The sequence below is a fragment of the Falco biarmicus genome, chromosome Z, assembly GCF_023638135.1.
Source record: "Falco biarmicus isolate bFalBia1 chromosome Z, bFalBia1.pri, whole genome shotgun sequence".
In the NCBI taxonomy this organism is placed as follows: domain Eukaryota; kingdom Metazoa; phylum Chordata; class Aves; order Falconiformes; family Falconidae; genus Falco; species Falco biarmicus.
In genome coordinates, this window is record NC_079311.1 from 36,597,574 (window position 1) to 36,663,119 (window position 65,546).

General features: G+C 41.2%; 2 protein-coding genes across 12 annotated transcripts; one reads left to right on the plus strand and one right to left on the minus strand.

Annotated features, from left to right (window-relative positions):
- Positions 1-19,451: 19,451 nt before the first annotated feature.
- Positions 19,452-23,777, minus strand: HINT1 (histidine triad nucleotide binding protein 1). Its single transcript, XM_056325281.1, has 3 exons — positions 23,606-23,777; positions 20,553-20,657; positions 19,452-19,790 (listed from the first exon to the last, which is right to left on the minus strand). Exons 1-3 carry the CDS (start codon positions 23,714-23,716, stop codon positions 19,626-19,628), a joined length of 381 nt encoding a protein of 126 aa, XP_056181256.1. The 5' UTR covers positions 23,717-23,777; the 3' UTR covers positions 19,452-19,625.
- Positions 23,778-29,221: 5,444 nt separating this feature from the next.
- On the plus strand, positions 29,222-59,882 carry LYRM7 (LYR motif containing 7). 11 transcript variants are annotated; one of them, XR_008819411.1, is made up of 8 exons: positions 29,222-29,273; positions 30,954-31,234; positions 32,298-32,370; positions 32,998-33,068; positions 43,343-43,445; positions 46,950-47,037; positions 48,573-48,633; positions 52,790-59,882. XR_008819411.1 is itself a non-coding variant. In XM_056324436.1 (8 exons), the coding sequence occupies exons 3-7, from the start codon at positions 31,196-31,198 to the stop codon at positions 47,033-47,035; spliced, it is 372 nt and encodes a 123-aa protein (XP_056180411.1). In that variant the 5' UTR covers positions 29,222-29,273; positions 30,954-31,045; positions 31,125-31,195; the 3' UTR covers positions 47,036-47,037; positions 48,573-59,882. The 11 variants fall into 11 exon arrangements, 8 of the variants coding, with proteins under 8 accessions (XP_056180411.1, XP_056180409.1, XP_056180408.1 ...); XM_056324436.1 differs by having other exon boundaries at positions 30,954-31,045; positions 31,125-31,234; positions 48,573-59,882; XR_008819413.1 differs by adding an exon at positions 36,174-36,255 and having other exon boundaries at positions 29,229-29,273; positions 48,570-59,882.
- Positions 59,883-65,546: the final 5,664 nt, after the last annotated feature.

The following is a 65,546-nucleotide window of genomic DNA, read 5'->3' on the forward strand; positions in this document are numbered from 1 at the left end:
AAAGCACCGGCCACAGTCTATCATACAGACTGTAAAAAAGAATATTTCCTTACATTATGAAATTCCTTCATTTCTGCTAGCATAACAAGGGGGTAAGTTCTTCCCCAGATTAGAAAATGTAGTTCCCATTAGTCTTACTGGGAGAATCTCAGCCACAGTTTCTTTCCTCACTACCACTGGTCTTCATTTACAGAAATTTGCTGTCAGAAAGTTACTGTCAAAACAAGTGGTGATAACACAGGCAGATATAGAGATACAGGCCTTAGAAACTGAGAAAGATGCAGCGCAGCTCCTTTATCAGGCATGATGCAGAATGAGCTGCCCAAAAGCAACAAATACCCTGGGAAAAGATGTTAAAATGACTTGAGAGAATTTTGCAACCTTCTGATTCTCTGCTGTTCTCCAGGGACTAACAATGACTTGTTGTACATTAGGCAGTCCTGCTTATCTAATCACAGCAACACCCCCAAGCTGCTCTAACTGAAGGCTGTCAGATCAGAGCACAGCCTGCTTTTGACATACCTTCCCAGCTTCCAACACCACCTCTGGCTCACCCCAAATACTGCTGGATGGGGTCCCCCCATAAACTGCCTTTCAAGGACATCTGACAGTCTGACACAGGCTCCTCCATGCTGCCCTGAGCCTTCTGATAAGCACATTCAAGCCCAAAAGAATCTTTCTTTCCATACTTTTTTAGTGACCATATCCCTGAACAGATAGCCAAAAATAATTCACCTATATCAAACAGACTGGTAAACTTTATCATTGACACTACATTGCCAGTGGTGGCAGACAGGTCAATAACTGAAGCATTCATTAACGATTCACTCTTAATGATCAGGTATATTGGGAAGCAGGGTAGGGAAGCCTACACTAACGTACTTCTTTACATATAGCTAACCAAAATCTTTCAGTAGGCTCAGCATTCTGGCCAGCGTCTTTGAAATACTCCAAACTAATTCCAATTACATAAAAAGAAATTAGCAGAGAAACACCTACTACTAAATCACACACTTTCATAGTAACCTCACTTTCGTAGTAACACCTGATACTTTCATGGATACAGATATATCAATGCCCACATTAAAAGTGGCATAAAATAAACAGAAAATAACCTGTAGCTTTCATGTGTGTGTAGAAGTCCTGTTTACAATAGCTACCTGCTGTTTTCTGGAAAAAGCAGCAATAGCTGTAAGATGTGAAATGCTGTTAACCCTGCTTACAGCCTCTTTATTGCAAGTGCTCTAGCTTCCACTTAGAAGCAAGACAAAGTAATTGTCTCCTTTCTGATCTCAAGTAGTGCTCTGCTCATTTCCCTGCCAGGATCTGGTATTAATAGCATGCTGGTTATTTTCATTTATTAGCAGAGCTGCATCCTGAATATCTTAAAAAGAATTCTTGTAAGCTCAACTCGCTTCTTACCTATAAGTGCATTTTTTTTTTTGACACTCCTAAAAATGTAGCCCCATGAAAGCTGGCAACAGGATACAAAGAAGAATAAATCCTGTTTTCCCACACAGGCAATCTGCTGTATCCAAATACAAAACTTAGGAGACAGCTAATAGCTTAGTATCAAAATAACCTCAAGTGAGGATAAGAAAAAGTATTTTGTATTTCACAAGATAAACTGAATGCAAAGACTATACAAAGGCTGCCTAGTGGACAATTGATTCCTGAACTTCTCAGTCAGTGGTAAGAGCCCACCAAAAGTACCTCCACTATAAAATAGTTTTAGCCAGCTGGGCTACTCCAAAACCCATTTCCTATAAGAGAGTAATGCTTGGTACAGTCCAAGCTCCTGTTTGATTCAGAGCATACCTAAAAGAACGGCAAGTGGTGGTAGCAGTCTGGCTCAGACCCACATCACTGGGGGAAGAAAAGGGAGTGCATTATCTTTAAGTATTTAGATATGAGCACTTAGAACCACTGTAGCACAAAGTCAGTGCTTTTCAAAAATGAGGCAGAAAGGAGCAACAATGTGGAAACTCACACCTTCCAGAAAGATGTGAAATAGAGCTGTGGCTTTCTGACTAAATTTTTCATGGGAGAGAAGCCAGAAGTTTGAGCAATCCTTCTTCAGGTCAGCATACAGAGGCACAGCTTCTCACAGCTATCCTCCTTCCTGGATTGCCAGGCATTTCAAGGCTGCGTTGTATTCACCCTAGGGGTCCAGTGCCTTCATAATGCATTTAGAGTTCTAGGCAAATGAAAAGTGACTGTTCCAAAATTAATTTTCCACTTTCCATCCCTCATCCATATCTATTCTCTGTGAAAACATAAAAATAAACTTAGCTGCAGCTGAACACTAATTTTCCCTATTGTAGTGGTCAAAAGTGTCAAAGCTAAACCAGTGGGGAGTTTTTTTGTTCTGCAGCTTGCATTTAGTCAATCTAGAGAAGAAAATACAACCATTTTGTATTTGCAGTTCATTAAACAGCTTATTTCAAAATATGTTCTTTAGTCACAGCCACAGAGAGTACTTAAAATACATTCACTTCCTGCTAGTGCTATTACAAAGCTGAGAAAACCTCAGAGTCTACACTCTTCCAGCTAAGGCAATCACAGCCCAGATGTACTGAGCAAAATGGTGGGAATATGACTCAGTTAACATTTTTGCTAATTCTGACTCATGTTCTATTCTGTCATGTTTACTTTTCACATATATTAATTCAGGGATTAAACTCTGCTCCCATAAATGTACATAGAATGCAGATCCTTGGTGTATGGGTGAGATAAAATCATGCTAGCAAGCAACCCATGAAAAAACTGCACTTATCTGCTGAAGCCCAGTCACCAGCTTGCTTATTCCAACCAGAAAAAGCAAGCACAATACTGTACATTTTCAGCTGGCTAGTCACGAAGTACAAGTAGGAAACCGGAGTTGCTCCCAGAAAATAACACAGAATCATAGAACGGGTTGCATTAGAAGGGATCTGAAAAGATCATCTAGTCCAGCCTCCCTGCCATGGGCAGGGACACCTTCCACTAGACCAGGTTGCTCAAAGCCTCATCCAACCTGCCCTTGAACACTTCCAGGGATGGGGCATCCACAGCTTCTCTGGGCAACCTGTTCCTGTGTCTCACTACCCTCATCATAAAAAAATGTCTTCCTTATAGCCAATCTAAACCTAACCTCTTTCAGTTTCAGAAAGTCTCCTTCCATCTTGCTGGTAAATTGCTCCCCTTGTATACTAAAAGGCTGTAAAAAGGTCTCCTTGGAGCCTTCTCTTCTCCAGGCTGATCAGCTCCAACCCTCAGCTTTTCCCCATAGGAGAGGTGTTCCATCCCTCTGATCATTGTCCTGGCCCTCCTCTGGACACAATCCAACAGGTCCATGTCTCTCTTGCACTGGGAACCCCAGATGTGGATGCAGTACTGCAGGTAGGGTCACACAAGAGCAGAGTAGAGGACAGTAAGTCACCTCCCTTGACCTGCTGGCCATGCTTCTTTTAAGGTAGCCCTGGATATGATTAACTTTCTGGGTTGCAAGCACAAATTGCTAGCTCATATCTAATTTTTAATGAACTAATATCGCCAAGTGTCTCTCTACAGGGCTGCTTTCAATCCATTCACCACTCAACCTGTACTGATACTGGTGACTGTGCCAACCCAGGTGCAGGACCTTGCACCTAGCCTTGTTGAACTTCACAGTGTTCACATTGGCCCACTTCTCCAGCCTGTCAAGGTCCTTCTGGATGGCATCTCTTCTGTCTAGCATATAATCTGCACCACTTAGCTTGGTGTCATCTGCAAACCTGCTGAGGCTGCGCTCCCTCCTACTGTGTTATTAACAAAGATAATGAACAGTACTGGTCCCAGTATGGACCCCTGAAGAACACCACTCATTACTCATTTCCATTTGGACATTGAGCCATCGAACTAGCAACTACCATCATCTGCCAATTCCCTCAGGACCCTGGGATGCATCTCACTGGGTTCTATGGGCATGTGTATACATTCAGTTTCCTCAGACAGTCTTGACGCTGATCTTCTCCCGCAGTAGGTGGGACTTCATTCCCCTGTTCCATGCCTTGACATGCAGGGATGCAAGAGCTGTAGGAAGAGCAACTGACAGTAAAAACTCAGGCAAAGAAGTTGCTGAATACCTCAGCCTTCTACATGTCAGTTGTCATGAGATCTTGTCTCATTTATCAGGGGGAGGGCAGGAAAGTGGGGGGGGAGTTTACAATTTCTTTGTCTTCTTTTTCTGGCTAACATACCTGCATAAGCCCTTATTATTCTTCACATCCCTTGCCAAACTTAGTTTCAGCTGTGCCTTTGGTTTCCTGATCCCATCTCTACACTCCCAGCAGTATCCCTGTAATTCTTCCTAGGATGTACATCCCTGCTTCCACTGCCTATGTATTTCTCTTGTGTTTCAGTTTGACCAGGAGGTCCTTGTTCAGCCATGACGGTCTCCTGCCTTCCTTGCCTGATTTGTTGCACATAGGAATTGACACTTCTTGTGCTCTAAGAACAAAAGTCTTTAAATAGGTGACAGCAATCTTCTGTTCCTTTATTCCTGAGGATATGCAGTTTCTCAGGGCCCCCAGACACTAGTTCCTTAAACAACTTAAAATCCACTTTCCTAAGGTGTAGGGTCTTGACTATACTTTTCACCTGGCCCATATACCTTGAGATCATGAATTCCACCAAGGCACAATCACTGCAGCTCAGGCTACCACCAGTCTAGACCCCTCCAACAAGTTCCTCTGCATTGGTGAGCAACAGGTCCAATAATGCATCTCCTCTGGTTGGGTTTTCTATCATCTGGATTAGGTTGTTAGTGCAAGTAATTACATAGCAGAACATGCACGTTTCTACAGCTTTTACACCAAACATGAAGAGACCTTCTGGGAACAAAAGCTGGTCTGTGTCTTCCCCATATCAGCTGCTTTAAATAAATACTAAAATTTCCATACAACTCTTCGTATTCTATTAACTACACTACTTTGTAAAGAGGCACAGGCTATTTTTTAATAAGTTGGTAAAATTAATATTGTAAGATCTTTGAGGCCCAAATACAATTAAGATTTCACCTTTAGTTCCTACTGCACCAGTCATGCACAAGTAGGAAATGCAACTGCAATCAGATGTGAGCTTCATCACCAACAGCTTGTAATGGTTTACAAGAATTATAAAACCTAACTGGAAATATTTTTCCTCAGCTGCTGTTACACCTAAAAATTAAACGTCTTCCAATTCACCTGTTTCCCAAGTCTTCCTTGCTTGTCACCTACCACTTTCTGACATTCTGAAAGCACCTGGACTACAGAGAATGGAGTGAATTAGGGTATTTAAAGCAATATATTTTCTTTCAAACTGTTAGGAGTTTTGTCAAGTGCAGGACACATACATAAAGCAAACAGAAATCCCTGAAGACCTCTGCAATTCAGTTTCTGAAAGAGTCTCAAGGAGTCAACAGATTCCCACAGTGAGGGAGGGGAGGCCACAGGAGAAGTCAGTCCTGATTTTATAGAGCCAAACTGTACCTATCAGGCTTCACTACATTTTTTTCTTTTTTTTTTTTTTTAATAACAAAACCCTTAAACCAATTTACATGTTGAAAGGAGAATTCCTAAGGTATTTTGAATTGAATATTAAGATTCAGAAAATATATCCTTCTCTGCTTCATTCTTACCTTTTCAAATCATTGGCAACCTAAAGCCAGAAGTGAGATACGTGTTGTGTTAAAAGTCTCATCCAGTTTATGATTCCATTAATGAGTATTTTGTTGTTGGTTTTGCTGTTTTAACAGCAGCAATGTACAGACATGCACACGTATGCGGCAACTAGGAAAAAGCACAAAGAAAACAGAATATATTTTTCTTATAGACTGAGAAGGACATTTACAGGTGATGAAGCAGTGTAGGCCGAAATACCAATCTTTCACTAGTTTCCATTACTTATTTTTATAGCTTTCAACTTTAGAATTACACATTTACCATGCTTTCTACCCGAACACAGGTCTGCAGCTAACCTAAAGATAGCACTCCTGCATTATTTTCTTTCCCTTAATCGGGAATAATTTAGCACCACATATACTCATGATGCTTTGGCAAACAAGCAGGTTTCTCTGCTTAGAAGAATATACAACTCGAGGACCTCATCTTGCGAGCTGCCCCATACTTGCAGATCTCAACACAAACATGAAACTTACTGAGAAGAGCAGACTGTTAGCTCCAAAACTTCACTGGCCAGCAAGAGGTGGGTAGGTAGGTAGGTAGCAAATGATCATCACCAATAGTCACAATAAAGCTCCTACCCAGCTGGGTCAGATAGGATCTGACAGTATTCAGGCAGACGTTTATCCCATTCACCGAAGTTAAGGCCCAGCCCATGCACCACAGAGTTCAGGGAACAATTTTATTTAACATTTATATCTTAGAAAGTTAGTTAGTTATAGTGTAATTTTAGAAGCGAGGAGCCAGAATATGGTCTGTTTTACTCTAAGCCATAGTACCCCAAGACAATCAAACTTCTTTAAGAGATAAAATAGTCACTGCTTATTTGAAAGTCACTAAACCCTAGTAACATGGCAAAATAACAGGAATTTCAGTCAAACCCAACCCTCATCTTGTTCTAGAGTCATATTCCTAATCCTGCTTTAGACTACAAGATTTATTTGTTTTCACTTTCTCATTCTCTCTCAAAATCAAAACTACTTTCAAGCAGCAGCTTTCTAAAGTTTTTTCATGTTCAAACCTTGTAATCCAAGGCCTTTCCATACCGTCATCACTGCTTAGCAGATACTGTAAATTAAATTATTTCTTTCCTGAGTTAATTGCAGGGTTTGCCCATGAAATACACAGGGTTGGTTCCTGCTTCAGTAAGGTACTGAGGCATGCATGGAACCACAAGCAGTTTAAATCAAAATGTATGGAAGCAGCTAGTGAATCAGATACAAGAAGCCCACTTACCGGGGGGGGGGGGGGGGGGGGGGGGCAGGAAATTAAAAGAGCCAGTGAAATTCAGAATTCCCTTGGCATTATGTGGCGTTCAGTCCCTCATCTTATATTTTAATGCTGCTCCTAATTGAAATGCAACCCTCCACCTAAAAAGCACTTTGAATAAACTTGATCAATGTTAAGCAACCGACAGCATTATTCAGTAGGACATTTTACAATATTATGCATAATTCCAAAGCATTTCTGAAAGAAAGATTACATTGATACACCATTACAGTTAAGAAGAAAACTACAGTTAAGTGGTTGTTAGTCTACTTCTATTTATTACTCAAAGATTTTTTATGACCCTTTCCTTCTGAATGTTCTGAATACTGTTTTAGGAATATAATGATAGACTGCAATAATCCAGTACTTCTCTGAACAGTAAGGCAGCAATGGCAGGGTTTCTATGGGAAAGTGCTACGTAATCACCTATGTTTCATGTGTCCGCAGTGGCAATTTATTAGATGTGAAGATAAGGTTCTACACATTCCACCTCCAAAACATGAACCTAAGTATATAATGTTGGTACCACTTGCACTGATAATTCTTGGAAACAACCTCCAGAAGACCAAGTTCATAAAAACATAAGTGTATGTAATAAGTTCTCAAGGACAACCAATGCATGATGCACAACCACACGAGCAAGATTTTCTTCTGAACAATCATACAACAGCTCTTAAGATTATATCATTAAAAGCTGAAACTCTGAAAAAGCCTATCTACCCATATTAACCATCCTGAAAAAAAAATGAAATGCTGTGCATCAGTGAAGCAGCCATTTTGAAAGTTGAACCACTTACCTTTACAACTATTGGTATTAGCATTCACATTTTGTTACAACGAAGTGCAAAGCCAAGACACCCCGGCTGAAACCCAGAGGCTGATTTAACAACAGTCTTCAGCTGCCCTCTCGTGGCCGGGCCTCAGAAGTACATTTAGGAAAATTCGTTCAAAAATTTTATCTGCCGTTCTAAGGGATGATTCTTTAGCTGAAAAGACAGAATGCTGATTTGTAACAAGGAGACCAGAACATCTCACCGTGGATACCTGGGTGTGGCATTTTTCACTTTACCCACTTATAAAGTACATGTGATTTCAGTTAGAGCACACATGCTAGAATCGGGATGTCCTTCATGGGGTACCAGTATGTTTTTCACTGCCACAAGAATTTTGTATTTTAATATGCCCTAGTGTGGCCAGACAGGACATAAGCAATTGCCAGAAGTGCTCAGGGAGGGCTGAATGGGGTTCCCGCTGAAACCAGTGTGAGGTTCAAAGGCAAAAATTTGAAAAACATTTGAAAAATATATGGTAAGATATATGTAAAAATTGTACTCAATGCAATACTTTAACATCTGGACTGGAAGTGAAGTTTAGTAAGCCATATTTGTTTAATCTCCTATCTCTCGGTCTCAAATTACCACCATCCCATTATCTGTCTTGAAATTCACCTTCTTCCTTTTTGTTACATACATGATTATTAACTTGTGATTATCCTAGTCTGTCTTTTTCTGTTTTGTTCAGTTATACTTTGTTCCATTTACAATGAATTATTTTTTTCTAATTTATTTTTTTTACCTTATTTTATCATAACATTACTTTTGAAAAAATCTGATGCAGTTCATGTCAGAAGTGCTAGCAGCTCAAGATAAACAAGCTGCTCTCCATCATTTATCAACAATCCTGGCTAACTGGGAAGGTCCCAGAAGACTGGAGATAGCCAGTGTGACTCCCATCTACAAGAAGGGCAGCAAGGAGGATCCGGGAACCTACAGACATGTCACCCTGACCTTGGTACTGGGGAAGGTCATGGAGCAGATCATCCTGAACATCATCACACAGCACATACAGGACAAGCATGTGCTCAGGCCCAGCCAGCATGGTTTCACAAAAGACAGGTCCTGCTTCACTAACCTGATCTCCTTCTGTGACAAGGTGACCCACCTAGCGGATGAGGGAAAGGCCATGGATTCTGTCTATCTAGACTTTAGTAAAGCCTTTGACACCATCTCCCACAGCATCCTCCTGGAGAAACTGGCTGCCCATGGCTTGGACAGGTGTACTCTTCATGGAGTTATAAGCTGGCTGGACAGCCAGGCCTAAAGAGTTGTGGTGAATGGAGTCACATATAGTTGGCAGCCATTTACAAGTGGTGTTCCCTGGGCTCAGTATCAGGGCCTGTACTGTTTAATATCTTTATCAACGATCTGGACAGGAAGATCGAGTGTGCCCTCAGTAAGTTTGCAGATGACACCAAGCTGGGTGGGAGTGTTGATCTGCCTGAGAGCAGGAAGGCTCTGCAGAGGGGTCTGGACAGGGTGGACCGATGGGCCAAGGCCAACAGTATGAGGTTCAACGAGGAGCAGTGTCAGTGCTGGGTCCTGCCCTTGGGCCACAGCAACCCCACACAGAGCTACAGGCTTGGGGGAGAGTGGCTGGAAAGTGCCTGGTGGAAAAAGGACCTGGGGGTGCTGGTCAACACCCAGCTGAACATGAGCCAGCAGTGTGCCCAGGTGGCCAAGAAGCCCAACAGCATCCTGGCTTGTATCCAAAACAGTGTGGCCAGCAGGATTAATGAAGGGATGGTCCCCCTGTGCTTGGCACTGGTGAGGCCGCACCTCAAATCCTGGGTTCAGTTTGGGCCCCTCACTGCAAGAAAGACACTGAGGTGCTGGAGCATGTCCAGGGAAGGGCAAAGAAGCTGGTGAAGGGTCTAGAGAACAAGTCTTCTGAGAAGTGGCTGCGGGAGCTGGGGTTGTTCAGTCTGGAGAGGAGGAGGCTCAGGGGGGACCTTACTGCTCTCTGCAGCTGCCTGACAGGAGGCTGTGGGCAGGTGGCGGTCAGACTCTTCTCCCAGATAACAGGCAACAGGACAAAAGAAAATTACCTCAAATTAATGCCAGAAGAAGTTTAGATTAGGTATTAGGAAAAATTTCTTCACTGAAAGGTTATCAAGCATTGGAACAGGTTGCCCAGGGAGGTCGGAGGAATCACCATCCCTGGAGGTGTTTAACAAGCTCATAGGTGCGGTGCTAAGGGACAGGGTTTAGTGATGGATTTGGCAGTCCTGGGTTAACAGTTGGTCTTGATCTCAAAGGTCTTTTCCAACTTAAATGATTCTGTGATTCTATGAACTAATAAAGTATTCCCTCAGGAAAGGTTGATTTAAAATTACTTTTAATCTATCCCAATTTTTTTTTCAAAATGGGAACTGCAAGAAAGTTCAGATTGATCACAATGAGTTAGAAAAATGTAGTGGTAGCCAACAATAACTTATTTTTTGGGGGGAACAAAAGAGGATGAATTTTAACAGCTGGCCACAAGTGTCTGGAGTAGCCAAGGAACTGCCACAGGTCAGTTCCTTCAGGGCAGCGAAAAAAGTTTTAAACACCTGCACCCACCAAATATTATCAGTTTTTAACTCCTTAATGCAGGTAAACTATGTGGTCTCCTGAATCAGAACTTCAAAAGACAGAAAAATACAGGTGACAGAGGAAATAGTACTTTTTAATGTTTGATTGCATCACAATACCAACTAATCAAATTAACTTTGTATATCTTTGTAGCATGATTTACAATATTGGCAAGTATATTTACATCACATGTACACCTTTGTTTCCACTTTTTCCTAAATATAAGTAAAATAGGAGCTAGCTTTTCTAAATAATCTAGATTTAAGACAACACAAGAGGACTAATGTTCAACCTGAAGTTTGGGGGTTGGAGTTTCAGACTCCAATACCAATAGAACAGCTTTTTGATCAGCTGTAACCAATCCCAGACAGCTTATCATTAATACAACATCAAATTAATCTGCTTTGTATCTTTTAACAGTCAAATTAAGTATACATACTGACATCTCATCATGCATATTTTGTGGAAGTTTATTATAGAAGAAACAAAACTATGTAAGACTCTACCCTCTTAACTCCATGTAGCCATTCGCTCATTTTTTCCAATTAAAAAAAAATACCATTTTGATAAGTCATAATGTTGAAATATGTGCAGCTATATAAAATGAGAGGCTGAAAAAAACACAACAAATGAGAACACCACGTAGAACATCTCAAAAATCAAACACATAAATCTGACTAAAAGCTTTTCCTTCAAGATCTGCTTCTCATGTCAGCCAGAAAATTTGACCTGACTTGGCAGCAGGAACGTTTAGGTTCTCTTCAATGCAGGCAATCTGGCAGCAGCACAGTACTGGCCTCTTGCTATCTAAACAGGTGGGACTGCTGTGCAGCAGTTGAAAGTCCAGACACTACTGTATAAAGGCAAACAAGAACTCATATACATTACATTCTGCTTTACTTCTTAAGTCAAGTAACACATGTACATTTTACACATAATTTTAAACCAGGCAACCATCTGAGACAGGCACCAGCTCACACAAGTCTCAGAATTAAACTTCCTCTATAAACACTCTCCTATAAAATTAAAACTTTAGGTATACTACATGTTGCACCATTTTAGGTTTGGGTTTTGTTTTTTCATTAGGTATACTACATGTTGCACCATTTTAGGTTTGGGTTTTGTTTTTTCAGTCACCATCACTAATTTATCTGAGCCCATGAACATTATTAGTGTCAAAATTTTCACATATCAAGGTCTATCAGCTGAGAAAATGGAAGCAAGCTCACTTCCATGTAACAAGTTGAAAATTGTGCAACTGTCTTGAGTTTACGCAAGGATTAAAAGTGGCTGACCAACACCCTAAGACAGTTGTAGTCCATCAGGGGATAAAAAGGGGGCAGAGGACATCATCCACACTTCTCTTACCATTTATATTCTGTAAAGCAAGAACCAATCATGCATTTTTCAGGGCTGAAAATTCAGTCTGTTCATAACAGCTCTGATTCTCTTTTGTTCCATTTCTTTTACTTTGGTGTTTGAAAGAAAATGTGTTCCACATTCTGATTAACAGTTTCCAGCCACTGATTTCTAATTAATGGTGGTTAACAATGAGCAGCTTAATATGGCTTTTCTGCCACTCTCAAAACAAAGAGTAAGATATGTCATAATTTCTACACAAATATACAAAGTCTTATAAATGCAAATTCATACTTTCAGTATTACAGGATTTCAAATGCACCCAACTCTTCTCTCACATGTTTTTTGAGTTCAGCAATTTGGGCTTTTTGCTTTTTTGCCTTGTGACTTTCTTGTTGTTTCCATCACTTCATTTTGCATTTTCTTTGAAGATGTTTATGCTGCTGTTAATGGAACCACAGAGCAATGTTGGAAGGGACCTTTGGAGACTGTCTAGTCCACTTTCCAGCTCAGATGACAGCCAACTTTGAAGTCAAATCCACATTGCTCAGGACCTTGATTAGTCAAGCTTTGAGCATCTCCAAGGATGAAGATGCCACAGCCTCTCAACAACCTGCTCCAGCATTTGCTTTTCCTCACTGTGACATTTTTTTCACTAATATCTGTTCAGAATTTCTCTTGCTGCAACATCAGCCCATTGCTTCTCACCTTTTCCTTCTGTACCTCCAGAGGTCTGTCTTCTCTACAATCACCCATTAGATAGCTGAAAACAGAAAGCCCCCTCCAAGCCACTCCTTCTTCAAAACAGAACCCAGTTCTCAGATTCTTTTTGTATATTGTGGGCTCCAGCCCTTCTCAGTGGCCTACTACTAGTAGCATGTCTGCATCTTCCTTGTACTGGTGATCCCAAAACTGCACACAACACTCTGGACACCATCTCACAGATGTTGAATTGATGATATTAATAAATTCCCTCAATTAAGCTGCTGCCAATGCTACCCAGGGTGGGCTTGGCCTTCATTGCTGCAAAGGCATGCCATTGATTTTTGTTCAACTTGTCCACCAAAATTCCCAGACCCTGCTTCGCAAGGCAGCTTTCTAGCCCGTCAGTCCCCAGTGTACCTGTTGCCTGAGGCTGGTCTCTTCCAAGCACAGGACTCTGCACCCGACTCCGCTGAGCTTCAAAAGGTCCCCATCAGTCCACTTCTCCAACCTGTTGATGTGCCTCTGAATACCAGCCCCGACCTCCAGTTTATCAGTCATTCCCCTCCCCAATATGGTGTCACCTGTGCACTTCCCAAGGGTATACTCCATCCCATTTTCTACGTGACTGATAAAGACATTAAATGTTTAGCACCCTTAACATGAACCCCTGAGGAATGCCATGCCACTATTTAAACCCCTACATTTTGAGCCCACCAGTCCAGCCAGTTTTCCACTTACCTGGTAGTCTGCCAATCCCGTGCATGTTTCTCCATTTCAGATAAAAAGAGGCTATGTCAAAAGTTTTGCTGGCCCCACACCCTCACTGTAATCACACCATTATACAGGGCAATCAGATTGGTCAGGCACGACTTGCCTAGGTAATTCTGTGCTTGCTGTTACCCATCACCTTATCCTGATGGGCACCTGGGAATGGCTTCCAGGAAAACTGGCTCCATGATCTTCCCGGAGACATTGATTAGGCTGCCTGGCTTGAAGTTCCTCAAATCCACCATATCTTCCTTCAGGATAGCTGTGATCACCCAGTCCTCATGCCCTTTCAAATAGCACAGAAAGGCTTCCCAATGACACTGACTAGTTCCCTCAGCCGCACATCCCACTCAGGCCCATCAACAACTGTGTATGTCTAGATTGCTTCAGAAGTCCCTAACTCAATCTTCCCTTACCCTGGCCTCCAGGCACACAGAACTAAACCTGACAGCAGACCTTGCCAGTAAAGAGCAAAAAAAGCTGAGTAACTCAGCCTCTTCTACTTCCTTTGTCATTAGGCCTACCACCCTGTTCTTCAGCAAGTCTACACATTTTAGTCCACTCTTGTTGCTCAGGCAGCTATAACAGCCCTTCTTTTTTCCCTCCTCACCCACCACAAATTTCTGTTCCAGCTAAGCTTGGCTCTTCTAGTCCACCTGAGCAACATTTATTTCTTCCATGAAACCATCCCCACTTCCACCTATGCACAAGTGCTTTCTGCACTTCAGTCCAGCCAGAGCTCCCTGTCCAGCCACATGGATTTCCAGCCACAACTCACATTCCGTGAACTTCAGGATGTGCAGCCCCTATGCCTAAAGGAGGCTGCTCTTGACAATCAAAAAGCTGTCTAGGGCCTCCTTACTCCCCACAGCTGCCTCCCATGGGTTCTCACCTGAAAGCTCACCCAAGAAGCTGAAGTCCATTCTTCCGAAGATGAGGGTTATTGCTCTGCTACACACTTTCTCCTTCCCCGCAGTAATACATGGGATGAACTCAGGAAATCACTTTCCTAATATACTGATGAAGTGCTACTACTAGTCATCAATACAGCCCAAACCAAAACCTCTTACAAAGGTAAACATACCCATGTGAAGGTCTTAGTTTCATAAACATAATGTCCCTGCAACAGATATGACATTCTTCAAATTCTGCAGATGGTTTCTGTAACACACATGGCCTTTCATTCAACTCTGAAGATAACGACACTAAAGATGATACAGATACATAGCTTACCAATGTCCAAAATAAACCATCCTTACACTGAAAGTGCTTAAACGTGCAAGGAACCCATTTGTTTTACCAGGTTATCTCCAGAAAGCTCTGCTTTTATCCACAATTTTTGAAAGAGGCTAAGTGTGTACACAAATATAATTCTACGCTTTTGTTGTTCCCAGGTTCCTCTGCAAAATCACCACATCAGCCTGACCCTCACACTGGTGTGCAGCACCTCTTCCGGGACCAGGATGACAGTGTTTTCCACAATTCTCCATGGTAAGTTTCACTGGATATAAACAGGTGTCCTCATCACTGGACTATAGTCATGACACATCTTGTCTGGCCACAAAGCTGAAATTGTTCTGTTTGCACAGAAATAACAGAGGAAGGCCCTAGGCTAGCCTATGACTTAATGATAACCAGAGTCTCCACGGAGGCAGAGATGTAATCCACAGAGGTGCCTCAGGGTGAAGAATTGTACCATGCCTCCCACTTAATACGCATCTTTTGATCCAAAACTATGTGACAGCTGGAAAAGCAAACGCATGTTGTCTGCTCTACTGTGAATAAAATCAGAAGCTATTTTGTGGATACTGCTGAGCTGTTAAACAGTAAAAAACCCACAACAGTAAGAATCAAATGAGGGGTTTGTAACTACAAAAAAGGCAGCAATGAGCCAATTTATTGTATCCAGCATAAAACCAAGTGTCCTCACTAAGCTAAGATCCAATTTATGGGATATGTAATTTATGGGGTAAAGGCTTTGGACTAAAAATTAAATCAAGTTAAATCCTTTTGCAGAAATTATTGTAAAGAAAAAAGGAGGCACACTATCAATAAAAAGCAGTGTAATTTTCAACCTAATCATTGAATGCATTCTAATCAACAGACTACAGAAAGGAAGACCTACACAAGTGCTGTGATGCTATTTGTCACCACAGCTTATTGGACAGACATACACACACACACCCCCCTGCGTTACGGAAACGCTACAGAGAGGTGGATGAGCTCTGATGCAAATCAAGGCACTAAGCCTCCCTTGGCTTGCACTGGGATATTTCACAGAGATAGGCACCTAGCACTTGAAAACTCAAAGACTTTTCAAGTCTCCCATGCTCTACCACTGAGGAGGTGCAAAGAAGCCAGGAGGGAGCACAGCCAGGACAGCTAACCTGAACTAGCCAAGCAGATATTCCATGCCACAGAATGTCATGCTCAGTGTATAAACTGGGGGGAGGTGGCCAGAAGCTGCCAAGTGCTGCTCAGGAACTGGCTGGGCATCAGTCAGCAGTTGGCAAGCAATTGTATTGTGTATCACTTGGGTCTTTCACATTTTTTTGCCCTCCTTGGATTTTATCCATTTCTCTCCCTTCCCTCTTCATTACAATTATTATTACTGTTATCATTATTATTATTTACTTTATTAAACTGTTCTTAACTCAAACTGTGGGTTTTACCTTTTTATGATTCTCCTCCCCCATCCCACAAGAGGGTGAGGGTGGGTGGTATCTGTGTGTACACACACAAGGAGCCGCATCATACTTCGTTGTTGGTGTTAAATGACAACACACAACTACCATTACAACAAAATAAAAATACCTAACTGTTCTGGAGTACAGCTCCAGCTGTGAGTCTCCTCTGTTACTGAAATCTCAGTTATAGAAGACTAATTGGCACTTGACCTTGCACTGTATTGACACAGCCCTTGCACAGGATGGTCAGAATTTCACATACACTTTTTTAAAAAGTGGACCCTTCAAAGTCTTCCATGTCTCTTTCAAACACATCCTTGTTAATCATTCCTGAAGATATCAAGCTTTTTACCTCGTTTAATTCTTAAGGAACATGCAGCAGATACAAACAGAACCTAAATACACAGAGGGTTTGAACACAGCCATGCTCTTGTTCGAGTAACCATTACTTCAAGCCAAACAAAAACAAACATTGCATAACATTTCACTGTCTTGAATGCTCAAGTATTCCATGTTGCTGGAGACATCCTTTTAAGTAGTCAGTTTACTCTTTGCATTTTTCAACTGTGCTGAGGACAGTGAAGTATTCTTAGACCAAGCTCATCCTCTATGTGCAATTCCCTCATAAAACCTGAGTCCAGTGTCTTCCCAGTTTCATACCGTACCTTCTGTGTAAGCTTCGCCTTTTTTTCATACCCTCAATTGCCATCACTGTGGATGTACCTTTACTAGAAAAACATTAGTAAGCAGTACAGATCAGTAGGAGTCCATCTGTAAAGTTAATGTGAGAATCCTAATGCAGCCATACTACACACGTTTCAGCATTTTGGTCAAGCTCTACTTTGGACACACAGACCAAATGCCTATTTGTGGCTGGAGTAATTTGGTCTGTCCTGGCATGCATCTTCCAGCTCATTCAAGAAGAATCCAATCCACACAGCCCAAGACAACATCAAAAACACAGCCAAATTCACTTTGAAAGAACAGTTCTGATCCAAATTAAAATACTGAATTGTACATACCTCTTCATTACTGCTTTTTAAATCCTTAAAAATTAAATAAATAAATACAGGATCCATAACATTTCTCTAGCAGTAATTTTCCATGCTTTCTCAGTGGATTATTGTTTAATACCCATTTGTTGTCCAAGTTGAATATCAGTGGTATTATTCGCAAGACATAATCCCGAGGCCACTAAAACTTAAGAGTAACAATCCAGTCTTCCTGAATTTATAAGCCTTATCTAGTTTCTTCAAAATTCCCCTTATTGCTTCCCAACATACTTCCCACACCATCCCTACCTCTGCAAAGCAGAAACATCTTCCAGATACATCAGGGAGTTTAGAGACACAACAGATGTTGTCTAGCTCAATCATTCAGTTAGGCAGACACAAACACTAGAGCATTCCAGTTTGTATCTACTTCAGGCAAATCATTTCCACCTTCTGCCCATGAAGATTAAATAAAGGTGAAGTCTTTGGGTTGCTTACAGGCTTTTGTCATCTACCTACCTTTGATTACTTGGTCAAATAGAATTGACTAAGACATCTTCCCGTTGGTGTCTCAGATCTATCAGTAACGTAGAGTTGAAGGGCTACATAGGATAGCCCTACTTTCCCATATCCATCTCCCTGAGGTTTTTTTATATCTAAGATGAAGTTTGCCATCTCCCCGTGATGCAGCTAACATACCTCACTTTGTAACTGGTCTTAGAAATTATAGGACAGAGCAGCTGTACAGTAACGGACTGTAACTCAAGCAGAAGGAAATTGATGGCAGGGAACCTGAAGTCCACCTTTTAGCAACTGACAGTGCTCTTCTTAAGAGCTAGAAGAGTAGAAGAGGGCAACTAATATCCAGTTCTCCCATTTCCTGAAGGTTCAGTGATCTCCCAAGAGCCACAAATTTGGGAAAAGTTTTCCTTCAATTATATTTTTCCCCACATTGGGTTCACCATTGTCTGACAGGTGTCTTAAGCTCAGTACTACTTCTCCTCTCATGGTTTTCAAGGTACTGCAGAAGTCATCTGAAACTGAACCACAATTAACTGGTTAGCAAGCTCACCTCGTGGATACCCTTACAAAAATTCCATAGTTCCCCCCTCACTGGGAAGTCTTCTTACCTTCCTGGAACATGTACATCTGCAAGTCAGATTCCAAGTAAAACAACAAAAGCTTTACCACATTACTTTCATACAGGGTTCAGCAGTGATGCAATTAACTTCACCAGTCAAGCTTTAATTCACAAATGGCAGTGTTGGTATAAAACATACACACAGGGAGAAAAGAAATCAGAAGAGTGGTAGTACACACATCACATGCCCTCTGCCACATTGGGTGCCAATGGGTAATCTCAATATCCTGAAGTGCCTTTCATGAACTTGTTCTAATAGCACATTTCCCAGCCATAAACCTTTATTGTAGCCCCGCTGTACCTGCTAGTGCTACCTCATTCTTGTGATACACGTTCAGCTGTCTACTCAGGGATGCTGTACCTCTGAGGCTTGGGTGGTTTTCTTCTTCAATTCTGTGCAGGCCACCCGGGACAGCTGTCATGTTATCACTACAAGGCCACCTTTTTATTCTAAACTCAGTGACCAGCCGCCTTCAGAAGCACTAGCTTTTCCAGTTGAAGTCATGTCTTAGGGTAAAAGGTTCAGAACCTTCTGACAGACTTATAAAATACTTTCAAGTTAAATGAATTCAAGTGTCTTCACCAAATGCCCAAGTTTTTATCTGAATAGAAATTGCAACCCCCACATTTCTTCTCTAAGCTCCTCTGGTGCACACAAATAACCTGTTTTTCTTCAGGCATTGGCCTAAAGACTTCCAAGTATCTTCCATCATAAAAACTGATTAGCTGAGACTTCTCAATTTTAAGAGAAAAAACAGTTGCTTTACATTTACACTGGCAGACACATCTGTAACCCTAACTTGAGGAAAATTCATTGTCTTGGAGATTTGATGACAAGTGTTGCATAAACAACTGTATACAGCAATGTAAAGAAACTACTAGTCACTGAAGGACGAAGTCTGCCCAATAAAATCTGGAATCTAAAATGTATACGTATTACATCATGCTGCTTATAGGCCAAGATGAAATGCCTTGAGCACCTTACAAGGCCCTACAGCCACAGTTCAGTAATTTCAAGTCTTCAATTCCATCAAAATGGCAATGTAGAAGTAAATAGACCAGTGTTCTATGAAACTACCACAGATGCCATTAAGCCTATTGTTCTATGCTTCCAACACACCACACTATATTGACACAACGTTTGCATAACACATTCAGAACTTCACTTACAACACTTCTGGAAAAAGTTTTAGCAGCAGCCTACCGGCTTTATGAATATTTACATATCACATTCAAAAAGCTTGTAAGTTTTCTTCCCAAAAGACATGAAAGACTGCTAAGCAGCTGCCTCTTCAGGTTTAAAATGCCTCAGCAAATCACTATCTACAGAAGATAATTAACAGCAGACTGAAACACACTACATACTTAAACTCTGGAGAACACCATTTTAATGTGCAGAATTGTTTTCATTAGTAAAGCACACCAGACAGAGACAATTCCTGCATGCTAAATCTTTATTGTGCGAAATGTTGTTCAGAGTGTTTATTACCCTTCATAGACACACATTCAAAAAAACCCAACATTAACAGTGGCTAGATTGATGGACAACATCTTACATCTATTTGGTGGTAATTTGAATGCATGCAGTTAACTCCTGTGGTGTAAAAATCTTAGCCAGGAGGCCAGCCCAACTGACGACCACCCAGAACATGGAGATGTACGTGATAGACAGACTGCCCACCCTCAGGCCCTTCATTCACAACCATCCGGAATCCATTGGTCAGGCCCAGGTTAGCAGCACACTTCTTGCCAACAATCATTAAATGCCCAAGAAGCTGGAGGTGAAAAGAAAAAAACAAAAAACAAAACAGAAAACACAAAAAAGGGGAAAGGGCAGGAAGGGAAGGAATGAGAGCAGAAAACCATTCAGATAAGCCAGCAGTAAGCTAATTCTTAGAAATTCAGTCACTGCTCTTTCAAATTTTTGTCTGCCTGCAACTGACACTTTCCAAGAAAATTATATTGACTATACATAATATTGGGGGGGGGGGGGGAGGGGCGGGAGGGGAAGCTATAGATTTTTTTCAAGCTAGACAGTAAGAAACTACAAAAGTGTCAGAGAAGCTAAATTTCTCTTTGTTAATGCCCTGTTACTTCTTCAGACATCATTCTGGTAGGAAAGAAACTTTATTTTATCATGTAAAGGTTTAAGAAAAAGTATCTTTGAACCTGATGCTTAAAGTTACAAATGAAATAACCTAGTACCTCTCAGCTAACCTTCACTTTCTTCATCTCTGACCCGCCAAAAACCCCCAAGCCCGGATCAGAATAAGTATTACTGCTGTAAACCATGAAAACAAGCATGAAGACTGTATTGCAAAGTAACAGTGCATTCTGCACTGCAGTTACATTTTGCTTTATATCACTACCTTTGCTGGAAAACCTTAACTCCACTCCCATTCTGAGCTACAGGAAAAGGATTATAGTATCGGAAAACTACTTTGCCACTTTGAAATGTCAAGAGGAAGAGGGGGAGAATTTAGTAAATTATGATTAGAGGTACAGTTTGGTGTACAGAAAGCTTTTAGAGTACTTACAGATTCATCAGAATCTTCTGCTTCAGATAACCTCACAATTGGCTTCTTAGGAATCACTAGGAAATGTGTTGGAGCTTGGGGTGAAATATCATGGAACGCAAGGCACTGGAGGAAGAGCAAACAATTAAAACATAATTTACTTCAGAGAAAGGCAAGAGTTTAAGCAAATCAATATGCCCCTCAACACATACTTAAGCAGATTATTAGATATCCCAAACATAAACCGAGATGCTTATTTTTCTTGAGTGACATATTTTTCCAATTTCTTTAATTTCTAAACAGAAAACACCTACTTACCAAGACCTGCTGGTATAAAAAAAAATATTCTGTGTTACATATTATTTAAAAGCTACAGCCTTCTCAGCAAGTTAATATGCAATTTGGTTCACAATTACTTTTTCCACATATGCATAACAACTAAGAGAGCTGATGCAACACGTGTCTATAAAATGTACATTTATGCTTATTTCACTTTTTTATTAACACTTTCTTAACAAATCAAATAGCAAACAGTTGCTAATCATCTTCCAGTTACGTCTGGGAGTTGCTTTGGTCAAAGATAACAAGGCAACTTTAAAGAACATGAAGTTACGCAATTGAGGCTGAATTACATTTCCATTCTCATTAGCACCAAGTATTTCAGAACAAGATTATTTCAAAATAATGTATTACGGCTGGCTCTACTTCAGACATTCTCAAACAAGCATCACTTCTGAAATATGAACACCTACCTGCACTAAGTAGTTGACTCCCAACTAATTTTATGCAAGTACCAAAATTATTATCAATGAGAAACTGTATGCAGCACCTAACTACATTAAATAAATCTCAAATCAGGCACTTTGAATAAATGAGGGAAATAGATGACAATGCAAAGGAAGAGAAAAGGAAGCTATGCCTCTTCCTGCAAATGGCCAACGACAAACCAGGACTTGCTACTGCAACCACCACAATCTGCAGATGCCCATGCTGAGCATGCACTCTGACATTGCTAACCGAAGGGCATCTCTGACTTACCCATCACATTTAACAACAAAACGTCTGGTAGTTACTGGCTGAGTTATGTCACAAAGAGTATGTACTTATAAACATATACCTTACATATTTTGAAGAATGTATTTCCTAGACGCTTTCAGTAACTTGTGAGTCAATAAAGTCATTTTTCTATGCGAATATACTGCTTTTTAATTCTACTAAGAACAACCGAGGCCTTTGTCAAAAGTAAAGGTAGTGAAAAGCCCGAACTTTACACACACTAGCAATGTCTTATCTTGTACTCCTCCAATCTGTCCTATTTCAAAGAAGGTAACGTCCAGTTTGCGATCTCTGATGAACTGCTTGTTTCTCCCAGATAAGGGCGGTAAGCAAAGAATGGATGAATAAAAACTAATTTGCAGCCAAGTAAGTCTTGCTTTCAGTTGATCATTTTGTAAACAGTTTCTCTATTCTATGTGGTCCAAATAAATGCAGAATGCAAACGGGAGCAGAAACTGGTAGCAAACATTTTTCTATGGGACAGAGAGGAGAAGTAGTATTGAACAAAAGCACAGCCACAGAAAGCCCATGACTATATAGTAAAACAATCTTAATTTCAGGAAGTTTAGATTCAACTAGAACAAGGTCGATAAGACTTAATTCCAAAGACCTTGTACTTTTCAGTATCTCCTTTTCTCTGCAAGTCCATTAATGATTAAAAGCCCTCCTCACATTTCTCCTTGTAACATTTCCAGTCACCTCAAAGAAGACCTTCATAGAGTCAACAAAATTAATTAAACGATCATCCACTGTAGTCAACTAAACTCTAAAAGCAGTTCTACATTTCTTCAAAGTTTACGGTAAAAATCAACTGAGATACTGCAGTTAACTAGTCTCCTAGAAAATACTGTGAACTAACGCAGTCAGAGTAGGTTGCATGTTCTTAAGTCACTCAAAGTCAATGGTCTGATTCTCAACCAAGTGCAGTGCTCCGGTTACATTGCTGTAGCCCTTAGAGCTGAGGAAAAAGCTCTTGTAGCCTTGACCCTAGTAAAGAAAGGATGCACACGCTCACATAAATACAGAGCAGTAACGTAAGTATGATTATTTGGAAAGCGGTGAAAATTCCTAAGATTCTTGAAAGCAGACGGCAGCTGCAACATTTCTATATTGATTAAAAAAACACTGCTCCAAGCTATGCCTAATTTTTAAGCGGACAAATCAGACAAACACCATCTTTAGTCTGTATTGTACACTGCAGATAATCCTATTTCAAAAGCAAAAGCCCCTGTTAATGTTCAGTATTTCAATTACACCAAAAAAGCGGCTTATACTGAATACTACTTTAGCTTACATCTTGGAAACAGGAGCTGCATTTTTTCATAAGCAAAACCATTTCACTTAGCTCCTAGCATGCTGTGGTGCACCAACATCACTGAACGCTACCAGTCTCACCTCACCACAGAAACCAGTTTTGGCAGCCTGCAAGATTACTTTTGTGAAGAGCAGAAAAAGCTGGAACTCTAATTTTTTGCTTTAAAAATCCCCTCAGAGGTTCATAACCAAAGCCTAGCAGGCACAGCTGTATCACCTCCATAATGTTCGAGAGGAACATTTAAGACCTGCATTTCTGACGTGCAAAAGCACATAATTATGGTGCACTGTTTAGCCATACATGCCCGGAATCCACACGGAGACTTCCCTGCGCGTGGCTAATCTAATGTTTCACGACTGCCCTCCCACACCAGACGCGAGAGCCCCCATCCCTCGGCAATGAAGTCTGGACGGGCGACCATGCCGCACCACTGCGACACGCCGAACGCCAGAAGCCCTCCTCCACCCGCTAGCCGGTGACACAACGACGCTGAGGCCGAGGCCGGCCGGGCAGCACCCGCCGCCCTGTACCCGCCCCGGCGCCCGCCGCGCCGCGCACCGGAGGAGACGGACGCCAGGGAGGCCGCAGCCAGTAGCGGGGAGGCCCCGTCCGTTCCGCCAGCCCCACTCCCGACCACCCTCGCCCCGGGCAGCTGCGGGCTGGAGACAGCTGCGGGCAGGGGGCGGCCGCACGCCGCCCGCACCTGCTCGTCCTCATAGATGATGTTGGCGGGGATCTCCTTGCGGATGATCTTCCCGAAGATGGTGTCGCCTCCGGGGCGGGCAGCCTGCGCCTTGCTGATCTCATCAGCCATGGCGGCCGTCCGCGCGCGCCGCTCGCCTCCCGTCACCCCCCGCGCTCCCTCCCGCGGCCACGCCCCCCCGGCGCTCATTGGGTCCACAGGACACGCCCGGCAGTGCCCACCTCGCGATTGGTATTTTTTCCCTGTCTTTTTCGTTTGTCCCCGCCCACTCAGCTGTCGCGACCTCGCTGACCCGGTGTGCTGTGGTTCAGGCCGGCGCGGAGGGCCGCGATGGGCGGTGCGGTGCCGTGATCCCCGCAGGGATTAACAGTGCTGGTGGGGCGCTGCGGTATGCTGTGCTGATGTAACTAATGGCGGGTTCTCAGGAGGGACTGTTGCAGCCAGAAATGCTATATATTGCCGCATCAAATCCAACGCAAATATCAGCGTGACTTCTTGGTAGCCAAATGACTGCTTCTGGCAGGGTTGCCTTAGCTGTTCCGTGTAACACAAGCTGCTGTGAATACTGCCCTGGCGGCCCTACTGCCTTGGCTGGGGGCTGCAAGTTGGCAGCTACTTGGCCTCTGGCACAGAGCACATGACGGACAGACTGCACCAGTGTCAAGGCCTTTTGGAACCGCAGGGGCCCATCAAGATAGGGCTTGGGCTGTCGCCAGGCAGGGGTCTTTATAAACATCAGCACTGCCCCCAAACCTGGGGGAGTAAAGTCATAAAATACACAAATACACAACCCCTTGATCAAGGTTAGGCTCTTCCAGAGAGGGAAATTATGAGCTGTTTAATGTATCAGCCCTTCTACACATAAATAATTTCCTAACTATAAAATGGATCAATCAATGTGACCAGGCAATAATTCACTGAGGGCAACACTGTATTACAAATATACATATCTAGTCATAAATGTGTTGGGGTTTTTTTCTGTGTGTGACACCAGTCATGAAATGAGAGTGATTTGAAGAATCAGTCAGCAATATGCAAGCGAGCAGAGGTTATCTTTATTCGGCAGCACTGGGTGCATGGGGGATCGCTCCACCAAAGTCATGCACACCAAGGGGACTTTTCAGTCCCCCCTTTATACAAGCTACTCATACCTATTCATTAGTTTTCCAAGAAATTGTTTACATATTCATTACAATTCTGAGAATTCATTTACATACCTTGAGCCTGCGCAATGTCCTTGAGGAGTTGTCTCTACGCAGACTCTATTCCTTAGTGGCCATGTTTAAAGCCTCCATCTTCACCATGTTGCATGTACAACAGGAATCTAAGACAAAATGTCCCTTCTAAAGATTATCAACCCAAGGACTTAGCAACCTGTACATCCGTCATGTGGCAATAAGGGTCCTTGGACATTTCCTGACTTTTAACTAAACATAGGTGTGTCGTCCTTTAGATAAGTGGTACAGCATTCACTATTCAAGATAAATGAAAAAGCAGAAAACAAAAACAAAACCCAAAGAAGTAACAATGAGGCTTCATTTTCTAAATGTCACAGTTAAAATACATTGACCCCAATTTCCCTCAAGCTTTGTCTAGGAACATTTTAATGTAGACATTTATATATATTTGGCTTATGACAAAAATCTCATGGGAAAGATAATTCTGGAGGGAGGCAGGGAATACTGCTAAGTGGTTTAAACCCAAAATGGTTCCATATTTGGTTACCTGAACTTGTTACAGAAGAGCAGAATTTGTCGTACACATCTGGTAATAACTCTGAAATTATGTATCTTGAGATACCCTAAACAAAGCTCTGATGAAGCATGTTCCTTACTTGATGGTAGTGTATGCAAGTATTTGACATCTACATGTCTACATCTGGCTGAAGCAAGGATGGAATCGGTGCTTCAAATAATAATGTATATATATATATAACATATAGCAAAGAATTTATGTCTAACTGTGATTATTAAGCAAAGATACGGATTACTTTATTCTCCTGTTTTCTCAGGAATTAAACATATTTTGTGAAAGAGTTGAAGAGTTGATACTACTAGCTAGACAGACTCAGAAACAATTTAACATAAAAGTACATATTCAGGATCCATTCGTACATGTTTGTGTACTTCAAGTTGTTCCATGGGTTGCTGTGGAGTCAGTCTAGATAACATATCTCTATGTTAAGAGAAAACATAAAGAGACAATTTAAGAAGTTTCTCTGAAAAGGTAAAAGCATTTTTTTTTCATATATTTGACTTCAATATGTATTTTTGTCACACCATGTAAATGGCAAGTATTATATTATTTTGAATATAACAAGGCCTTTTCAACCGATTTAATTCATTCATTCACAGCTACAATAAAATAGATCTATGAATAAGGATCATTTCCTCTGCCAAAGGATCAAGTTTCTTTATGAGGTACATAGCCTAAAATAAGTGCATTAAGGAAACATGAAATATTAAAAATATTTAATAATAGTTTAGTGTTCCCAGACTTCAGTTAGCTTTGCACGTAATTGCAATGAAACAATGACATAGGCTATATATTGAAGCTAGAGGCAGAAGCAGTAAATGATTACATTTAAAATCCTTATGCTGCCTTTAGCTAGTGCTGGATGGTGTGTTACTGAAGTATAAGCTTGTTTGTTTGGTTTTTCTAGAAAATGGCAATTGAGTTTTAAAGTACCAGATACAGCTGTGGGATGGCCACGCTGAGTCTGGGCTGGTGAGTCAGGCTGTGGGCAAGGCAAGGCAGGGCTGTGGGGAGCTTGATGAGAGCAGCCAAAAAGGTGACTTGATTAGAAAGGGAAAATGACTGAATAGAAGAAAATACCGGTTGAAAAACACCAGCAGAGAAAATACCTGCCAGCCTGGGAACCAGAAGCATCCTTGAGAAAAAGTATAGCTGGCCTTTTTTAAGTACAGCTGGGTACCTACAAACTGGAGATAACCTGAGATACCATCAGTAAGTGCAGGAACAAGGAACTGCAACAGAACTTTTCATCTGAAAAGGTGAAAAGAGGAAAATACCCTGAGAAAGTAAGAATTCCTGACTGCCATTGGCTGTTCTAACTGCAAGAGCAGGAAAACAGTCTGGCAAAATAAAAATTGGTCTGAAAGAACAGCAGACATTGTTATTTCTTGGCTGTTCTAGGCAGAAAACAGAAATTAGCAGCACCCATTGGCTGCTCACAGTGGTGGTGTCCTATGCCCTTTTATGCCTCAGTGACTTAATTTTTTTCCAGAATTGAGCCTGTCTCTCTGACAACATCCCATCTCCTTTCCTAAACAGGCTGAATTCCCTGCACAGAGTTTCTGTGAGATCTTGGACTCCCACAAGGGATGTCTGGCTGACTCCAGATGCCGTGCCATGGATCATCTTTGAAGTGAGACTGTTATTTCATGTTCTCCTGCTGAGACCACTGTGGGGTTTGGCTCAATCTGTCCTCCTGTCTCTGGATGGTCCTCTGGGATTGGTGTGTCCTCTGCTCTGGGATGGTTTGGCCCCTTCTGAAATCTGATTCACTTGATGCTGATATTATATATCCAAACAAGTAGTTCATCATAATTTATCTGTTCTTGTATTGTTAATAAGTTGCTTCACTAATGGTAAGTTTGTAGTAACCTGCAATAGTATTGTTGCTGTTACTGGTTGATACTGTAATGTTGATTGTTGCTGTACAATTGTTTGCTGCTATTATTGATCACTGATAGTAATTTGCAATAGCTTGAGATAGATACATATTTGCTTTATTAACCATAGGTACACTTGCTAGTGGTGATTATTTTGTGGTAATCCATAACAGAGTAGAGAAATTTAGAGGATGAAGCCTCCCATGTCCTTATGTATTGCAGAATCCTGTGAACCTTTGGTTGCAATCTCCGTCACCTGCAGGCCAGGTCTCCCTTCAGGCCATGGCAGGGCTGGAGACTGGCCCTGGTGCAGCATTGCAGGTGGGGGGGGTTGACATGGGGTCCTGGGCCACGGGCTGGTCAGGCCATTAAGGCATGTTAGTGCACTTAGGTCCCTGGCATCTGCCATCAAAGGCGATTCTGGTGTCAAAACCTGTAATTTCTCCCTAGGTCACCTAAAGGACCATGTCTGGTTTTTTTTCCCAAAGTTAGGCTGGATTCATGTCTACCAGCCTTAGTAGGGGTAAAAATAGAGTGACTGTCTCAATTTTGTAGTTGTTTTTCAGCTCTAATCAAAATATTCTCTGTAACAGAAAAGATGTTCAAACAAAATATGAAAGATCAGTTCTAAGTAATCCTTGATTATCTCAGTATCAGCACTTGAAAAAAATATGGAATTAAGAGCTTAAATGCGATAAAGCACTCCTGGAAAGCAGCCAGCAGCAGTGTAAAATAATGCATTGGGCACAAATGGATGGCTTTCCCATTACTTGTTTGAAACAGTGAGATTTTCCTTCAGAAGAAAATGGGCAAGATGCATCAGTTTTTACACCATGCTGTGGTGACAATTTATTAAATTGATTACTGCTTATGGAAAAGTCTTTGTCTTTAATTAGGAATTGTTTAACTTGGGACAGGGAGCTCAGGGAGCTCGAGGACAACTTTAATGAGCAGGTAGTGTTTGTCCTGAGCTCCCTGAACAAGCAAGATACGAGTGGGAACCTCCAGACTATAATACTGCGTGCAGCTGTGTGGTGACAGTAACTACCACACTTGGGTGTCCGGCCAATGTCCCTGATGTATGTGAACTTACATACCCAACGTATGTAGATTACTTTTGTTTTTCATGGAGTATAAAGGCAGGCAAACTCAGGGACTGGGCCAGCTCACCTAGGTGGATGCACCATGTAGGAATTTTCCCAGTTACTGAGAGACTCCTGGCACTGGCTGCAGTAGGGGTTCCTAGCCAAAGTGTGGGCCTGGGTGATGTTAAGGTGGTAATTGGTGATGTTTCTTAGTCTCTGTAACACTTTACCGTTACGATTTGATGCTTCACTCCTATTGCTCTCTTACCCTATTGTGTGTAACTGGTACTGTTTCCTTTTATCATATTGCATGCTATTTCCATTTATTATAGTGTAATATAATAAACTGCACTTATTCTTATATTTGATTTGGAATTCATTTTTGCTTGGTATCCAGTCCGTCAGCAAAACGCCGGCACAGCTCGCCAGCAGCGCTGCGGCGCGGCGATCCCGCCTGGCAGGGTGCTGGGGGTGAAGCTGCCCCTCACCACATCACGGCTCCCCTCGGCAAGCCCAGGCCGGCGCCGGAGGGCACGGCAGGGCCGCCCGCCCCGCTATTTGCGGACCCCTGCCGCTCCGCCGGAGGTTAACAGGAGTCGGCTCGGTCTCGGCATCCTGAGGGGCGGCGCTGTCCGGACGGCTGGCCTCGGCCACGCCAGTGAAGGCAGCAGCGGTTCGGCTGGCCGACCCGGAGCGGCCCCGCGGGGCACCCCGCGGGAGGCCGCACGCCGCTCACGGGCCGGCAGGGGCGGAGGGGGAGCAAAGGCTGCCCGGAACAACCGGCCACGGCGAGTCCCGCTCGGCGGGGCAACATTGCCGAGCGCACCCGGCAGCACCGTGCAGGCGGCGAGGGCGCGGACCGCTTCCCGTCGTCACTTCCGCCTCCGCCACTACCCCCCTCCGCCGGACCGGAAAAGGACGGCGGTCGCCATGGCGAGCCGCGCGCGGGTGAGCGCCGGTAGGGAGAGGGCGCCAGCGGCCGCCGCTGCCTCCGAGGGGGCGCTTGGCTGCTGCGGCCCCATCCTGGCCTGAGGCTGGCGCGGCGGGGTGGGGGTCTCCCCCGTACCCGGGGGTAGCCTCGAGTGAACTGGAGCCGGGGCTGGTGGGAAGGGTCGGGGAGGGCCCGTGGGGTCGGGCCGGTGTGAGGCGGCGGCGGCGGAGGGAGAGGCCTCCCTGTCCTTCCCCCGGTTGGCCTGCGCCCCGCTTAAGGCCGGGAGTCGCTGGTGCGCTACTGGAGCCCCGCAGGCGGCGAGGGAAAGGCCGCCGGCTCTGGGCCGTTACCGCCGTGCCCGCCGCCGCGGGGTTCGCGGTCCCTCGTGCCGCTCGGTGCCCGGCGCGCTAGCATCGGTGGCACCAAGGGAGCGTGCCGTGTGCCCCCATCGGTTTGCGGCCTTCGGCTGTAAATAGCAGGCAGACACAAATTACAGACTTAAAAGTGAGTTTTCCCGTATATGTCGCTGGAGGGTAGGAGCTTTTTTCCTAGGTAGCCTGTATAGCATCAGCAGGCAGAGGCTTTCAGGGCAGGAAGGACACAAAACTAGCTAACAGAAAGTGGGGGTTTGCATGCAAAGGCCGTTGTGGAAAAAGGAAAGAAACTGAGAGTTGACAGTCAGAGATTAAATCAAGACGGTGGATTGTGATGGAAAGATGAAGACAAGCAAAGACAAAAGAATTATTTAAACCTTTCATCATTACAGCCCTGTTTCAGAAGTGTTCTGAAGCCTGGTGTTGGGGGTACTAGTACTCTGAGGTATTAAGGGAGTTCTGTGTTTTATTAGGTGACTGTAGAGCTCAAAGAAATCTGTGCATTAATGTATCTTGCTTCAAAGTCATCTAATACAGCTACTCAGTGGTTAGTGTAGTGAAGCACTTTCCAGGAGGGCTTTTAGAAGTAGGCAAATAGCAGGGGAAGATGCCTGAAAATTGTTGATCAAAGAGTTCAGAAGAACTGTAAAACACTTCTTCAAGTTTCACGATACATGTCTGATTCAAAACCATTTATAATATTAACTTTACTATTTGCCAAGATGGCAAAAAATATTACAGGATAGACATATTTCAGGATGCCCCATCCAAATAATTTAGTCAAATCCTTTAAAATACATCTGCAGAAAACATTTTTTTGCTAGTCTTCAGTTCTGTCTGTTAACTTCCCACAGATTCAGTCATCTGGAGAATACAGCAGTTGAAGGCAACAGGGTTCTGTTCAGTTGCTAATTATTAAGGACACAGACACTCCAAAGGAGTTACCGTAGTCCATGTTCTCTTTTATATGTCTCTGCTTAGATTGATTTAACTGTCAAGTTGCATATGAATTCTTGTAAAAGTGACAGAAGTTTTTTAGTTGAACAATATGAGCCTCTTACACAGTCAGGAATGCTTTAGTTTGTCCTCTGTTGAGAAAGATCTGTAATGCAGTAACATATACTCAACAGGATGCTGGATTATAGATTACATTAGAAATTATGATGTGGTCTAATCCATGTGATGAAGTGAGATTTCAATTTTTTTATGTTTGTAAGTTGTCCTTTAAAGAAGCAGTACTGAACTGGAAAGTTGCCTGTTCCTACTGTTCTATGTCTTATTCCTCATCCTAAAAACTGTCTTTTTGTGTGTGTGCACTTCTAGATGAATTATCTCAAGGTGTGGCCAGATGACCAGCTGAATGGAGGTTGAGAGTTCAGCTTGAAAATCTAAAATTGTGTTGACAACTGTTGGAAGTAATACCTTTCAGAGAAGCTTGCTGTTTGTCTCTCTCTACCACCGTCAGATTTAAAGCAAAGGCAACATTTTTTTCAGGGCCCTGCCAGGACATTTTTAATGGTCTTTTGCTTCTAGGGGACAGCCTTGTTTATATCTCTAGCTCACAGATGCAGAGCATGCTGATAAAGAAGGTGGCTATCCCTCAGGTATAGCCTTCTGTTTCCTCTGTGTCCAAGAATTTTATTATTAACTATGAGAAAACAATTTACAGTTATCATGGAGTACCTGGACTTGTGCCTTCCAGAGATGCCAAAACACACTAGAAAGTACTAGAAATAACTTGAAAAGGTCTCTTGTTTCCAAGATTATTTTTTTTTGGTGCTTCTCAGATATTGTTGTCGCTTTCTGACAAACACCAAAGAAGTGTGATAAGGACTTGAGGATTTTTGTAATTCATTATAGTCTGTATGAATAAACAGCCAAAACCATATGACTGTGAGTTGTGATTCTTAGGAGTTTTGCTTCACGTACATCCTTGGGTGTGTCATCGCTACACTGTAAATCTTAATTTTTTGAATGTTGGGCTTTACTGAAGTTTTTATTTGCTGATCTGGCAGTTATATTTAGGGAAGGACTTTGCTTTGTGTTGGTTTTGCCACATTGCCTGTAGAAGGTTATGCCCAGGTATTATACAGAGACATGAAAAATAATTGTTGAATTAGCTAATACACAGTCTGAGATCCTTCTGAAATTAACTTTTCTCACACTGGTTTACACACATTCTTACACAAGTATAAGAATATTTTAGCCATTTATATTTCCATGTTTTTTTCATAATTGGAGAACATCCAGTGATCTACCCTTGAATAGTCCCTTCAGTTGGCTTGACTTTTAGAGTGATTCCTGTTCTATTGGGTTTATTTGGTATTGGCACAATAAGTATGTTTGCATCAATATGTTTTTCAGGATTATATTCCTGTCATGCCAAATGATGATTTAGGAGTGTAGTGCTAGTACTGTCTAGCATCTTAGATTAATTTTAAACATCTAGAACTGTCTAGGATTTTGATTTCCTTACACCTGATTTGGTTGCAGGTTACTTGACTGGGAATTGAGGTAGCGTAGCTTAGATACTGATTCTGTACCAAGTTCTGTACTGAATGGAAAGAACATGAAAGATCAACCAGAACATTTTTAATTGTAACACTTTCATTTTAACTAAGAATCCTGGTAGCAAACAAGGTAATTCTATTGATGTTGTTTTGACAGGTTTTGAAGCTTTTTAAATTACTACACAGGACCCGGCAAGAAGTTTTTAAACATGATACCAGAGCTCTTGAAGGTGAGATACTTTTCTGTGTAATGCATGCTTACCTATCTTTCTGTGGGACTTTCTTCTCTGAATACACAGAAGGAGAATTCTTAACATAATCTTCCTTTAAATTTTTCTTTTCCACATTTTAAAAATAGTCATTGGGGAAGACTTGTGTGTCCATAAACAGACATCCTTTAATTTGAAAGAAAAAAATGGTTGTTGGACTCAAGGAGATTCAAGACATATTTCATAAGAAAACATCTCTTCTGGGAATTTTTTTGTCCCGCCTCCTGCTTTTTTTTTAACTTCAGTCCAGCCAAAGCATGTTTAACTGTACTGAGCACGTGAGTTGATTCTCTTCATGTACAGCTGCTCCTCAGGGAGTAAATACTGCTTTTTTAGTAAACAAACTTTTAGTAGTGGCCTCTGTATGTTATTTTTAAAGCTCAGACTGCTAGGTAGGTAATTACATTTTATTCCTGTATCAGTCAACTTAAAATATGACATCACCCGAATTCCATAGAAATCTTATATTAAAATACTTCAGACAGCGTGAACTAGGAGGGTGCTATAAAGGACTTAGAATTCTGAGCTTTAAGGCAGTGACAAAGACATGCAGGTTTTTTGTCCACACTTCTTTTTTTTTTTATTTAGCTGCAAGGCAAAAGATAAATGAAGAATTCAAAAATAACCAAGATGAGACGTCTGAAGAGAAGATAAAAGAGGTACTTCTTGTTTTCATTGTTTTTTTCCCACTTTGCATAAGAAAACTTGTATAGGAGCTTTTTTACTTAAAGGATTCGTAAACCAATGTAAGTACTTATTGAGACATTGTGAGGGCCAGGTGAGTTTGAAAAGGCTTTTAAATGGATCTTTCTTTATAAATATATTGATACTTTCATTGGTATTAATAGTATGCTATAGAATTTTGCATGTACAAAAATACACAGGGAGGGAGTGTCTTCTGTTAGTTCAGTGTGCTTATGTTGAAACATAACAAAATTACGGGAAAATAAGTTTTATGTTGCTATTCTTATGTAAATATTTTGTGTACTTTGCCCATAATGCCTGTCTTAGCTGTGGTTAAGTTTACCTGGTCTTTGTTGTATAGACGAGCACAGAAAGATACAGAGAAATTAAACAATCTGCTCAGTAACTCGCAGACTTGAGAAGTTATTTTGATTCCTGATGGCAAATGAAGCAGCATCTTTTGCGGGAGGCAAAAAACAGTCAAATGATCATGACTATTGGAATATAGAGATATGAATTGTACTACTGGGTTTTTTTGCTGCTTCTTCCCTCGTGCTGCATTAAAAGGAGTAGAAACACTCTGTTAACTCACTGTGTAAGTTACCTTTGCTCAGTTGTCATTTTAAGACTTTTTACTGAGACATTTTTCTAAAACTTACTGAGGCCTGAAGTGAAACTTCTGTATTTTTGGTGGTTTTAGTTCTTAACATCCATACAGAGTTAATAATTCAGTCCTTGTCATTCAGCCTTTTAACAGACTGTCTTTATGTTGTCATTGGGCACTAGTTGGAAGAAAGTGCCTCCATCTGTCCTTTATAGAAATACATCTAAACCTTTGCATCATACCTTTCACTGGACAGTGAAATAAATAGTTCTGAGCCTTTAGTTAGGACTTTCTAGCATTTCTGCTTGTTATCAGGCCCCTATAGTAATATTTCTGTGTTTGTGTTTCCAGTGTCTGATCTGTTAAATTGTATGTTCTTTTTGTTATAGAGATGTACAGGAAGAATACTTGTCATATATTTTTAAATCTACACTTGTTTGGAAATGGCAACCTACAAAATACACATACAGCTTTTTAATCCTGGTTAGTTGATATCTTGATGAAATGTGTCAGTGGAAGAAATTCTAGACTTCCATCACAACTACAGAATCCTAGAACACCATAGAAGCTGTCATATTTATTATATTACACATATACATATACTGAAAAGCCTTGTATGCAGGGGAACTGAATCATGTGATATGCAGGACCTGTGAGAATTCAGGTACTTGCTTGCATAAACGTGGGGATGTTAGTGTTCTGCTTTGGACAGCAGCTAAAAGATGGGTATTCACCAACCAAATGTGCATTACTTTGTCAGAATAGAAAGCTGCAGTGTCTTCTAATATGACATCAAGTAACTTAGTTACGTAGTAACCTAAGGAGGTAGGAGTGACTATCTGCAGTATTACAATACACGATGTGGCACGTAAATCTACTGTGGCATTTTGGTTCAGATCAGGAGTGCGCTTGTGAAGTTACCTTGGTTATCTTCACTTCTGTAGTCTGGCTTGTTTTGTGAAGCAACCTCAGAGCAAACGGCAGGATTCCTATAAGATGAATATGAAGTGGAACGTGTGCTTCAGGAGCGTGCAGCCTAGATGCTAGTGGGAATTCAGTAAGGGAAACTGGAGAATACCTAGTCCAGATTCTTAAAAGGGAAAGGGAGGAGAAATCCAGTGTAGATGTCAAGTCTTGAGCTTTAACTCTTGCAAAGATCCACTTCTGCTTGTACACACTATTTCCTAGTGTAAGCCTGTCTCCTGAAGTGTCTCACTTGTGCAATTTAATTTATTTCTGACACAGGTATTGTTAGCCCTAATCTAGGTTCTTCACCAGTATGTGAGAGACAATCGATGCACAGACTCGAGATACTTGTTTATGGCATGTCTGTGCGGAATAGGTGCTTGGTGGGAAATCCACAGAGCTACCACACCTCTTTATATATAGTTGAACATTTTATATGCTTTGAACAATTTTTTACAATTAGGTTTATTCACAAATTCATATTCTTTGGTTCTTATGAGCCTCCTCTCCATTTAAAGGTACAGCATTTTTATTTTTTTTTTACTGGCATTTGCTGTGAGGAGGGGGCTTTGTTAGTAGGGGGCTTTCTTTGCTCTGGGATGGATGTGTTAGTATGCTAATTAGGATAGTTCACACATAGCTCTTGTGATTTTCTGTTTGGTCTCATTAACCAGTTGGTTCTTCTTGAGCTTACTTTGTTAATTCTTAGTTTGACATAGATTATTTTTCCCAAGGCCATGTCTTGTTAACTGTTTGCAAGGATTAACTAACATCCTCTGTTTATCAAATTCTTTCTTGTTTTTCATTATAGATATTTACATAATTTTTTTCTTTCTTTAAAGTAATTAATTCTTAGATCAGTATCACGCAAAGAAGTATTAGGCTTCTCTTAACTGCTCAGCAAAACTAGCAATGGGTGCTTCTGCTTATCCTCTTAATGAGGGAAGGAATTCTAGGCCTTTTCCAAATATTAATACCTCTGCTAATCTTCAGGTAGTGCCTTCTTCCTGTACTGCTTTTCTGTAATACCTCAGTATTCTATATTCTTGTCATGTTTTGCCTTCATTTTTATCTTCTTATTTCAAGAGCAGGAATGTGAAAACAACCAGATTGCCCTTTTCCTAAGGGTTGTCAGATGTTACGGATGCATTCACCAGTGTCTGATCATTGGGAACTAGTTACTTGTTTTGCTAGTTGCATTTTACCTCATTTGTTTACAGTTTTAATTGGGTTTATAATTGGGTTTATAGACTTCACATTGCTGTGTGTTATGAGCAGAAGTTTCCTTCCTCATGCTGTATGTCAAGGTAGCTTATATATCAACCTGTAACTTACGCCAGGATCCCCCAAAGAAAAGGTATGTATAGATAGCGCGTTACTAACTGAATAATAGAACTGAATGACCTTGTTATTTGAATGCCTGTCTAGTATGGAGAATACTTTCAGGAATAATTACATATAATTTGAATTACTCTGTGTTGTTGGTGTTTTTTTTTACCCCTTTTACTAGCTTCTGAAAATAGCTTCAGATGTTGAAGTGATTCTCAGAACTTCTGTTATTCAGGCAGTTCACACGGATTCTGACAGAATAGGTGAGTAAAGCTGCATGCTAAAAGAGGTTTAAAAATGTTGTAGTTCAGTAAATAAATGTAGGACTTGAAACTACGTAAAGGAGTAGAGAGGCCAAAAGTCTATGTGTCATTTCTCTGCCCAGACACTTAATTTAAACCTGTTGACTAATGTCACTGCCTAGGAGAGGTGGAGGTTTCAAAGGTACAAAATTTCTGTGTAAATATTTTGAAATATGGAGGCTGGTAGGAAAGAGGCAGCACCTGCATTTAGTGCCCTCGTTGAGAGAAAGAAGTTACAATTTGATACCGTAACTATTAGAACTAACAGCAATTTGGTAGCAAATCAGCGTGCACTACTGGCTAGTCAGTCAGTGTATGTCTAAATGTAATAGCCAACAGTATCTGTACATGCTTGCTCTACCAAATAGGTAGAGGAGAACCAGCAAATGCAGTATGTGTGCTCTCCGTAGAATAGCTTTTTCTTTGCGAATTGAATGTTCTTTTCCAAAACCTTGTTCTGACAATTTTAAGTTTCAGATTATGCCTTGGAAGATTTGTGACACAATGATGACCTTGATGCAAAGCCTATCAAATTCTGGAATTTTGGTTCTCGATTTAGAAGTGTTTTTGTCTTACAGTCTAACACAAGAGCTATAGTAAGTTCAGCATACAACTGTGTGGTAGAGGATAGGAGAAATCTTCAGCAATGTATATTATTTCCTTTCACTTCTGTTTATTGGTGTCTGTAAAGTTTTGTAGCTGTTTTCAGTTTTAGATTAGGTAAAGCACTTAACTTTAGAACAGCTGTTATAATCAAGGCCAAAGATAGGTCTAGACTAGTGTCAAGTCTTCCACAGTGATCCTAGGCAGATGACAGCAGAAGGGTAGGAATAGAACAAGTGAACTTTCACACCTTCCAGCTGTTCACACCTGCTTCCTGTGCTAGGGAAAGTTTCTGGTTTTGTTGTCCTCAGTGCGTTTCTCTTTCATGAAATTGTTCTGTCAAGCAGTGCAAATGCCTTGCATCTAAAAACCTTTGACAAATAATTTATTCTGTTTTTTATGAAGAATCACATACCGTAGTTTTGAATCTCGTTCTACTCTTCAATTACTATCCATTTTCACCAAGCTCTTGATGAGCTTTTAAGTCCCTTATTTGCACCTTCCCCCCCGCCCCCCCTTATGGAACAGCTTTTCTGTGAAACAACACGTGAGTGCCTGTGATCATTCTGTTGCTATTCTTTACATCTTTTTCAATTCTACTATTATCTCTTTTAAGATGATTAAGAACTTGCTCAATCAGAGCTGATAGAAGTCACCAACCTATGGGCAGCCAGGCATTTATACGCAAAATAATGGCACAGCGATGTTTTCTGTCGCGACGGAGGGAAGACACAGTCACTCAATATGAGTGATCAGCACACTTCATTTATTGTCTCTTACAGTCACCTTTTATGCCTTCTTATAATTAGCTCATACATATTACAAAAGTTAAGCTCATTATTGGTTAGTTGCCTAAATACCAAGCCCGCCCCTAGTTTCTCTTCTGTAGTTACCTGTTCCCACCTGCAACATTCTTTTCCCACCGCGATCTTCCTGTTATTGTGTGACAAGAACAGCCAAGGACAGTGTATTTTTGCTTTACTTCATATAAGCTGAGAGTGATGTGCATTTTTGTCCAGCCAGCTGGACTATGTCTATGTGAACTTTTTCAGCTAGCCAGTTATCCACAGTTTTCTTTTTCATTCTCCATTGATTTCCTTGTCATTCCTCATTCTAAATTTCATTTTTGACTGCTGTGTGTACATACATTTATTTTTACAAAATTGTGTTGCATTCATTAAACTCATCTGAATGGTCCTAGTCAGTTTAGAACCTGTCACATTCTTTGTGAAGCTTGTGAAGTATTTTTTTTAACTTATGTGTATTGCACATCTCTACATGTAATTTTACTGGTTACTTAGTCAAATCTTAAGCTTGTCCTACAATTTTGATAGTAAGCTGTTTTCTTAAAGAACCTGTTCAGGATGGTATCATTAAAAAAATGTTCTTTTCTGGGTTACTTATAAGTATGTTGAACAACACAGATGCCAACAAAAATACCTGTAGAGCTCTACTTTTGACATCCCTCGGTTGGGAGACCTGTTCATTCATTTTTCACTTCCTTCATTTTAACCAGTGACTTACCCACGCAAGAACTTCTGTCATAATAAGGTTGTTATTTTCTTAAAAGCTTTTGCTGAGGGGCTTTTGGGAATGTAAGCATGTTGTGGCAGCCCCCCCAGGAGCTATTCAGAGAGCTCCAGCAGGGACTGTGAGTCAGAACGTCCCTTGCAAAGGCCATGTGAATTCATGTTCAAATACTAATTTGTATTCTATTATTCTGTGGGTGTGTAGGGATGGGTTTAGGACAGCCAAAGCCCACCTGGAGTTGATCTTGGCAAGGAATGTGAAGGACAGCAAGAACTATTTCTATAGGCATATCAGCAGCTGAAGGAAGAGGAGGGAAAATGTGGGCCCACAGCTGAGTAGGGCAGTGGACCTGGTAACAAAGGACTCCGAAGAGTCTGAGGCACTTGGTACTTTCTTCTTGGTACCTCAGTCTTCACTGCTAAGGTTTGCCTTCAGGAGTTCTGGGTCTCACACCATTGGGAATGTCTGGAGCGAGGATGACAGACTTGGTAGAGGAGAAAAAAAGGCTAGGGAACATTTGAACAGATGTTCAAATGGGGGTTTGATGATGGGGAATACACAAATCATTGGGACCTGATGTGATGCACTTGTGGGTGGTGAGGAAGCTGGCTGATGTCATTGCAAGGCCACTCTCAATTATCTTTGAAATGTCATGTTGATTAGGGGAGTTGTGTGAGGACTGGAAGAAAGCAAATGTCACTCCTCTTTTCAAGAAGGGCAAGAGAGCCTCACTGTGATCCATGGGAAGATGGGTGACCCAATGCTGGAAGCTGTTTCCAAATGTTGTAAGAACAGAATGGGGACTGAGAACAGTCAGCAAGGATTTGCGAAGGGGAGATCTTCTCTGACCAATCTGCTACTCTTAGTGAAGTGACTTGACTCAGCGAACAAGGGGAGAGTAGTAGTGATTGTTTTGACTGTAGCAGAGCTTTAGCGCTTTAAAATATCCATAAACAAAAAGTGATAGAATTGCCCTCACCTAATTTTACAGACTTCTAAGAGAAGTGGTGTCTGTGAGGTTTGTGTATCTAGAGTCTAGTATTGGCCAGGAAAACTTTTGTCCTGCAGCAAAAATCTGGAGTGTATTCAGGGCGGGTTTGAATGCTTTTGAATGCAAAGGATGTCATTACACAGTCTTTTGCCCATTCTTTGTTTTTCTTTTTTTTTTCTGCATCTGTTGTGGATAGGTCTAAGCCTTGCTTCTCACTCTGATTTTACTGCAGTAAGAATAACACAATAATCTTGAAACAGCCATGACAGTTAAGAGCTGTCTGTTTTGTGTATGTATTTGGAATATATATTGAAGTGAGAAACACTTAGTTTTGATAATGTAGGGAATCACCAGTTAAAAGATAAGGAATTATTAGAAAAGAAAACCAGAGCGTCATGATAGAAGTTCACAGAATAAGAAAGAGCAGTATAAAAAACATATAGAATGGATAGATATTCTTACTTGTCCTGATATAATGAAAATATAAGGAACATTTAGTGAAGTTGGAATTTTTACTCAAAGCTAGCACCAAAAAAATGCACTTTTATTTTACACAATAAGTAATCCTTAAAGGTCATGGCAATGAATAATCTTTGTGGCTGGGAGCATGGTCTTACTCAAAATACAAAAAAGCAGAACAAACTTAATGCTTAGCCTGAAAGAGTAAAAGCAAATCTCCGTACAGAAGGAATATACAGACCTTTATACCATGGTAAATTGATTAGTAACAGAACATTATTCCTAAGTGCTATTGTTTGAGCAGGCTTCTAGTGTGTGTGTCTTCCTGAGAATCCAGCTTTGTTTAGTCAGATGGCACTCTGAATAGGCAAATCTGATATAGCTCTTACTGTATTATTGTCACTGGTAGCACAGGGTATGCCATTCAAAAATTCCTGAAACCAGAAATAAAGTTTTTAGGGAATTGAAATAATTGTCACCGTGTTTTGATAGTAGCTTGTGCTGAATAGCATGGTCAGTGCACCGTGTGAAATTGTACCTATATATGGGTGTGGTTTCCACTGCTGCTCCATTTTGTTGAGTCTTGCCCTACTGTTTCCATCTTACCTTGTTGTACAGAAAAGTTGTCTGAGATTGGAAAGGGGAAAAATGTTGGAAGTGGGACTTCAACTTGAGTTGAATGAATCTATGGCTAGGTGGTGTTGTGATTTAGCCCTAGCTGGCGACAGCCTCACACAGCCCACTTGCTCACTCCCACCACAGTGAGATGGAGGAAGTGGGAAGGGTAAAAGAGAGAAAACTCATGGGTTGAGATAAAACCAGTTTAACAATAAAGCAAAAGCTGTGTGTGCAGGCAAAGCAAAGTAAGGAATTCATTCATTACTCCCTGTTGGCAGGCAGGTGTTAGAGCCATCCTCAGGAAAGCAGGGCTCCATCACACCTAACAGTTACTTGGGAAGATAAATACCACCCCTGCAAATGTCCCCCCTTCTTTCTCCTAGCTTTTATTGCTGAGCACCATGTCAAATGGTATGGAATATCCTTTTGGTCAGTTGGGGTCAGCTGTCCCATCTGTGTCCCCTCCAAACGTCTTGTGCATGTATATGATTAGCACCTAGCAGCCAGTTTCTGGTGGGAAGCGTGTTGCAGGAAATACCTGTATAGGTATATGATCTGCTTAGGTAGCACATTGAATGGGTATTCAATTCCAGTACAGCTTTGATTAAGGAAGTTTAGCAGAACGAATCAACCTTTTTGATCCTTAATTTTTATGCTCTGTGGTAATTTACAGTGCTAATAGAATTACCATTAGCTCCCTTGTTACTTTTATGGTATCATCTTACATTAAATGAGAGGCTTAGGACAGATCTATTTAAAAAAAAAAAAAAAAAGTGGCAGTGGAAGTGCAGCCCTAAGGTGGCTGCTTGAGTTGCTGTTTGTTGGCAAATAAAAAATAAGCACCTCAAGTTGAAGAGTTTACTTTCCATAGTGCTTCATCTTAGGTGCTATGTGTTTGTTTTGGAAACTTTGTTAGGTAAAGGTTTTCTTTGCTTTCATAGAAGGTATATTGACCTATTTTGAAAACAGTTGTAAAATACTTACATTGGCCTGTATTTAAATTTTCATTCCAAGCCATTGCCCCACTCCTCTGCCCCTCCCTTCCCCCCCCCCCCCAAAAAAAAAAAAAATTTTGATGTGATGAGTTGCTTGGTTGTATGAAAGAAGAGCAAGGGTGGGGTGAGGAGAAACTATGTGAAATGTTTCAGAAACATATTGCTGCAGCTAGTTTCCTAAGTGAGTTAGTATCAGAATCTTTTGACTCTTAAGTTTTTGTATTATAGCTGACCATACAATGTAGCTACACCTGGTGTGTTTTTCTTTTTTCTCAATCCTGAATCTCTAAAATAACTATTTAGTAACTGAAAAGAAAAAGCCAAAGACTTGTCTTAGTGAGAACAGATATTGGTGAGGGGGACATTTTCCCTAATCAAATGAAATTATTCTGTGCTGTTATAGAAACACTGCACAGGGCAATGTTATTCTCTAAAAGGAATTTGAGATTCAGTGGTGTATAGTCATGTTGGGATTCACTGGTAAATATTTAAAAAAAGAAATTAGGCAGAGGGTTTCTTACTAAAGAGAAGAAGATTTCAATTAGGAGCTTGTTAGTCACATTAGACAGTCTTTCTGATTTTTTTTTATTTCCATAAATGTTTCAGTCTGAGGTACGTTACTCAGTAGTATACAAATATCTTGGTTCTTTTCACTTTAATTTCAGATTAAGCTGGTAGAAGTAGAGCCTACATTTCAGTAATAAACCACACATGCAGTTATGTTCTGATTATTTTGATTTGGTGTGTTGGCAGTGTATGTTAAAAACTTAGCTTTGAAAAGGAAGGTTAAAAATTCTTTCAATCTTTCTTTGTTTGGACTTCTGATTTTTAATAGTTTATATCCAGTTTTGTTTTTCTTTGGTATTTCTATTTCGTGTACCTATTACAGGTGTGTAGATTAACATGTTCTGCCATAAATTTACTCCCAAGTATTTTATCTAAGAGAAATGCAATTGAAATTTCACTTAAAGCCCTTAGAAATTTACTAAATTCATCAGTATCAGTACCCAGATGTAGAAGGAACACACCTAGAAAGAAATGCATTTTCTTTATTATAAGATATGGGGTATCAGTGCACTTTGGACAGAATGTTACTCATTGCACACATATGCACACAAACACACAGTTTTACAGGTTTACCTCAACTTTTGCAGCTATCTGACCTAGTCAGAGTGCAGCATTATGATTTCAGGTGTTGTGCTTTAGTTTTTGCAGCTGGAGCAAATCCACCACATTGCAGCTTCTTCCTTTCATGTAGAAAAGACAAGCTGATTTCTGAAGAGCTAGATGGCAAGAACTTAAGAGTTAAGAATAGGTTAAAATGGTGTATAATTAGACAAACCCCAACACATTGCACTTCTGTATGATAATAGCAGCTACCAATTTCATTCGATAGTTTCTTTTCCTGCTGGCCTTTAAAATAGAATTGACAAGATGAATCTAACAGATCATATTCCAGGATGCTGGGGGAGAGGACTAAGTCACATTTAATATTGTTGTAAGTTGAAGTAAACGTAATCTGACTCGGGCATGATAAAATTGGCATTCTCTCCCTTGCTAGAAATTACTGCAACACTTTACTATTTTTAATGGATTCTTAATGCTATTAAAGTATTTTCAGTGCTCTTAAAAGGAAAAAGTAGAAGGCAATATTCTGACAAACAGAAAGTTAAAATCTTAAGATAATGTTGTCTTGGGTAGGTATCATACTGCTGCTTGTATGCTTACCAGAAATTCAGATTCTCATTTTAGTAACCTGACTTTTTTGTTTGTAGATGTAAGAACAACTTTAGAATTTTAAATACTGTTTTCCATAACATTATATTCCTTCAGGTTTTTTTTTCTTTTACAGTGCTTGTACCCAGGAAAGACCTGCTACAAGACAACACTCCTTATTTTGATAAACCAACAAAAAAGCATGAATCCTGAGGAAAATATGCCATTCTCCCCAGAAGGTTAATATCCTGTAATGAGATCTCTGAAAACCAATAGTGAATACCTGTTTTAAAGCTAAATTTAAGAACAGTTTAATATTGTTACCAGAAAAACGGAGACTGAAACCAAGTCACCTATTTTACTGTATGCTGTGATACCATCGTGCACTTCTGTCAAAGAAACTAACACTTCCATGGAAACTCAAGACACACAGTCTTAAAAATAAGTTCTTTTAAAAATACACTGCTGAATTGTGTTACTTCAGCCAGAAATGTTTTTAATTTTGGCAGACATCAGATAGAGCTTGTTTCCTAGTGTCCTGGATAGAGTTAATTTTCTTAGTAGCTGGTGCAGTTTGGTGTTTTGGATCTGATGTGAGAACAATGTTGATGGCACAGGGATAGTTTTGGTTGTTGCTGGGTGATGTTTATACCAAGTCAAGGACTTTTCAGTTTCTCAGGCCCTGCCAGCCAGAGGGCTGGAGCGGCACAGGACATATGGAGGGGACACAGCCAGGACAGCTGACCTGAAGTAGCCAAAGGAATATTCCATACCATATGATGTCATGCTGAGTGTATAAACTGGAGGAAAAAGAAGGAATGGGGGGATGTTCAGAGTGATGCCGTTTGTCTTCCCAAATAACTGTTAAATGTGATGGAGCCCGGCTTTCCTGGAGATGGCTGAACACCTGCCTGCCAATAGAAAGAAGTGAATGGATTCCTTGTTTTGCTTTGCTTGTGTGCGTGGCTTTTGCTTTACCTATTAAACTGTCTTTACCTCAACCCAAGGATTTTCTTCCTTTTACTCTTCTGATCCTCTCTTCCACCCCACTGTGGGGGCAGTGAGAGAGCGGCTGTGTGGTGCTTATTCGTCAGCTGGGGTTAAACGGTGACACCTAGCAGTCTGGAGTTTTTCAGAACTATGCAAATTAAAATGCAGTTCTTAATCCTGTTAATATTTATTTATAATTTTTTGTGTTGTCAATCATATGTTGCTTTGAAGTAATTAAAAAACATCTTGTGGCACCTACCATTAAATTTAAGCTTTGCATCAAAAGCATGATTTCTGAAGTTTTCATAATTGTACACTAATATACTGTGATTGGGAGAGTTCTTAAGGTTTATATGAATAAATTATTCAGGTTTTAATGATGGTAGAGTGAGTGTAGTGTTTTTCTTCTCCACACCTTTGAACAAACAGGAATGGCAGGGTTTGAGTTCTTAGATGACAGCAGAATAAGACAACCCAGCCATAACCTAACCTAAAGACACTGGTTTAGATCGTATGGTTTATGAATTTAAGGTTTTAGTTTTATCTTGTGATTATACGAGTGACTTACTGAGGCATTCTCCAAAGAAAAGAGGCATGTTGCTTAGTTACAAGTGATCTGACTTGCCTGGGGTAAATTTGTGGTAAGTTTAGTTACTAAGCCCTTATCACTTGCGTTGTTTTAAAGGACACTTACTTGTCTCTTGAGGAATTCATCACAATGATCTGTTCACTTCCATTTTAATGGGAACCAGATACAGTGACAGTGATAACATAGAATCTTCTCAGTGAGATCAGTTACAGGCACCATACAAGGATCTAAATAGCTCACACAGGAGTGAGGTAGCCCAGTCGTACCTTTCAGCTCTACTCGAGGTCCCAGTGATCCTGTTTAACAAGCCTCCGAGATACCAATATTGCATATCTGTGTAGGTTTTGACATGGCGTCACTGATTAAAATGGAAAACTAGCGCCTGCGTCCAGTTTTCCTCACACAACAAGTCAGTGCAGCCAGTACTGCTTTAAAACTGTTGCTCCTGGCCGCCATGGGCAGGGCAGCCAGCAGCAAGTCCATGGTCGGTAAGCCTCTTTCAATCGCAGTCATTCTCTGTGTTGTAGCTAGAAGGCAGCCAGCCGGTGGTGAGAAACGGAATGAAATAAGTACTGCTCTTGCTATTTGTTGCGCTCTTAGTAGCTCCACTACAGAGCAAACGTGTAGGGGTTGGGCTGTTCTAGGCCTTTTGTGTTGGTTACTTCCCCAAGGACAAGGCATATTCTGTGCCTGGTTTCCCATCCCTCTGCAGTCTGCCTACATTGACTTCTTTCCCATAAGGAGCATAAGACAGGGGTGTGCAAGGGCGAGAAAGTAGAATGTAGTTGCAGCTGTAAAGAGAAAACATTACCTCAAGCAAAATGATTCATTATTTTTGCTTTAAACAGAGGTCTGGCAATGACAAATTGTACGGCTATTAAGGTATTCCCATGGCACGCTGGAACTGGGGGCAATGCATCTCCGTAGACCCATTGCCTTAGGCAGTGGGATTAGGGTATTAGTGATGTTATCCTTCAGATGTTTTTTGTAGAACTGAGGCCGAGTGGGTCTTCACTCTTGGTAGTGATGTAAAATAGTATTGCCTGTTACTGTGCAAAATACATACTGAAAGGTACAGTAATGTCAACAGTAGGTGGCGGTCTTTTGTGTGATGTTTGAGGAAACCACAAGTGGAGGAATATTTTCATGTGACTATTGCTTTGGTATCCTGCTGTCATGTGTTTTAGGTTTTTATTTTTAACAAGGATTAACATGTTAATAGACAGATAGTGTGGAAATGTCAATTTACAGGATTAGGCTTGGGATTTGTCAGGCATTTTGTGAGCTTCATTTTACCTATAACTTAGAATAATCAGATAATATAGAATGAGTCACCTGAATAGCATACACAACTGCTGAAAATAAAGGACCTGATAAAAATATGTTGGTAGAATTTAACAGCCTTCCAAACAATTCCTGTTACACTCCTGTGCAGTATGTTTGTGGTCTGTGCACTAACATTCTATGTCCCAGCTGTGTGCATTCCAGGGCAGCAAAGACAAACTGAATTTTGCAGGGCTGAGATGAGGAAAATGAAGTTGATAGGCAAAAGACTACTAATGTAGGAGACTGACAGGCATGTTCATTGCTCTTGTTTCAATGTGTTCTTCAGTAGAAATCCAGGAGGGTATCCAGGATAAACAGGAATCCAAATAGGGAATTGAGCCTAAAAGTATCTCAGAGTTGGTACTGTCTGGGCCCAGCAGGTGTTTGCTTTCTGTAAATTTAATTTGCCAGCCTTGAAAGACTCTCATAAAACTGCTTAGTGAGCAGCTGGTAATTAAAGATTTCTCAGAACGCTGTGCTAGTTGATGGTAGTGGCTGTTCTTCTTCCCCCTATTCCATGTATACCTGTTGGTTTGTGTTCCAGTACCGACTCATCTCCTCAGCTTCCATTTCCATTTTACTCTGAGTATGAATCTGTTCTGGATACTGATGGCTTTGTGCTTATATATATATATCTTTAATTAATTAATAATAAATAGTGTTAAAATGACAGGAACTGTTGTTGCATTCCTTCTGCAAAGTTTGAAGTGTTAGCTGAAACTGTTGAAAACATTACAGGAGCTTTCACAAAATTATTTGGGAGGTGAAAATGTTGATTACAGAAAGGGTAATTTAATAGGCTTACAGTAACATGATTCAATCACCTTAAACTTTTCAGGTTTACTGAAACTGCAGAATTTTAGAGCAGACAAGTATGCCTTTCTTCCAGAGTACACATCATCAGTCTCAAAAGATAAACTTTAAAGGTAATAGTTCTCTGAACTGTAGTTTGACTATGTCTTCCATCAAAAAAATCTGTTGAAATCTTCTGTGGGCAGGCAGGAAATTCTGTTGAAAAGGGCTCACTGATTGCTTAGATGTACTACAATTCAGCTGCTATAGCTGAGATCAGTATGCTGTAACCACTGAGTGTTGCTCTCTGGAGGTGTCTTCTTGATCTGTACAGATACAGATACAGAAACAGCTAGTAGTTTGGTATTTAAAAGACAAGTTCCAGGTCTACTTGAGGTAGTTATATGCTTACACAGAACTTGGTAGAACAGATGTTAAGTCTGTGATTACACATAAGAAAACTCTAAACACTTCAGCTTTTGACAGCGTCTGCCGGGGATGAAGTGTTAACTTTGTGTACACTGTGGCTTTAATGAAAGCATTAAATACAGCCAAGGAATATTTCCTGTTTAAATACTAAGTTTGGGGGTTGTTCTAAACACCTTTCCCTCTTCCTGATTTAATGGTTTCAAATACAAGGTTTCTTCAGGTTTTTTATGTAAATAATAGGTGAGGAGAAGATTGAAGCATGGTACCTTTGCAATAGGCATACATAAACCAGAAGTGATAGATTTCATCTATTAGTTGATTTTCTTTGCGTGGGTAGGATTTGTGTTGAAATCTTTGGTCTTCAGGTGAAACAAAGTGGCTTTTCTAATTTAGCAGGGCCAAATTAATCCTCTTTGCTGTTCCTGTGCACTTTGTTAAAGGAAGCATTTAGTTGCTATATTTATAGGAAGTGCTGTTGTACACCACAAAGTGACTCCACAAGAGTTGGTCTGGAAGTGGCATTAAAAGTTTAATTTGGAAAAGTGGTTGGTACCTTCCCCAAGGTGCCGAGTTCTCGGGCAGGTTTTATGGTAATACGAGATCAACAAACCTGTGGCAACTTCAGTGACTAAATGTAGTATTAGCATTTATTCTTTCTCTTAGAGGTCATGCCAGCTGAAGGAGCTGAACTAGTCTGAATGCTGCGTAGCATCAGCAGGCCTGTTTGTATGATACTGGATCTGTACATAAAGTAATTGAGCTTCCAGTACTGGCAGTTCTTTACACTTCCTTTACAAAAGGGGAAAAAAAATATTGACAATTGAAAACTAAAAATAAAGGCTGACCAGCTTACAGGAAGAGCTGAATCCTAGTACTTCCTTACCTTAGATAACTCTTTCCAAACAACTTGCAACAATTTAATCCTAAACTCTGGAGTTTGGTGGGCTGTCAATTCTTTGATCTTTAGCTTTATGGGAAATTAATTATTGAACACAAAGCACAAATTGCAACATGATTTCAGTATTAAGGCTGGTATTTTACAGCTACAAAGGAACTCTACTAGAAGTCCAGTTAATCTTTGCAGGTACAGTGTATGTTGTTTGTACGGGGTCAATCTGTGGTGTAGACATACAGATCTCTCTAATTCTGTTGAAAGACTTCACTATTGAAGCTTTTCTGATAGCTTTATTCAGTTTTTTAAAAATTTAGCTTTCCTGTGACTTTTTATTTCTGCTAGCAGGAATAAACCAGAGGGGAGGAAAAGAGAGGAAGGATGCATCTTTATACTTTGATAAATAGCAGTAAGTTTAAATAATTTCCTTTTTTTATAAGTAAGTATTTCCATTTAGTTATCACTTCACTAATCCGGTTTCCATCGAACACAGAAGTAAAAGCATCTACTTTTCAAATTATGTTTTCCTTTTTCTTGCAGTATGTGCTTCAGCTTTCCTTCTCATCTACCCAGAAGGCTATGGCTTGACGTCAAAATTAGTCAGGATTAAATAAATGGTCTGTAGAACTGGGAGGGAGGATGGCATTCTCTGCATCATGCCGTAAAATCTGGAACAGTTCTACTGTTCTACTGTTTCACCTGCTGCTGTAGTAGCAGCAGCCCTGCTCTCCGAGGTCAGAAGCTATGTGCAAATGTTGATCTAGTTACTCCTGAACTGCCCTTTACAGCTGAAAGACATCTCCGTAGCTGAGCATGGGAATTTTGTTACTGTGTTCTCTGTGCGGTACAGCTATAGTAGTGGAAACAGGCAGGGACCCATAAGTGCAGTTCTGCACTTTTCCCAGTCAGTTTGTAAAGGAAAAAATTAAAAGGTCATTGCAAAGCTTCCTTCCCTTTCCAAGTGTGTATTTAAGATCTTTGGTCCATTGCTGTCCACCTGCAGATGAGCCAGCACTGATGTTTCTGTGTAGATCTTTATCAGTCCATTCACACACTTTCTGTTTGGAAGGGCTGCTGTCCTCTGCTTCAGATTTCCTCCTGACATTTGCAGAGGTACAGCCTGAAGTCAGTTTTCTTGGAGGATTTTTGGACACTCAGCACAAACTTGGCCCATGTTTTTAAAAGCCACAAGTGCTTTTACTGAGAAGGAGCAAAACTGCACTTTTCACAGTTAGCTGTGTCTAGCTATGTCACAACACAAAGAATATGGCTTTCAGACTGTGATCCCTTCGGATATGATTTCAAAGGCTACATACATAGTAAAATTTCCGTAGCAGTTTGGCCAACATGTTATACTGGATCATCAGGGAAGAATCTCCTATATAACACCATAGCACTGCGAAAGGGCAAAGGAGTCGTTACCTAGCTGGAAATAGTCCCTGAAGGAATTTCCCTTTAATTTTAAGGACATGGCAGATTTTTTTGGTCACTAGTATTTAATTGTGCCTGTGGTTTTCTCAATAAATTTCCTCTGAACATGCTTTGTGGAAATAAAAGCAGACAAGTGGTCTCACTGGACCCTGCAGTGTTGTCCAGTAGTAGCTGAGGTGAGGCTGGCTCCTGTCAAACTGATAAATGAAATTAAATGAATGAGCATATGAATGAGGAGGAAAGCATTTAAATTCATAGAAGGAAGAGTGAATCGAATAAAGGACAACTTCTGCACTAGTGGAACAAAAATGTCAATGTACTTAATGGTTATTGAAACATTTTCCCAGTATAAATAAATGTCAGATTTTCATTATTTATAGTCTGCAGTGCAGACTGAAGGCGAAAGGAAGACTGATGATATGTGGACTGAAGAGGAACAGAAAATTGAATACAGATATAATAAAGGCAAATATTTTTTTTTAATTTGCAGTTGATTATGCTTCATTGTAGTTATAATTAGGACTGCAGCATGTGCAAAAATAACTTCTTTGAACAGGAAGATTTATCAGTTATCTGATTTGCAGCCATTTTTCTGTATAATTCTGCCTAAGTTTTTGCTTTATTTCAGTGTATTCAGTGGGACTTAAATAAGTACTCAGCTGCAATGACTTGCAGAGATTTCTGTCTGTATTTTTATCCCTTACAGAGAATGAAGGAAGATAATTGCCCCTATAAGGAAACTGTAAAACTATGAAATGTTATAGTGAGGATTATATAAGAACTTCAAATATACCCATACTACTTTCTGATAATGTTGTAGATATGCCCACGTGAGGTGTTAAGCTCACAGTTTGTCACAATTTAATCAAAATACGGAATTAAACAGATTATAAGCATGTTAGGTACGAGAAAATGAAACATAGCGATTCAAGGTAACAATACAAATACTTTTTTTAAAAGAACAGAAAAAAGGTCTCTAGAAATAGTGAGGTTCATTTTGCAATGCCTCTGGTGTGTGTTTAGAGAAGAAACCATGGAGGAAGGCCTCAGGCAGGTGGAACTGTGGCAAGTACATTCCTCAGCACTGATTTGCTTTAGCTACTATGTGAAAGACAAAATTTTGGGAATTTATGACTCCCACAAACAAAATACCTGGGACAGAGTTGGAAAGGGTGCATTACCTGCCTTTGTCAGATGGGAAACATGTTGCAAGGCACCAGTTACATCCAATGGTGAATCCCACTTCACAGCATGCTGTTTACTGTACTTTCCTTTACAACAGATTTGTAGTTTGAATTTCTGCTTTAAGATGCAAGCTGGGATTTTTTTCACTGTCCTTTAACCACATATCAATGAATGTTTGAAACTAGAAACACTTAAAATGGAGGAAAACCATGCAAATGCTGGCACACACATTCTGTCATCATTTCAGGGCAGACGACCCCAAATATGCAAGGGAAAAGGAGTGCAAAAAAACCCCAACCCCAAATCAGGGAATGAAGTACGCAACATTATTTCTGTGACCAAGACATCCAGTAAATCTTGCTACATATTTCATCACCTTGCTTTTATACAGTTCCATTTATTTAAAACATAATTTTCTAACAGATTAGGTAGTTACCTAGAATAATGTATTCAAATAGACAGTAATTCAAACCACAGAAGCTGTCAGATGATCTCTCAGGGACTTCTCCTAAGTACTATTCCCTCTGCTCCATGTCAAAGAAAGAAAATAAATACGGAAAACTGAAATAGTAAAAAAAAAAAAAAAGCACAAAAGCGTCTGAACTAAACTGCCTGCAACATCTGGCACAGCTTTGAAACTGAAATCCTGTTGAATCCTAGAAGAGCAAACTCTGTGGAAGTAACGAGACAGTACATTTTAGCAATAGGAAAAGAAGTGTTACGAATTCTGTTCTTTTATCGATTATTTAGAGGACAGTTTCATATCTGGAAATCACTAGGCATTACTAAAAAGAGGTGGAAAAAGTTAGAGTAATATCCATTGAAACAGATAAAGAAAGAATGTTTTGTATTCATTCCAGTGTGAAGTTAGGAGAAACTAAGATTAGCTAAATGGTAATCTCCAAGGAAGTACCTATATACATAAGGAAATTAAGAGGAATGAGCTGTAGTTCTGGCTGGTGTAAAATAGTGTACTTTAACAATATGGCTATCTTTCAAATGTATGCCCCCAGGAGTTAAGGTAAGGCTGGGATGGTTTGACAGCCTGTAACGGGCTAAGAGGAAGTGGAGAAAATACAGGCTGAGTATCAAGAAGAGCATGAAGTGCCACTTTCACTGATGTCATTTAGGGCCTGCTCAGTATCCTCTCTTAGCAAAGTATTGCCTCCAGAAAAGGACACCCTTTTTATTAGATGTTTGAAGTCTCACCTCTGACAATACTAAAGCATGTGCAGTAGACACATGAGAATGAGTAGGAATGAGGACTCAGCTGGGTGCTGGGAAAACAATGAGTTGTACCAGCTGTATTATATGTATGTTAAAGTAATTTAGAAACAATGTGCTCAACCACACCGAAGGCAGCGGAAGCTGAAAGGGAACGAGATTCTTACACTTAACAGAAAATTAGGAGACAAGGTGAGAGTACAAAAAAAGATGTGTTGTGCTTGGTTCGGTGGTCTGTACAGCAGAAAGTCTTCCTGCTAGATGACTTAAGATGAAAATTGTGTGAGCAGCTAGTTGGGGTTTTTTTGTCTTAATAGTTTATGTATGAACATTGTGCATTTGACTTCTCCTGCCTGTGTGTGGTACATTGACTCTGGCCACAGCTGGGTGCCCACAAGAGCTGCTCTGTCTCTCCTCTTCAGCTGGACAGGGAAGAGAAAATATAACAGAAGGCTTATGGATTAAGATAAGGACAGGGAGATCACTCACCAGTTACCATCATGGGCAAAACAGACTCAACCTGGGGAAATTAGTGTTTTTACTGGTCAAATCAGAGTGAGATAATGAGAAATAAACCCAAACCTCAAAACACTTTCCCCCTGTCTCTCTCTTCCTGGGCTCAACTTCACTCCCCATTTCTCTACCTCCTCCCCTCCAGCAGCAACAGGGAATGGGGGCTGTGGTCAGTTCATCACACACTGTCTCTGCTGCTTCTTTCTCCTCAGAGGCTGGGTTCCTCACACTCATCCCCTGCTCCCACATGGGTCCCTCCCACGAGGTGCAGCCCTTCAGGAACAGAGTGCTCCAGTGTGGGTTCTCAACAGGGTCACACGTCCTGCCAGCAAACCTGCTCCTGCCTGGGCTCCCCTCTCCATGGATCCACAGGTCCTGACAGGAGCCTGCTCCAGCGTGGGATCTCCACCAGGTCACAGCTTCCTTCAGGCACATCCACCTGCTCCATTCCTGCTCCATCCAGGGATCCTGCATGGGCTGCAGGGGGTATCTGTTCCACCATTAACCTCCATGGGCTGCAGGGGGACAGCCTGCCTCACCATGGTCTTTGTCACAGGCTGCAGGGGAATCTCTGCTCCAGCACATGGAGCACCTCCTTCCCCTCCTTCTGCACCGACCTGGATGTGTGGAGTAGTTTACTCACACATTCTGATTCCTCTCCTCCAGCTGCAGTTGTGCAGCAGCAGTTTTCCCTCCTTCTTCAATACGTTGTCCCAGAGGCGCTACCACCATCGCTGATGGGCTCGGCCTTGGCCAGCGGTGGGTCCATCTTGGAGCCAGCTGGCACTGGCTCTGTCAGACATGGGGGAAGCTTCTGGCATCTCCTCACAGAAGCCACCCCTGTAGCCCCTTGCTATTAAAACTGTGCCACACGAACCAAATACGATGTGCCCTTCAGGAAGTCTCTGCAGAGCCAATTTGACAGATGTTGTCAAGTACTAACTGTTAACACTGTATTAGCACGGGTATTATTTAATGCTTACCCAGCAGATGGATTCTGAATATTCTACTCCTGAAAAGAATCATCTATAAATCATTTGAAGGGACTCTGCTGACATTTCCACCAAGTTAAATGTGCAGAAACTCAATCCCACTTGAGTCAGTGGAAATGCTCCGCATGTTTTGGGTTCTTTTAACAGCTATTCCAGGATTGTGGGCAGTGTCTAGTAAGTGTGAAGTTCTGGTTCTGTTTACCTGCACAGTGTTGGCTCAAGCAAACTCTGACTTGGCTACAATAATCAGAGCAGTCTCAGCCAAGGTGCAGAAAACGTCTTTTTCTCAGTCTTTTCTTTCTGTTGGCCATCTCTGTCTTGATTGTCTTCCCTCAAGACTTTTGTCATTATCTTGCTGGCTGAGAAACAAAATGTTCCTTTTTTGCCCATATACAGGGACTGATGCCAACCATAGGCCAGGTATCTCAGATGATTCTTTTTGAGAGGTTCATGGTTTTTTCTGCTCCTGCTGAACTGCAAGAAGAGTTGACAGCAGCAGCCTGTTATGTGCCAGATATCTGTATATGCAACATGTAAATCACTGTAGATATCCCGAGTCCCTTAAAACCAGAAAGGCCAGCGCTTCTTGTTGCCTTATCTTTAACCATCAGTCTCACAACAAGGCGCTGTATGGAAATACATGTTTAAAGCCCCTGGGTGTGTAGCTCTCACCCACACCATTACTGCTGCAGCAATGGGAAGGCACTTTCTATAAGGAGTGCCTTACCTCCTTAAAGCATGACTTTATATAAAAATTCCAGCTATGGCATAGAATTTGATCTGGTCAGTGTTTGAGTAAATACATGCCCCTGCTTATATAAACAGCCCAATTAAATGCAGTGTTTAAATGCTTGCAGAACTGGCAGCGTGTTTTATAACCACAGTTTGCCAAGGTAATAAGGAACTTGGGAGTAAATCTTTCCTGCCTTGTGCACAGAAACAATCTCATTGAATTCACCTCGACGTGTAAAGCAAGCAGGATGTGGCATAATCTTCAAAGTGTGCCAAGCTTTTGTTTGCACTGGGTGCCTTTCAGTAAGTATTAGCCTAAACGCAACACAGAAATCAATAGAAAGACTGTTTAACCACTCATTTAATTTCTGGAGCCATTTTAAATTTTAACCCTGGAGAATATCTGCATAGATCTTCACCGTGGTGGTGGATTTCTTTTCAAAGAAAGTAGCTTTGTGGCTCATACCTTGCATGTTCTATCTCCACTGACAATGTGGCTGTTATCTCAGAAGCATATCTAGTACAGTTAATTTCATACATATATATTTATAGGAGGGTAATAGTCAAAAAAGATACAGTCAAAGAATCAGCTGCAGAGAGCTCCAGCAAAGCCTTCTTCAGGCCTTGTAACCTGCACTTTCACATGGCATTTTGGTATGGAGCAACAAAATTGCCAAAGAAAACAAAGCTTCACACTACTGGATGCCTGCACAGCTGGGCAGCTGTGAACATGCTACTTCAAAAAGTCAAGTTACATGCTGCATCTAGCATTTTAGTTTGCTTGGTTTATAATGCTCATCTCTATGCCTTTACCTATGGTACATTGATGCTTTAACAGATACTGCCCGACTTAAGGAATAATTTGAACAATGTGTTTAATTTTTTGAACAGTACGTTTGACATAATAAAGTATTCTAGTTTTCTGTCCATCTGTGTAACTGAACATCTTCAGATAACCTTAGGTGAACACAAACACCAACATGCAGGTGTTCTATGACTTTCCTATGTGCTCTGGCTCGTTTATTGTGTGTAGTAGTGTGTCCTTGCAGGAAAGACTGGAAAACTAGAGATGCAAATGGAGAATAGATTCTTGGCATTCTAATTAAAAACCTGATCTGATATTTTAGAATTGCTTTTTCAGAGCTCCAAATGACAGACAGTATTCTGGCTAATTTCCAGCCCAGTCTCCTGTCCGGTGGATGAAACTGGGTGAGGATAGGTCCTGCAAGTGGGACAGTCCCTGGAACACTGCTGGGAGGAGTACATGGCATGGGAGTGGGGAATGCTAGTTGTACCCGTGCTCAGCCCACAGCTGCTATTACTGGCATTTCGGAGTGTGCTGTGCTGGAACTGGCAGTGCTGCACTTTTCACAGTGTCCAACCTCCTTGCACAGCCATCCTCAGCCCCCACACTAGTCACAGTTCAATATCCCGAATATTGCAGCTGCCTCGATAGCCTGTCACATAATCTAACAGGCGGGACAGGAGACTCCCAGCCTCATCTTGGACATCAGAGCACTGTAGGGGTAAGGGGGCTGCAGGCTGGCCCCTAGCCCAGTTAAACAGGGGTAGTTAGCAATGACTAGCCCTGGATGTGGCTGTTCTCAGTGTCTGAGCACAAGCAGAGGCAGAGAGGTACTGGGGAAGGCATGGGAGATGACAGGGGGGTTGTGGGAGACAGACGTCACCCCAAGATGAAGAGTTGGGTAAGGTGAAATTGCAGAGGGTTTCTGAAAAGATCAGAATTCTTCTCAACAGCTCCCTCCATACACAATGCACAGTGGATTTGTAGTTACCTTCAGTCACGCAAGAGCTTCCTGCTTGGATTTTCTTTGTCCGTTAAGCCAAGTGAGTTCAGCAACCTGAGGATCAGTTAGGAAAAGAGTATTACATGATGATACTGACCACAGAAACTCTTCCTTGTTTCTTTTCTCCTTTAGCCAAGGAACTCGGTGTGATCCAACAGCCTCTGGGCCCGTGCAGCCCCATCTCATTGCACTATCTATTAGCAGCAGGTACTGCCCAGAGCTGGACTGTTTGCAAGCCACATGCAATTCAGGAAGCCCAGATTTATCTTTGCATTTCGAAGCCAGTTTACAGGCTGAGGATGAGGTACAGATTTCCCTGAAGATTTCTTTATTATTCCTTCCTGATAGAAGCAGTACTCCAGGCTAGAAATTATTTTAGGGAAGGGGACATGGGTTTGGGTTTGCGTTTGGGTTTGGGGTGTGTGTGTGTGTGGGGGGGTTCATTTTCAGGATTTTTTTTTTTTGCTGGAGGCAAACTCCTGAAGGAGTTCTCTGTATTGTACTTTGAATGTAAACACCAATAAGTGAAGGAAAAGCAAGTGTGTGTCTGTTAGTCCTTATGCATGTCACAGTTGCAAAACTAATTAAACTGGGTACTTCAAAGAAGGATTTTTATCCTAGTCTCAGTTTGGTAGGCCAGGTGTTGAGGGTAGAGCTATAGTTATGAAATGGACAAATTAAGTAACAAGAAACTGTGTAATGTCTCCAAAATGGTAGTCTGCTGAAATTAATTTCTCAGTGAGATTTGACTGCTTCTTCACAAACTCCAAAAAGATTAATTTAGCGGTTTAGACCAAACTTGGCAAAGTCAAAAGTTGCAATATAAATTAATAAAAATTACAATTATTTATTATTTTTAACAGTAGTAAAAACAAATGCCAGGGGGAGGAGGCCTTAAAATGCAAATAAGAGATTATAAATTACTTTAAAACGTGATGCAACAAAGGGAGAAATCGAGCTGGGTACAACAAAAACTTGACCTAGCTGCTCAGCCTATCACCAGAAAATTTTATTTCAGGACATGTATGTATATTTTGTTAACAGAGACACATAAACTGAGGTTGAGGTTTGACAGAAACAGGAACTAAGGAGAGATTTTCATGGAGTAAAAGCCCAGAGACAGTCAGAAAGAGGTCAGCTGAGGGCAGCTGCAGGAAGAGAAAACTGCGACATGAGGGCAGCAGCCCAGCGTCGTGGAGGGTGAGATGCAGCAGAGGCTGAATTGCTGGAGTGGAGCTGGCTTGCACTTGTCTGGAAGGTCAGAACACCAGCCTTGAGCTAAAGGTAATGAAGAGGGTTGACAAGGTCAAGATTATAGCCAAGGAGAACAGTTTTAAGATCTGCATTATAGATTAAATGGCAGTGGGAAACCAAAGGGAAAGAAGTTTCAGTAATCATGGTAGTAGGTTGTGGGAATTTATACTTACAGTTTGGATACCAGAACAACAGAAAGAGAGCAGGTCGTCGAATATTTTACAGAAAAAATACTTTGTATATTGTTATTTCTTCCTATTCTGCTTATAGCAATGGGTAAGTGTTTAGGACAAAATCTCTCTGGCCATGCTAGGGTGGAAATACTGCACTGGTTGTGGCATTGGACTATTTTGAATAGAAAACAGGAAATTAATCTTTGATTGACATCTCTTTCTTACCACCCTTATCCTACTTTGAAGTTCTTATATTCAAAGTATTTTCCCTGCAAGCACAAAACTGTTTTCATAGCAGTAACTCCCCTCCCTCCCTTCTTGAAATTAGCTGTTGATTCTGTTGCATGTATTGTCTGAAGAAAATGTCTGGAGCCAAGAGGGGAGTGAGGTATCCACGTCAGGATCTGGAGGGTCCATCTGTGTGGCGGTGTGGGGAGTGTAATGAACTCTGCCCACGCTGCCTGGTCCAGAACGAAGGAGAGGTCAGATGCCGCTGAGCTACCAGATGGGATGAATGTTGGCTATGTATCCACAGCCCGTTAATGACCCATGCATTAATGACAGCTGAGGGTAAAAAATTGATGCTATCAGCAGAAAGGACTAGGGCACATTATAGTTCCCAAAGGCAGAGGAAGCCGGGTTGGTAGCCAGAGAACCGCAGTCAGGTTGTGCTGGCAGGGTGATACCACAGCTGCATACATTTTAGAGTGACTACCTCTCTCTTCTGTCTTCTGCGTTTAGCTGCAGGAATGGGACCACTATAAAACTTGGCGGTGACGGGAGTGCATTTGCATCCACAGCACATGAGCAGGATGATGAGTGTGCACTTAGTACAGTGACTGCACAGAGTAAGAGGAGATTGCTCTGTTATTTGCCAGAGTACCCTGCACAATGTCAGGGCAAAGGGGTGAGGTGGGAATAGGTCCATGGAAGAAGTGAATATGAGTGATCAGCAGCTGTGCACATAACCACAACACACAAGAGGACACTTAAACTGGAACAGAATATGCAGCATGGGTAGCCAAAGAAGCAGGATAGCACCTGCTCACAGCTGGCCACAAGCAGACCTGTGACAGTGGACCAGGAGAAAGAAAACGATTATGGTGGCATTACAGACTTTCCTTAGGAGGGAGTATCTCTTCCTCATTAAAGTAATCAAGAGCTCGGCCCTCAGGTGGAGTGGGTTAAGGCTACCTGTTTAAAACCCCTGGTTTTCAGTAGGCACTGTAGGAGTTGCTCATGCATCTGGATGGCCTGCTCCTCACAGCTGATGGGGACAGAGGCAGTTCTCATTTCTCATCTTTAAATTATTTTGCCCACAAAGAGAAAGCTGCATGAAATGGGTTTTCCCACTGGTTCAGTGAGAAGAAAATGCCTGCCTTTGTCTCTTTACCTGGTATTCCTCTGATATGTCAGCAGATCTAAGACCTGGATGAAAGGTCTTGCAGGAAAGGCACAGGTCTGGGACTCGGGACAATGGGATAGAGGTCAAGTCCTTTTTCACAGTGTGTATATGAGAAGGATGTAACAATATTGTTGGGAGAGAAATGTCCTACTCGTACTTCTCATTAGGCTTCAGTGCTTGAGGTCATGTCCCTGTTGGTTTTGTCCATTTTTGTACAAAACCTGTACCTTGTCTTGTAATCCCCAGTTTTAGTACCCTCCTCATGTGAGGAGTCTGATAACCATGTATGTGATTTGCATGTGTGTGTATGTACTCACAAACATATGCGTAAAAAGTCTTGATATTAGCAGTATTGTCATCTTGTCATATATTAGGCTTGACAAGGTTATTTTCAAGGGGTTTTTAGCAGTGAAGCAGTAGTATTTTTAGGGCTTTGTATCTGGAATAGCAAATCTGGGAGCTGAAGAATACATCTGCAGGGACCCAACAGTTCTAATTTTTCTGCTTTTCACAGCAGGAATTTTTGTTAGCAATCACTCGTTAAATTTGATTCAGTGAGATATGGTGCAGTACCACAATTCTCTGGTGAATTACACACATCTTTACCATGCTACAAAATAAATATTTCACATGGAAATTACTTTCTGAGCAATAACCATTTGGCAGACATGCACTATCCAGAATAAAGCTGGGGACAATTTGCTGGTGCCCACAACAGGATAGCAATGACTGTATGAAAAACTTCATGCTGGAAGTTTGTAAATTACTTTAATAGGTTTGGGGTGTGCTGTTTGATTCTTTTGCATGTACTGTCTGAAGAAAATGTCGTCTTCTACAACATAGACATAAAGAAGAAACACAGCATGTTCGTTGTTGGCTTTTCCAAGAAGCAGCCCTGAAAGTTATGGTTCTGTTGTTAATAAAATGCCTAGGTTATGGTACATGCTCTGTGTGTGCTTGCGTATTCATATAGGGGTAATTCTTGAATGACTTGAGCCATCAGGTGAGACTTAGAGGAGCTGATCACAAAATAACAGCTTATGATGCTTTGGCACTGTGTAGCTGCACTTGTCAGCGTGGATCTCGGGTCAGGATCTGAACTCTGTCTCCATGGGCTTCTTTCTCCATAGCACAAGCTAGCCCCTACCTCAGCTGTGTAGAACTAACTGGTGCTTTTGCTGGGGCATAAGGACAGACCCAAAGGCTTCCTGCTGCTACATGCAAGTTTCTCATGTCAGTGTAATGGTGTTTGAAGCTGGCTTAACCACATACTGATGCTATCAAGCTGTGTTTGACAAAAAATGTATTTCAACAAATGTAATGCTAATGGAAGTTAAACAAGGGAACACTGAAGGCATAAACCCAGGTGGCTCTGGTGGAGCAAAGCATGTGTTCAAGACTTTTTTTCAGCATAATATAATTGTTGGGTTAAGCTGGTCTGAGATGGAGTTGCTACTGTAAAGGGTAATTACACCTGGCTCCCGGATACATGTTCTTGCTACATTTTTCCTACTGAAGCTAGGAATTGTTTGGCAAGTCAGATCAGTTTGTTGATCTGGTTGAAAACTGTGCCTTCAAGAAAGAAATATTGGCCTTCAATGAGATCAGAGAGCTGACATATCTCATGGCTGAGGGATCGCTACAACTGGTGCAAACACATAGCAAGCTTGAGCAACTGGATGTCATGGAAGGAGCAGGACTGCTCCTTTAACAGCAACATGGGCTAACACTGGCTCAGGGTGACAGTGAAACCATACCCTCATACATCATACATCTCCCCCTGCTTCAGCTCAGTGCTGCTGCTCTCTCTTGGGGTGATAACAGAGCTCCTGGCAAAACCAGCTCCTGACCTGTCTCAGGAGGCACCTGTCTTTTAGGATGCAAAAGTCTTAAGAAGCCACAGGTAAAACAATATGCCTCTGCGTTTCCTAAGTGAATTGGATGTGACTCTTCTTGATTGAATCTCACTTGTTTTTCTTTCAGCTACAGCTAAGGACATTTGCCAGCTGGCTTCAAGTTCTCTGAAGGTGCTAGTAGTCTTTATGGAAAATTTGGCTAAACTGGTACCACCACAGACAGAGTTAAATCCTCATTATTGAGGGAAAATGAATAAGGGAAAACAAATGAACATTAGATCTAACCCCTCCTAGCAGCCCTCACAGCCTACACCTCCATGTCTTAGCACCTATTTTTGTGAAGCTGGTGTCTTGCTCTGTGACTTGTGCCTCCCTGGTCCCAGTGAGTTATTATGGACATCTATCATGTATAGATTTCTTTAGTTATCCTGTGGTGAAGTGAACGCCATCAGACAAAAATAACTCTGCCTTGGCTACAGTATGAAGCAGTTTCACTTTGTTCGCTATAGCTGAGCTTGTAGAAAACATTAAGTTTTGTATTATTAGCTTTTCTTTATGCCTGAAACACCTTGGGAAAGAAGGGATTTCATGGCCTTCTAAAAGCTGCACTCAGAATAGTTGTCAGAAGTAAACTGATTCATAATCAATACTGCCAGGACTTGATTGATGAGAAGGAAGTATGTGGGCAGAGGAGTGAAATAAGCCCATTAAAGGAACTAGAGGCAGCCTGCAGATATAGAAGTTGGTGGTAATAAATATCAATAAAATAAATAGATTATAAAAATGAAAGCTATTATTCTAGTGACTGATACCTGATTCTCTTTCTTTTCCTAACTTGCCTCCCTTCCTTACCGTGAGGTACCTAAAGAAGACCTAAGTTGTGTGATGGAAATGTTCCAGCTGTTGTCACTTGAGAAAAGACTAGAAGGCATCTCCACAGAAGGAGAAAGTCATTACACTGCTGAATGTTGTATCCCCTATATTTCTGATACCTAATTTAGTAGTGTAACAGAGTTTGTACCCTCGGCTTTTTCTTCAGTGCTTGAGATGAGCTGTGTGCTAAGGAATGGGTCTTATAAAGGCCATCATTAGAAAGTTCTCAGTACGGGACTACATAAGTGAGAAGCAGGGAAAAGTACCAAGGTTAATCTGTTCTCTCAGGTAGATGGGTTTCTGTCTTTCACTGGATCTCTAAGAACTCCAGAGAGTTCTGCCTTTCCTGACCCCTTTCAATAAAACAGCCCTGATATAAACCAACATTGGTTTTTTGTTTTAAAATATTGGTGAAATTTAAGACTATCCTTTGTCCAACGAGCTGTTTAACCCCTAGCGTTACAACAGAGTGGTATAATACAGCACATGAACAACTGAAACCCATTCTCTGCTAGTGCCAGAAGGCTGGCAGTGCTTTAGCAGAAGCATGGGAACAGAGACATCAATTGGATGGCTCTTGGGAAAGAGGTTGGGGAGGGAAAGGGAAAGGAAAGACAAGAGTAAGCCAAGGAAGCCAGGGGGACAGGGGAGATTGGCAGAGTGACAAGTACTTCTTCTCAGCATCAGTATCCACTTTTAATCCTAAACTTTCCCCAAAATCTCTATATGTTTCTCAAATCCAGAAAATCTTCAAATTGATAGTCAAATTGCATATGTCCTAAAAATGATGTTCATTATCAAGATGCACCAAAAAATGAGTTTAAGACAATTTTCACAGATTAAATCCTAGGGGTGGGGGGTGGGGGGTTGGACATTGCTTATATTTTGACTTTGGGGTTTTGAACTGTTCTCTGCCAGGTTAGTATATGACATCTGCTAACAAAATTACGTTTTAAATAACCTCCAGGTCTACAAACCTACAAAGCAAGCTCTACAATAAAGTGATGATAGGCCTCTACTATTACCAACACGCAAAGCAGTCATGGCCAGCCAGCTATGTAATCACCCAGGTCAGCCCAGGGCTGTGTCCGTCCCTTCTACCGTGCCGAGGTTGTCGCAGCCTGAGGAGTAACACCAGGTTCTTGCAAGATATCCTGTCCTCACAAGTTGTGAAGGTACTTGTAAAATGTTAGTGAGCTTGGAAAGTACTGCCATTTTCATTTTAGAGGTGGAGAAATGGATGCAGAGAGGTGAAGTGTTTTATCAAAGATCTTAGAGGAAGTAGGTGGCAGAGCTGAGAGTGTAGTTCAAGAAGACTAAGTCTCATGACCTTGACCTGAGTGACACTTTCTTTGGAAGGCATCCTATTACTCACATCTGCTTTTTTTATATAATAGAGATACTTAATCCCTATTACAGGAAAGGAGAACTATAAAGAAATGGTCAATTGTGAGTATAAGGCTAAAATCACTAATAAAAGAGGAGGATGTTTACTGCCCAGAGGAGTATGATGTTGAGTAAGTTGGGAGCATGAATACTATTAGTTCTGAGTTTTGCAAACAGACATTGTTAAATTGGCAATTAGCACAAGGGATCCTCTGCTGCATTTCCAGATATGGGCGTAGCTTCCCCAGGGCTGTCTTCCATGCATTCATGTTTTAAACCGTATAAACTATGACTTCCTGAAAATAAAAATAGCTTTGTTAAACTTAGACTGTCAATAAACTATATCAGATTACATGAGGCAGGAAAGGTATTTCTTTGCTTAATGAAAGTTTCTGGCTAGAAATAAGACATTTTAAGACTTAAAACATATGCAATGTCCTGAGCCTCCTGTCTTGTCCACTAGTTTAACTCTGAATGGAATGAATGCTCCATCTTTCCACACTTTCTTCTTGCACTGAAGCTTTTAACAACAGAAACCTAAACCATACATCTGAATTCTTCTATCAGACAGGGAAGTGAAACAACTTAGAGCGGTATCAGCATGTCACATTTTCTCCCCCATGCACAGCAGGACCTCAGTCTACATGCAACTTTGTGAATAGTCTCACTGAAGGCAATCGGATTGTTGCAATACAAGGGGATAAAGAAGAAGAATCTGTCTTTTTTACTGGTGTGGCAGATTGCCATTCTGGAGATATCCACAGGTCATATATTTGGTGAAATTGTATCTCTGGAGGCTGACTGCCCAGTCATGTAGACAGGGTTTAACTGCTGGGTACCTGCACTCCCGGCAGAACAGGCACCCAGCAGAGCAAGCAGCACAAGGCAGAGCACTGTGACAGGCAGTGTCAGATACCAGTAGCTTTGCAGTTTCAAACATGCTAAAGGAATAACACAACTTGTCCGTGTGAAGTTTGACATGGGTGTGTGGAGGGCTAAGGCCTTAATAATGTATTAGAGTTATTGCAGTGGTATCTTCAGGGGAAAATTAAAAAGAAAGCTAAATCCTACGGAAGTCTCCTGAGATCCAAACATAAGCAATGTGCTATGCCATCTTCTTGAGGTTACTTGCAGACCTGAATCACAGGAGAGTGCTTGGTGGGCGTTTTGTTTGTCCACCACCATGTGTGTTTCAAATGAGTTAGGGAATGTGTCTTTATTCCCTTTTTGTGATTAACAGGGACCCTTTCTGTTGTCAAAGAACAGGTATTCATTCAGTCTAGCCCAGCCAAAAGCACAAGCCAAGGAGATTACTTCCTTGCTGGAAGAGGACACCGAAGAAGGGTCCCCTTCTTCTATGGGTACGTTCACTCATCCTTGTCAGTAGCTCTTTTCCTTTCAGTTCTGCATGCCTGCAGGAGGTCTGTAACTGTTCATGATTGCAAACCCACTTCACCATTGGCAGCGGAGCGAAGAGACAACTGAGAAAGTTGTGTAGGAGTAGCAAGCAGCTAAGAATACAGTTTTCTGCAGCCTGAGGAGAAATTATAGACCTATGCACAACATTTTCTGCAATAGTTATTTATCTGGGATAACAGAAGCATGAAATAAAAGACACTCAGCTTGCAGAATTAGCAGCCTTGCAGTATTAGCGTCTTGTGGCCATATAAAGACAGCAGTCTCTAAAGCTGCTTCAGTTGTTTCTGTCCAGATAGCACCATTGGCAATGACTCAAGAATACAAAACAAATTACAGCAGAACCACCGATACAAAAGGGAATAAGGAAAAATGATGGTGATGTTTTTAATGAACCACTTGCCCTGTTATAGGCAGTTTTCAAAAGTTATTTTTATGATTAGTTTATATTTATACACTGTTATTTGCAAATCTGCCCTTGCTAGTACACACCAGTGACTCAGTTTGTAAGGCACTTCTCAATTTATTCCAGCCCCACAGGAGTTTACAGTTGTTGGAGCCTCATGGAACTGGTTGTCTCTCTCTGTCAACCATGCATGCACGTGCATTTTATGTAAATATTAATTAATTCCCTGTAGAGAATACAAGCACAACAATCAAACTGTCCTTGAGTGGCCAGGGTCCAACAGTCTAATTTTTGAACAATATGGGAGTGAAACATTCTATGCCCAGCTGTTCAGTTTACATCTTTTGTTGTACATCAGTGAATTCAGATGGCCTAAGTTTATTTTTAAGGCATTTCTACATTTTGATGTCTCTGTCACTATAGATTTACCTGAAACTTAAACAAGTACATACAAATGCAGTTTTCTTTTCTGTATTTCCAACTAAGGATCCAGCAGTTATCTTTCTGAAATGAGTAAAATAGAAAATAAATAAATATCCTACGTGCAGGGTGGGATCATAAGATGTGCTGAGTATAGGTTGGGAAGCCAAAGGTCCTGAGTTTTGAGCCAGATTAGAAGTCACTTTCAAATTCTGATGACAAAGTTACATCTGTAAATCCATACTGAG

Bases quoted from the DNA above. Each gene is read 5' to 3' on its own strand.
- HINT1 (XM_056325281.1), bottom strand. From the start codon at position 23,716: ATGGCTGATGAGATCAGCAAGGCGCAGGCTGCCCGCCCCGGAGGCGAC. The intron at 20,658-23,605 runs GTGCGGGCGGCG...CTCTTCCTCCAG, and splicing joins TCATCTATGAGGACGAGCAG to TGCCTTGCGTTCCATGATAT. The intron at 19,791-20,552 runs GTAAGTACTCTA...TTTCACCTCCAG, and splicing joins CAGAAGATTCTGATGAATCT to CTTCTTGGGCATTTAATGAT.
- LYRM7 (XM_056324434.1), top strand. From the start codon at position 31,196: ATGCAGAGCATGCTGATAAAGAAGGTGGCTATCCCTCAG. The intron at 31,235-32,297 runs GTATAGCCTTCT...TTGTTTTGACAG, and splicing joins AGAAGGTGGCTATCCCTCAG to GTTTTGAAGCTTTTTAAATT. The intron at 33,069-43,342 runs GTACTTCTTGTT...TTTCTTTTACAG, and splicing joins CTGAAGAGAAGATAAAAGAG to TGCTTGTACCCAGGAAAGAC.